We start from the raw sequence: 72,089 nt of genomic DNA on the forward strand, positions 1-72,089 counted from the left end.
AAAAGATAAGAAGGAACTGGAGAAATGCAATCCGCGAAAACGGGCACGTCGTGGGGCCAAACCAAAATGGCCTCAGCTGGAGGCTGACTTGAAGCAGTGGATTCTGGCGAGAAGGGAGCAAAATCAATCAGTCTCTACTGTTGCGATTCAGATAAGGCAAAACTACTTGCCAATGGAAGAGGAATACCCGACTTCAAAGCTGGCTTCACATAGATCTCAAAATTTATGAAAAGGAACGGACTATCAGTTCGAATGAGAACAACTGTTGGCCAGCGACTTCCGGATGACTGGCAGCAAAAACTGATTGATTTCCGTGACTTTGTCGCCAAAGAAATATCTGAACTTGCAAAGGACGTCATCAACATGGATGAAATTCCAATGGCATTCGACATTCCAGCCCCCACAGGTACTAAATCTGTTGCCATCACCACAACTGGGCATGAAAGAACGTGTTTTATAGTCGTTCTTGGTTGCTCAGCTAGCGGGGTTAAGTTAAAGCCCATTCTCATTTTCAAAAGGGTCACTATGCCCCGTGAAAAGCTGCGCTACTCTGCTTCCTCTTCCGGCAGTCCCGCCTTTCTCTGATGTCAGAGAAAGAGCGGGACCACCGGAAGAGGAAGCAGCGCAGCAGGACTCAGAGAAGGGGCAGGACCGCCGGCAGAGGAAGCAGCTGGGCTCACTGGCATCCGGAAACAAGGTAGACAGCTTCTCCATGGGGGAGGGGGGAGGCTGTGGGGGTGCGAGCGGTTCTTCGGATGGGAGTGCGAGCGGTCCATCGGGGTGGGGGTGCGAGCGATCCTTCCGGATGATGAATCGTGCGTCGGGGGGGGGGGGAAACTATGTAAAAAACATTTTATATAGCGCGCTCACACGTATAACGTGCAAGGTTATGCACGGTTTGTAAAATCGTGTATAACGCGCGCGTTATATGTGTGAAAATACGGTATAATCTCCAAAGCATCTTGCTACAGGATAGATGTGTACAATGCAGACACATTTAAAGTAACCAAAACAAAAGGACCCTCTTCCATGTTGATGACACTCAATTTGGACAAAATGCCCCTCCATGTATTTGATACATCAGGTTGCAGCGATAACTTGGCATTGTATCTATATAACTTTTAAGCTTGCTGATAAACTATATATCTTGGTTAATGTAAATTTTAATGTTTAACTGTATTTTAAGTCACCGCGACCCAGCCATTATTAGGTGTAATTTTCCTGTCAGGAATTGTAGCCAACATGTGACACCTTGACTTTACCATAACCTAGAGAAAATAAGTTTACACTAGAAGACACTTACAGATAATTGTTTAAATATTGATAATTACCCATTACAGGTGAGTCAGTTCAGGATTTTACAGAAGATGTGCTGCTTTCACTTTCAAGTGTGCTCATTAATCACAGTCTCTGCTATAATTTTAATGCATTTTTATCTCATTTTCTTTGTATAATATAATTGCTTTTGTTTCCTTAACTGTCATTAGAGACTGTTTTCTGTCAGGCTTTCTGCCAATCAGACACATTTTGAAGTATGCAATTCAATTCTTTATTAATAATCTTCTAGATTCGATCCCAGTTTGGAGAAAAGTCAATGAAAGAAAATCCTACAGAAAATGTCTTTTCACAGTAGGAAGTAAAGAAGTATGTTACTAACACCTGGAAATTATGTATGGAATTTATCCAGGATGATGTTCTGTCTTTCTAAATTTAAATCACATAATTTAGTAGATTAGCTGCTACTGTAGCTTAACTAGAAGACTAATTGGACATTCATCATTGAAACTCAGAACAGTTTAAAGTTTGAGCAAAAATGACTTTTTATTTAATCAAAGCTTTTGCCTTTTCTATGTACATGTGTTGCTTTATAACTTCTACTATACAGATACAGCTCTCTGCATAGTCCTCAAGTTTTTGTGCTGAAACGAGGACTTCTCTAAGTTACTGGCCACTGTAAGAGTTTCCTTTTCAGCCAACCCCTAATTCCTTAATCTTCATGTCACCAGTCAGACTCTGAATCAATTGAACAGTTCTTTAATAACAAAGCAAACAACTTACAGTCAGATGACAGTTCAGTGTAGTTGAAGCCTGTACATTCCTTCTCATTCCACTAACATATCAGGACTATGCTAGGAGTGTCCACACTGTGGAGATGACACCGTTCTCCAGACTTAGAAATAATCTAAGATATATTTGATTGCTATAATTAAAGGATGAAAAACCTTGTGGGAGAACACCACTCTCAGGCTCTCATTCTGGCATGTGCTCAGCAAATATGGCCACTGCTCTCCTCTGATTGAAGAAGGAGGCGGGCCCATGCTCTGTGAAAGCAGCTCAGTCCACTAAAAAGCAAAGCCCTCTAGAAAGTTGAGTCCACAGATCACCCATAATTAAAACAAATATCCACATTACATAGGGGTTGGGCCCATGTGCCTAAGGCCTTAGGAGGGGCCTAAAGCTCCCGGGCCTATTCTGATTGGCCCAGGTGCCTCAGACCCCACCTGTGGGCGGGGTTTCTGTTGCCTGGGCCAATCCGTCCCCATTCTGGACCTGGCTGGCCTGCCGGATGGGCAGGCTTGGCACCCGTCCATCTGGCCAACTAAAAGGTATGGGGAAGGGGGGTGTGGGGGTCCTGGGGTCGGCCGGGGTGGTCGTGGGTCAGCGGGGGGGGGGGGGGCGATCGGGGGTTCTGGGGGGGGCGGTCGATGGGGGAGGGGGGTCGTGTTGAGGGCAGGAGGGCCTGGGATCCCTCCTGCCCGTATTGTAGTGGGGGGTAGGGGGTTGCCGGAGCCAGAAGGGCTTGGGCTCCCTCCTAGCCCAATCCAGTCAGGGGGGGGTCGCCGGGGCCAGGAGAGCTTGGGCTCTCTCCTGGCCCGTTGTGTCGGAGGAGGGGGGTCACCGGGGCTAGGAGAGCTTGGGCTCCCTCCTGGTCATATCGAGCCGGGGGGACACGATCGCCGGGGCAAGAGGGCTTGGGCTCCCTCTTTTGCCCCGATGTTGTGTGTGTGTGTGTGGGGGTGATGCATCGCAGCAGGAGAGATGCTTCATCTCCGCTATCGCGATGCCATCACTCCTCTACCCGAACTCCCGCGACCCGCTGCAGGAGAGATAGGGCATCTCTCCTGCCGCAGGTCGCGGCAGTTCGGGTGGAGGAGTGATGGCATCACGGTAGGGGAGATGAGGCATCTCTCCTGCCATGATGCTTGCGGTGCAGGGGTAGGCAGTTTGCTGGGGCCGCTGAGCTGATCGCAGAAGCCACAATCAGCTCAGCGGCCCCATTTTCGGCACTTAGACCTGGTTTGACTTCGTCTAAGTCAAAAAGGTGTAAGTGCCGACTAGGCAACCTGTAAAATGTTTTGGTTATACCTGTTGTACGCCTAGGTGTAGGTTGGCCCACCTCCCGCCCACTGCCCGCCCTTTCCCCTCCTCTAAACACGCCTCTTTTCTCTCTGTGCGTCTAGAGGCAGGGGAAAGGCCTAAGCTGTTTTTAGATACGTCTAAAAAACAGCTTTGGTTATGGGTACTTGGACGATCAGGCTTTTTGATCGTCCAAGTAGCCATTTAGGACACTTTTTAGACGGGATTTTTTTTTAAAAATTATGAACCCCATAGTCTTTATCTGTCCCTTCATTTTTGCACAACTCTGATGCCATGTAAAACAGACATATAAATGGCAAGTTAAATTTTGTAAATGAAATTTTAGAAAAGACCAAAATGTTGTTTGTTTTATTTATCAAAGCTCTCTTTCCTCTTTCCCATATCTCACCCTAACTGTAAGTCAAAAAGGGACAGGAACTTCAAAGACAGTAAAATTAAAGGCGAATATCACAATACTTCTCCTAAGTTAAAGAAATAATAGCAATTGAGTTGCTCAATATTTCATAGATATAATGCAATTTTCTAGATTTATTAAAGTAATACCAACAAAACACTCCTTACAAATTCCCATACTTCATCAAATTGAAAACTATAAAACTTCATGGAGCATTCAGCCAATTTAATTCCTTGACTGAGTCATGTGCCGCCTTTTTCTAATCACCATATATTGTTTGCTTTGTACAGTGGATAGTAGCTATGATTTTCTACTGTGAACCATTAGTGAACTTTACCTTGTAAAACATTTCTAACATTCATTAACAAACAAATATAAAAATGGATATATGCTTTATGATGAATTAAAACACATTTTTTCAGTGGTGCCTTGTAATCCCTATCGTAAACATAAAAATAATTACTTTCAGTGGTTCATAATAACGAATAAACTATTCTGTCCAGGAGAAAAGAATGAAGAAAAATGAAGCATCTCTAGTTCAAACCTGCCACAAGAAAATTAATGTTTCTGTTGCTCTTTGCTAAGTATTTATGGGTCTGAGGTACTAAATTGAATTAAAATAGTCTGCTAACATGCAGAAATGAGGTGTTTTATAACTGCTTCTGTTAAAGTAAAAGCCAGTGTTATTTTTTTACTTTTACTTGAATGCATTTTTAATGACATCCAAGTTTGGATTTTAGGATGCAATAAATTCCAGTACCATACATGCCCATTTTCAAAACTGCAAAAATAGTTGAAAGAGATGAAGCAGGAAACTACAGGCTGGTAAGCCTCACTTCAGTTATTGGAAAAATAATGGAAACATTGCTGAAGGAAATGATAGTGAAATTCTTAGAATCTAATGGATTAAAAGATCTGAGGCAATATGGGTTTACTAAAGGTAAATTGTGCCAAACAAATCTGATTGAATTCTTTGACTGGGTGACCAGAGAATTGGATCAAGGACATGCACTAGATATAATTTACTTAGATTTCAGCAAAGCCTTTGACACTGTTCCTCATAGGAGGCTCTTAAACAAACTCCATGGGCTGATGTTAGGACCCAAAGTGGTGAACTGGATTAGAAACTGGTTGATGGAAAGACGCCAGAGGGTAGTAGTAAATGGAATTCGTTCAGAGGAGGGTCAGGTGAGTAGTGAAGTGCCTCAAGGATTGGTGCTGGGACTGATTCTGTTCAATATATTTATGAGTAAAATTACTGAAGGGTTAGAAGGTAAGGTTAGCCTTTTTGCGGATTTGATACCAAAAGTGGACACCCCAAAAGGAGTGGAAAACCTGAAAAAGGATCTGCAAACATTAGAAGAATTGTCTGAAGTGTCTGGCAACTAAAATTCAATGTGAAGAAGTGCAGAGTGATGCATTTGGAGGTAGAAATCCAAGGGAACATTATATGCTGGTTGGTGAGAAGCTGATAAACACAGATGGAGAGAGGTACCTAGGGGTGATTGTGCCTGAGGATCTAAAGCATCTAAACAGTGTGATAATGTGGTGGCTGTAGCCAGAAGGATGCTGTAAAGAAAGAGGAGTAACCAGCAGAAAAAGGAGGTATTGATGCCCGTGTATAGGTCATTGGTGAAGCCGCACTTGCAGTTCAGTTTTGAAGGCCATATCTAACGAAGGATATAAAAAGACTTGAAGCGGTCCAGAGGAAGGTGACAAAAATGTTGGAAAAGGGGATAGAGGGGTATAGATAGAGGATTACTGCACAGGTCCTGGACCTGTTGGGCCGCCGCGTGAGCGGACTGCTGGGCACGATGGACCTCAGGTCTGACCCGGCAGAGGCATTGCTTATGTTCTTAAGTATGAGAAGAGACTGGAAGACCTAAATATGTATACTCTGGAGGAGAGGAGGAACAGGGGAGATATGATACAGACATTTAAATACTTGAAAGGCATTAATATTGAACCAAATCTTTTCCAGGGTGGGATATATGCAACTTCAAATGCTTTATAGATTGAAGCCAATATTACCAGCATATGATTTCTGTACTGTGGTTCAGGCATTGATCCTGAGTAGCGTGGATTATTGCAATTCACTATACTTAGGAGTTGTGAAAGGGAAGTTGAGGGCTTTGCAAATGCTTATCAACTCTGCTGCAAGATTAATTACCGTATTTTCACAAATATACTGCGCACCCTTGTAAAACGTGCACACGGGTATAGCGCGCGGGAAACCAAAATTTATGTAAAGAAATTAATATATAGCGCGCACACGCGTATACCGCGCATGCTGCTCCATGAATTAAAACTTCTTTCTGCCGTCCCAACTCTCCTCTCGCCGCCCTGCCCTCTGCCCCAACTCTCCTCTCGTCCCGACTCTCCTCTCACTGCCCTGCCCTGCTCCCAGCTCTGTAGCATGCGCAGACCATCTACAGACAAAGAAGATGGTCTGAGCATGCTTGCCCCCCCACCCTGAAGGACCGCTGGCCCCCCCCACCCTGAAAGACACTGCCCCCCCACCTGAAGGACCGCTCGTACCCCCACCTCGAAGGACCGCTCGCACCCCCACCCTGAAGGACTGCTTGCACCCCCCCGACGTTCGATTCTGCTTGTATAGAGAGTATTTTATTGTAGTCATATTTTAACTGGCAAAGTTTATTATAAACTAGAGGGTCGTTAGAAGTGATATATTTTGATTCCTCATTTTTAATTGAGATTTCCAGAGTTAATAAAGCAGCCTTGTCTGATTTAGTTTTAAATGCCGCCATGGAAATAAATTCACCTCTCAGAGTTGCTTTAAAGGATTCCCAAAGGGTTGAAGGAGTTATGTTTGGGCTATCATTAGTGGTAAAAAAAATTCTTGAATAAATTTTCTGATATGTGGAATGTTGTTTTCTTCCAGGACAGAAGGTTGTAGTCTTCACAATGGAGATTGGGGAAGGCTAGTCACTTGCCATGCAAAAGAAAGAAGCTATGGCATGATCCAAAATAAGAATCGGGTAAATTGCCAACAAAGTCACCAATTGTAATAAGGAGTGGGAAACAAAAATGTATTCTATATGAGGAAAACAGTGATGAGGAATTGAATGATGGGTATATTCTCGAGCGTCTGGGTGTTGAAGTCTGGGTCTGGGTATTGAAGTATGGGTGTTGTATCATGGAGTGAAAAGCAGATGTGGATCTCTAGTGGGAGAACTTGCTTTTAGATTGTCTATCTAAGACGTGATCTATGGGAGTATTAAAATCCCCCGCAACTATTAGACAAGTTCCTGAATCTTGTTGATAGGAGTAAGAAAATAATCTGGGGAGTCTGAGTTGGGAGCATATATATTTACCAACAATAAGGTGATGTGTAATTTAACTTGTGCTATTATCCATCTACCTTCTGGGTCTATAAATTGTTGTAGAATTTGGGCATTGAGTGATTTATGAAAGAGAATAGAAACTCCACCTCTTCTACCTTTAGAGGGAGAATCAATGGATCCAAGTTTTGGTAAGGTAGGCAGTATCTGGTACATGGGTTTCTTGTAACATAATTATACTAGGTGCAAATTTCTTAAGGTGGATGATAACTTTTTTCCTTTTAATGGGATTTTTAAGACCATTTACATTCCAAGAAATAATGTTGACAGGAGATTTAATCGAACTAGTCATTATGGCTGCTTGATAAGGAATTACTAGAGTTCCTATCTAAGTTATATAGCAATAAGATGTAAGCATGACAATCATGTATAAAGAGCACTAAAAATTGTAGTGTACATGTGAATCTCATAACAAACGGTAACAGGAACACAAAAGGTTCCAACTATAGGGAGAACTATGTGATGAAGGCTGAGCACAGAGAATGGAGCGCATAAGCCACTCCCTCTAACTATGAAACTAAAGTGAATATAGTTGAGCAGCTTGTGGAGATAGTGAAAGAGGATGCAATTTTGATGTGAGGTTGTGAAGCTAACATTTTTTAAGAGCAGGTTGGGAAAAGCGCTTGTAAGCTAAGCAGTCATGAGAGCTATTGTGAGCTTCTGGATAGTGAAGTAGGCGAGTGTATCTATATCTATGGCAAGTCTGTGGAAGGGTCTTCTAAACTCTCAGAGAGATAGGATATAGTGAAAGTAGGACTGAAGTAGTTTTATATTGAGCAAGGCCTGAGCCTAACTCAGAGAGATAACGGTCAGCAGTATGTCCATTCCAGAAGAAAAAAAAAACCCCAAAAAACTTCTTGTTAGTAAGAGACAGAGTAAAACATTTTATCCATATTTGTTAAAGAGCAGCTTATAGAGCAGCGGTCTCAAATACGCGGCCCATGGGCCGCATGCGGCTCCCCAGGTGCTATTTTGCGGCCCGCGGTCTGGACGCGATGATCAACTGCTCCCTTGCTGCAGTTGATTGTTCCGGTGAAAGCTGCGGCCGGCGGTGGCTCTTGGTGCCATCCACACCAGCATTTCTCTTCCCCCTTCCCTTGTGGAGCAGCAGCGTGTCTGGCCGGCTCAGTCATCGTTCCGTTCAAAGCCGCGGGTGGCGGCTCCTCGCGCTATCCACTCCTGCATCGGAAGCCTCTCTGACATCACAACATCAGAGAGGCTTCATATGCAGGTGCGGATATATATACCTTACTTTTACATTTTCCTTTGCATTTTATTCATTTTCCGATTAATAATTAGACCATGTTCAGGTTTCCCCTTTGTTACAAAAATAAAGGAAAAGCAAAGGTTATGAAGTGCAATGCATTACTAACTTATCTAGTAAGCAGGGGTAAAAAGGAACTAAAAGAGAGCAGTTGTGCATATAGCTGAAAACCAGTGCTAATTAGCACCAATTGACACTAATTGTAGCCAAAAGGAACTATAATTACAAAAAAAAGGTAACCTTACTACATATTAGATTAACATATTCTGCTATAGTTAACAGAATCAGATATTAAAATGATAACACCAAGAGTCTGGTTTAGACAAACTCCCCATTATGTCTTGGTGATACTGTAGATGTTTAATTCCTCAAACCATTTTATACATCAGAAGATAACAGCAGTAAAATACTATACACAAACAGAAAAATGCATTTGAGTGGAGGATACCATTAATTAGTTCCAATTTCAGAGGGAAATAATTAGTAATGCTGTCATCCAGAAGCAGGGAAAACATAAGGTTAAAGTAGCATTGAATAACATCAGATAAAGTTAAGTTCAGCAGGAATTAAAATTGTAAAAAAAGGATAGTGTTGTAAGACTGATAATACCTGGAGTTAGAGAAAGACGACAGAAATTTAAAACACAGTAGTTACATCAAACATGAAGCACGATCATAAAATTCTGATAGTTTTGAGCCGCTGTGAGCAGGAGTTGGGGAAAGAAAGAAACAGACAGGTAAGGCGTAAATGAAAGTTGATGATCCGGTAATGTTTCAAAAATATTTCTTCTCTTATTCAGCACACTCACTGTACAAATGGGCCTTCCCCTCCCCGGTGCATCTTGAGGTGCACCAGGGAGGAGCCTGATGCTCTGATTGGCCTGGATGCCTAAGGCCCCTCCTATGAGGCATCCAGGCCAATCAGAGCCTTTGGCCCCTTTCCAGTGCATCCAGGGGAGTGGTCTGAGGCTCTGATTGGCCCAGGTTGTATAAGACCCCTCCCATGGAAGGAAAGGCCCATTTTGGATGAATCAGGCCAACTAGGAGGAAGGAATACACACCCCTCAGGTCATCTACTTAGAGGTAAGGGGGAGGGGACATCGGAGGCAGAGGAGGTGTTGTTTGATTGGGGGGTCACTTGGCAGAGGGAGAGAGTGGGCATCTCTCCCGCTGCAGGGGGTGTGTGGCCGGGTGGCGGCAGGCGTTTCTTGGCAGTGGGAGGGAATCAGCATCTCTCCCACTGCTGCAGTGGGGAGTGTTGGTTGGAAGTAGGAGAGATTGAACATCTCTCCCGCTGTTGTGTTTTTGGGTTTGTTTTTATACATATGTTTTTCTGCACATGTGCCCATCGCTATCACCAGCGATGGTCACATGCAAATTTAACGAATCTTCGCTGCTGTCTGCTGACCTCATTTACATGTGCAATTTTTTGAGAATGTCTCGCTTTTTAAAATTCGCTATCAAAAAGGCTGCGTTAGCAGACCATTGCTTTTTTTTGGGTTTTTTTTTTTTAGAATCCTGGCCTGAGAGAAAACCTGAGTAAAATATACTGTAATTAAAAATATAATTGAAAAGCATTTTAAGGCATATGAGAAAGGAAAAGTATTTTAAATCTTGACTATTTGAACTGTTGGTGTTTAGTGCTTAATAGGAAAAAAGAGCTTTAGAAGCTGCAGTGTATTTGGTCTTCTCTGCAGTTTGATTCTTAGTGAAAAGGAGAGTTTTAAAGCATGTTTAATTTAATAAAAAATAAAACTGTATTAAGTGTATAAATTATAGTATTAAGAGTTCAGGGGCTGAATTTCCTACTTGAAGAGAAGTTTGAGGAACAGATAGATCTGAGTTTCTTTTGAGAGGATGTATTTGTTATAAAATTTGGAAAGAGAGAGGTCTACTATTACAAAAATTGTGTGTGAGGAAATAAATAATTTTCTCACAAAATAAGACAAGAGTGAAGGCTCTAACTGATGGCAGAGATAAGTCTGGAAAGCTATGGATGGTTTTAAGAACCTGAATTGAATTACAACTGGGAAGTACTGTAGACTTGTGCAGCATTATCAAAGGATATTCAGTGGCACTGAATATCCCCTCTAACTCTCCATGCTACAACTGGCTAGTTTGTGGCAGTCTGAGGACAGAGTTAGGGCAAAGCAGAAACTTAGGCCCCTTTTTATCAGGCTGTGTTAGGGTTTTTTTTTTTTTAATCGCAGGCTGTTGCAGTAAAAGCTCTGATGCTCATAGAAAAACCCCAACACACCTTGCTAAAAGGGGGCATTAGCAGCAATTGGCTGAGCAACATAGAAACATAGAAGATGACGGCAGATAAGGGCCATAGCCCATCAGGTCTGCCCACCCCCAAGTCTACTATCCTAGGGATCCCACTCCTGGTGACAGGTTCCCTTGGCTTAACCCTCTAAGGCAGTGTTCTTCAACCTTTTTACACCTATGGACCGGCGGAAATAAAATAATTATTTTGTGGACCGGCAAACTAATAAGACTAAAATTTTTAAAAACCCCATTGCCGCCCCATCCCCGCGAGCTCGGTCCCATTAACCATCTGATCCCATCCGCACAAGCCTCAAATAGTTATGATTTTATATTGAACATATTTTATTAAAGTATAAAAAGAAACAATATTCTGTACAATTGTCATTTTATAAATATAAATAATAGAGGGCAAGGATCAACAAAACCCCTGTCTCCCCTCCCCTTCACATATATCCCCTCTACTATCAAGAAAACTGAATAAGCCAAATTATTACAGAATGCTACACAAATATCATGCTATCAGAATACCACAGTCACACATGGCAGGAATGGTGTTAGGGGAGTGGAACTAGGGCAATTGCCTCCTGGTCAGAGAGAGCCCTAAGCCAGCTGGAAGCTAAAGACGCACTGCCTGGGCTTTGCACTCCCCAGTTATGTCTAACATCAGCTCTAGCAGGATACATATTTTAAATCTGATATATTCTAATCACAAGATAGAAATAAAATTATTTTTTTCCTACCTTTTGTCGTCTCTGGTTTCTGCTTTCATCTTCTTTTCACTCTCTTCCATCCAGCGTCTGCCCTCTGTCTCTTTAATCCAGCATCTGCCTCTTCCATCCACTGTCTGCCCTCTACCCCTCCCCCTTCCATATGGTATCTGCGTTCTTTCTATGCCCCTCTCTCCTACACCAGATCTAGCATCTTTGTCCCTCTTTCCTTATTTTTCATCTGATCCCCCTTCCCAGCATCAATCTCTTTCTACTTTGTCATTCCTCTGTCTCTCCCCTTTCCCTCATCTGATCTCTCCATTCCATCCTGACTCCTTCCCCTCCTCTAATCTCCCTGCCAGCTGTTTCCTTCCAATGTTCCTCCTCCCCTGTCCAGCAGTACCTTCTCCCTTTCTTCCTCCCCTTATCCAACAGTAATTCTCATCCCTTCCCCTTCTCCCCTGTCAACAGTAGCCCCTTCCCCTCCCTTGTCCAGGAGTACCCCTTCTCCCTTTCCTCCTCCCCTTATCCAACAGTAATTCTCATCCCTTCCCTTTCCCTTCTCCCCTGCCAGCAGTAGCCCCTTCCCCTCCCTTGTCTAGGAGCATCTCTACTCCCTTCCCTCCTTCCCTCTCCAGCAAATGTTTCCTCGATGTAAGCTAGCGGCAGCTCTGTGTGCTTTTAACTTTGGCACACAGCTGCCCCTAAGCAGTATTTTAGCCGCGGTTTCATGAGGCAGCCTCGGGGCCTTTGGTAGGCCACCCGCTTTGATGATGCGATGTGGGCCGGCCTACCAAAGGCCCCTAGGCTGCCTCATGAAACCGCGGCTAAAATACTGCTTAGGGGCAGCTGTGTGCCGAAGTTAAAAGCACACAAAGCTGCCCCTGCTTGTCTGGGGGTGCGGAGACATACGCGGCAGGAGTAGGAAGTGGAAGGCAGGAGTGTCGGCATAGCAACGGCAACAGGAAGTTGCACGTCAGCTGACGCCGGCACTTTTTGCTGTGGCTGGGGACCCGAATCCTTTGCAGAACGGCAACATTTTTTTGCGGACCGACACCGGTCCGCGGACCAGCGGTTGAAGAACTGTGCTCTAAGGGATCCCACATGGGCATCCCATTTGCTCTTAAATTCTTGCATGCTGTTTCCCTCAATCACCTGCACCGGGAGCTCGTTCCAAGGATCAACCACTCTCTCGGTGAAGAAATATTTCCTGGTGTCGCCATGAAATTTCCCGCCCTTGAGTTTGAGCGGATGCCCTCTTGTGGCTGAAGGTCCTTTGAGAAAGAGAATCTCTTCTTCCATCTCGATATGGCCGGTAATATACTTAAACGTCTCGATCATGTCTCCTCTCTCCCTACGTTCCTCGAGTGAGTACAGCCGCAAATTTTTCTGCCTTTCCACGTACAATAGATTCTTGAGCCCCGAGACCATCCTGGTGGCCAACCGTTGCATCGACTCTACTCTCAGCACATCTTTTTGGTAGTGTGGCCTCCAGAATTGCACACAGTATTCCAAATGAGGTCTCACCATGGTTCTGTATAATGGCATTATGACTTCAGGCTTCCGGCTAACGAAACTCCTGCAGATGCAACCTAACAACTGTCTTGCCATAGATGAAGCCTTCTCCACATGATCAGCAGTTTTCATGTCTGCGCTGATGATCACTCCCAAGTCTCGTTCTGTTGAAGTTCTAACTAAGGTCTCACCATTCAAGGTGTAAGTTCTGCACGGATTTCTGCTGCCGAGGTGCATGATCTTGCATTTCTTAGCGTTGAAGCCCAGCTGCCAGGTTGAGGACCAAAGCTCCAACAAATGTAGGTCCTGTGTCATACTATCGGGTGAATTGCCGCCTCTCACTATATTGCATAGTTTGGCGTCGTCAGCGAATAACGTTATCTTACCTTGAAGCCCCTGAGTTAGGTCCCCTATGAATATGTTGAAAAGGAGCGGGCCCAAGACTGAGCCCTGTTCTAAATTTTTGTGAAGACTTAACTGGCACAGGTTTGAATATAAGCTGGTGCACAGTTAACTTCCAGGTCCTGGCCAAATATACCTTATTGCCATTCTCCTCCCTCTGGAAACACACAGCCCCCCATTCTGATCTGCCTCTTTTTTTTTTTTTTTTTTTTTTTTAAATTCCAGCCACCTTTTGATCTCCCTTCTTCAATCCCCCAAAAGCTCACATTCCCCTTCTATTCTCCTTCCCTCCCTCCTACCCCCCAACAAGGAAAGATCTTTATACCTTAGTAGTTCAGTGGAGGTAATGGGGTTAATTCCTATCCCTAACAGTTGCCTGTAGAAGATGTCTGCTGCAGCCTCTTGCGGTGAATTTGGAGAAATTTACTGCCTGTCCCTGGTATAAGCAGCTCAGACTCTATCAGATACTTGTGACTTTGACTGGCCACTGTTGGAGCAGGGCAGTGGCGTAGTAAAGGGGGGAGGGTGGTCCGCCCCGGGCGCCATGTTGGTAGAGGCACTGGCACCCATTCTCTTCTTCACCCCCCTACGTCTTTTCATTCCTCTACTCCATGCACATGCCCCCATACCTCTAGTTGAAGTTGTTCACAGTGGTCAACAACGTGCTTTTCACGACCCCATTGGCTCTCCCACTCATATCATTTCTAGGTGCCGCGCATAGGAAGTGGCATCAGAAGGAGAGCTGATGGGGTCGTGAGGAGCATGTAGATGACCACGGCGAGCAACAACTTCAACTAGAGGTACCGCGGAAGGGAAGGGGGCATGCATGGCTGGCAGGATTGGAGAAGGAGCGGGGGGTGGGGAGGGGCGCCACTGTCCTAGGATCCTCTCACCCTTGCTATGCCACTGGAACAGGGCACTAGGTTAGATGGACTTTTGTTTTCTGATCTAGGCAGATAGCTCTTAAAATTGCCTTGTAAGAGTGTTATTCTTTGTAAAAGAAGAGCCTTCAAGGGTAACCTTTTCCTACTGCCAATATGACGTCAAAGTCCACAGCTGCTTTTTACTGTTGACCTTGCCCTGATTTTCAATATTAATTTAATTTAGAGATGAACAGCCAGAAAATTTTAGTTTTGTCACTTCCCATGTCATTTCTAAGAATGTGCATTTTATTTGTTTTAGGGCTTCTTTTACTAAGGTGCACTAGCGTTTTTAGCACATGCAGGAAATTTCCACACGCTACGTTTCTAGAACTAACGCCAGCTGGCGTAAAGGTCTAGCGCGCATGACAATGTAATGTGCGCTATTCTGCGTGTTAAAGCCCTAACGCGGCTTAGTAAAAGGAGTCCTTAATTTGGCTGTTATGTCTTCACAGGAACAAAATAATTCCACCTGATATTCAATGCTATTTAACTGGCCAGAAATAGCTCACCCAAATAGCTGGTCTATCTTTGGTCACTATAACTTAACCAGCCAGTGCTTAAAAACAACTTAACTAGCCAAAAATAGACAGGATATTCAATATCAGTCACTGGAAATGGCTTGCCGACTGTGGGAGTTAGCTGGTCCTTATCCCGCAGTCTCAATATCAGCCCCATTTGAGCTTGTGTTCTTCAGTGTGCATTCTTTTCCTGATAATGCATGCATGCTTGTTCTGAAGGAGTCTGGGACTGGTTTTCCTAAGTGTTGAACTAAGTTTTCTCTTTAATAAAATGCTGAATTATGTTTAGCTGCAGACCTAACTTATCTCATGTTCTAGCCTGCCTGCCTTGGGTGTTAGCTGGGGAATTCTAACTTCTTATGGCTATCTCAGCATTAACGACATGTAACAGAAAGACTGCAGGGCCTAGATAAGTGACCTGCTAATGACCTGCTAGTGTGAGCTTAGAACCAATGATTGTTAAAAAAAGTAACACGTGAACAATTTTTTCTAGAATTCAGTTGTATAGCCAGAAGAATGTATAAATATCTCTGTAACGTCCTCATAAACACTCTCCTCTGTGAACGGTGCAGAATTTACTCCATTTTCTTGCGTTACTTTGCCAGACAATCTCGGTCCTTCTCCAGGATTTTCTTCCATGAACACTGAACAGAAGTATTTGTTTAGCACGTTTGCTTTTTCCTCATCACTCTCCCAGCATCTTTTAGTTTAGCAATTCCATTTTTCATCTTCCTTCTTTCACTAATATATCTGAAAAAATTTTTGTCTCCCTTTTTTACATTTTTAGCCATTTGTTCTTCCGCCTGTGCACTCCTCTTCTTGGGGTTTTTTTATATTTCATGAACGCCAATTCTTTCCCCTTTATTTTCTCCGCTACTAGTTTGGAGAACCATATCAGTTTCCTTTTTCTCTTGTTTTTATTTATTTTCTTCACATAAAGGTCCGTAGCCATTTTTATCGCTCCTTTCAGCTTAGACCACTTTCTTTCCACTTCTCTTATGTCCTCCCATCCTATCAGCTCTTTCTTCAGGTACTCTCCTATTTCATTAAAGTCTGTACATTTGAAATCTAGGACTTTAAGTATTGTGCGGCCGCTCTCCACTTTAGCCATTACATCAAACCAAAACGTTTGATGATCGCTACGTCCCAGGTGAGCACCCACTCGAACATTAGAGATACTCTCTCCATTTGTGAGGACCAGATCCAATATCACTTTTTCCTTGTGGGTTCCATCATTATTTGTCTGAGCAGAGCCTCTTGAAAGGCATCCACAATCTCCCTATTTCTTTCCGATTCCACAGACGGAACATTCCAGTCCGCTTCCGGCAGGTTGAAATCTCCCAACAGCAGAACCTCCTCTTTCCTTCCAAACTTTTGGATATCCACAATCTTATCAATTTGCTGCGATTGAGTCGGAGGTCTGTAGACTACACCTACATAGATAGAAGTTCCATCTTCTCTTTTCAGAGTGATCTGTATTGCTTCTTCCTCTCCCCAGATCCCTTGCATTTCGGTCGCTTGGAAATCGAACTTTACATAGAGAGCTACTTCTCCACCTTTTTGACTATCTCTGTCCTTCCTAAAAAGCTTATGTTTACATCCCATCCATGGGATTCACTGAATCACGTCTTTGTGATAGCAACAATATCCAGATCTGCCTCTAACATCAGGGCTTGCAGATCATGAACTTGATTGCTAAGACTGTGAGCATTTGTGGTCATCGCTTTCCAGCTATTTTTCAGCGGTAATCTCCTTTTTCGTATAGATTTTTGTTTCATTTCACTTTCCGTTGCAATGCTAAGAAGTGAGTTGTTCATATTGTTTACGTTGCAATCTTTACTACCATCACATCTTTTCTTTTGCCGGGGTGGTCTCTCTAATTGTCCTTCATACATACACCACCCCCATCTTCTAGTTTAAATGCCTAGAAACATATTGTCTAAATTTCTCTGCAAGGTTTCTTTTTCCTGCTGTAGTAATATGAAGCCCATCAGTGTAATATAGGTTCTTGTCTTTCCACATATTTCCCCATCCTCCTATGTACCTAAAGCCTTCTTGATGACTCCAGGCTTTGAGCCATCTATTAAAGTCCTCTGTATTTTTCACTCTTTTCTCTCCCTTTCCATATGCAGGCACTATTTCACAAAAAGTTAAAGTCTTTACAAAAGGTTTCAAGCCCTCACCAAGCTCCCGAAAAGCTTTCTACGCTGCAAGTGTGGAGTTGTTGGCCAGGCCATTTGTTCCCAGATAGATAAAAACATCAATGTTAAAATCCTTAGTTTCTTCCTTAATTATAGTCAGTATTTGCCTGGAACTCCTGGTAGCTGAGGATCCTGGAAGACATTTCACTATTTTGGTCTCCTCGCCTTGTGTTCCAAGGTTAATGCCTCTGATGATGGAATCCCCCAACAGCAATAGTTTTCTGTTTTTAGCTTTTTTTATTTGTGCTTAGGGTGCGCTTGTTCTCTCAAGTTACCTTCATTGGTTCCAGTCCCACCTCCCTTCTGTTTTCTTGAGTATCGCAGTGCACTAGTGGAGCGATGGAATTCTGTAGAGGTAATATTTGTGAAGGTGGGTGTTTCTGTGTTACATGTCACAGTCTTCCTGATCTTACTGTGACCCATTTATTCCTGGGCTGTTTTATTCTTTGAGGTAGAGGTGGTATGTTGGTATGATTTTGTGGAGTGATAGAAGCTGCTTTAATTGTATTCAATTCCTGTTTAAGTTTGCAGAGCTCCTCCTTGATGTTGAAGTTGAAGTTGAAGAAAGATGGGGCAAGCCTTAAGCCTTCAAATAGTGTGTCTTGGAATTAAAGCACCACAGTGATTGCAAAGAATAAAGGTCATATTGATTGGTTGTGAAGTGACTTGATTTAAGTATCCTGATTATTTGGTTCTCTATATATGAGCAGTGATCCCTGGGGTGGGTAGAACTATAAGTCTTACCCTTATTCCTATGAAGGGGAAGAGGAAATAAGATTTAACAGAGGACAGAGAAGGGTTTAGTTTCATTTTTTTTTTAAGTAAGAGGCAGGGAGGAGGAAAAGAGAAATTAAGCAGATATAATGCTGAAAAACAGTGATAAGAGCAGAATATGAAATTATGAGTAACTTAGCTTTTAGAAGTTCTCAGGGCAATCTTGTTCACAGCACTGTCCCAAAGATAATGCAGTTAACCTTAGTAGTAAATCAGAGTCCCTCCCTTCTACACCTAATCAGCAGATACAATGGCTGGAAACTAGTAAGTCAGAAATACAGGCTCTATACCAGTTCAGTGGCTACCCTAAAACATAGGATTTTTAACAGGATTTTCCCCACTTTAGTCACCCTGTGCCACAGACACCAGGATTTAATTAGAGCTAATATAAGTTTTACCCTTATTCCTATGAAGAGGAAGAGGAAATAAGATTTAACAGAGGACAGAGAAGGGTTTATTTTTTTTATTTTTTTAAGTAAGAAACAGGGAGGAGGAGAAGAGAAATTAAGCAAATATAATGCTGAAAAAACAGTGAAAAGAGCAGAATATGAAATTCTGAGTAACTTGGCTTTTAGAAGTTCTCAGGGCAGTCTTGTTCACAGCACTGCTTTCTACTATAAGATTGCTTCTTCTTATGGCATGGAAGCATTGTTTCTCTCCTTTCTTGTGTGTCAGGCAGGGCAGGATTAATTCTTCGACGGCCCCTAGGCACACAAGTACACTGCCCCCCCCCCCCCTGGCCATGCCCCGCCCCTACCCCTACCTCTACCCCTCCCATGCCCAGCACCTATCCAACCCATGTCTTGCCCCCATTTATCTATTTTCTTATTTACTCCTTTATTTCCGCTTGTATATCTTTTTTTTTTTTTTAATTCAAAACAAACTAAGATTAGCATACCTGTGCACAGTTTTTCTTCTATGTAACCTCCAAACATCTCTGAACAAATCCCCCTTCCTTCTCTTCCCACCTTCTTACCCAGGACTATAAAACCACCAAGAAGCTGGACTCTGCATACAATGCAACAACACAGAAACAGCGATACATGTCCCCTAAAGCAAAAAAATAAATAAATATAATTTTTTTTTTCTACCTTTGTCTTCTCTGGTTTCTGCTCTCCTCATCTTCTTGTCACTATCTTCCTTTCATCTTCTGTCCTTCTGTGCCACTTCCAGAAACTGTATGCCTCCCCCTTCCATCCTTCCCTTCACCCCATTGGTCTGGCATCTATCTTATTCCATTCCCTCCTCCAATGGTCTCACATTTCTCTCCTCCCCTTTTCTTCCCTTCCCTCTCCCACACCCACACCCCCATGGTCTGGCATTTCACTCTCTCATCTCCCTTCCCCCACTTCCCCTTTCTTTCCCTTCAACCCAATTCCATCCAGTATCCTTCCCCTTATATCTCTTTCCTTTCCCTGCACACCAATTTCATCAGCATCTGCCCCCTTTCTTTCCCTTCAATCCAATTCTATCTAGTATTCTAACCCCCTTATCTTGCTCTCTCTCCCCCCTTTTCCTGCACCCCAATTACATCAGCATCTGCCCCTTTCTCTCCTTCCACCACCTTTCCATACCACCCTATCCCCTTTCTCTCCCTCCACCACCCTTCTAGGTCAGAGGGGGCCCACTGAAGAAACAGAGGACTCAGGTATTTTGGATTTTTTTTCCTTTGGCAATGCGGCCCCCCGAAAAGATTGGAAGCGCTGGGCCCCTCCCCCCGGGAGATCGACAACACCACCCTCCCCCCAGCATCAACAGCAACAAACTGGAATATGACATCAGAGGGAGTGGCCCGCCAGATGCAAGGAGTTGCTGCAAGGTCCCGTGATGATTGCGTCTGACAGTCCAACTCCTCCGACATCACTTACTTCTTCCCTGAGCAGAGCTAGCAGATGCAGTCATCGTGGGACCTTGCAGCAATTCCTTATGACTGCTGGTCTACTCCCTCCAACGTCACATTCCGGTTTGTTGCTGTTGATGCTGGGGGAGGGTGGTATTGTCGATCTCCCGGGGGGGCCCAGCGCTTCCGATCTTTTCCAGGGGGAAGGGGGGTGCCCAGCACTGCCGATCTTTCCCAGGGGACCTGCGTTGCCAAAGGAAAAAAAACAAACAAACACTTGAGTCCTCTTTCTTCATTCTACATACTATACCTTTGAACTCACTTCACGTGCTGCAGCAATGTCGGTGGCCATAAGACGTCTGGCCTGGCTTCATGTTTCTGAGCTAGATGTAAACCATCAAGACAGGCTAGCAAATGCACCTTGTCTAGGAGATAAGTTTTTTGGTCCCTCCATGGACACGGTTACACAGAAGTTGTCTGCTCAGGAGACCAGATGGGACGCTCTGGTCAAACCCAAAAAGAAGCCTCCATCTTCTCATCCCTTCAGACCCTTTCAGAGAAGGTTTGCTGCTAAGTCTGCGACTTCTGCTTAGTCTCAACCCAGGAGACAGAAACAACAACCATGTCAGCAACAAAAACCAAAAGCAACAAAAACCAACAACAACAAAAGCAACAACCAACAGCAACAAAAGCAACAAAAACCAAAAGCCTGCACAGCCTTTTTGATGTGTTTTTCAGAGCATAGCCAACGTCAACATTCTACAGACTTTGCCTCAGCCCATCGGAGGCCATCTCCAACTTTTCATTGCTTGCTGGGAGTTCATAACATCAGACCTCTGGGTCTTAACCATTATACTTTAGGGTTGCACTCTCATTTTTCATACCCTGCCACCAGGCCATCCTCCAAGAGAGTCTGCTTTGGATCCTGCACAGTCCTTCCTTCTTCTCCAGGAGGTTCAATCCCTTCGCCTGCTGAATGCTATCGAGGAAGTTCCCTTCAATCAGCAGGAACAGGTATTCTACTCCCACTACTTCTTAGTTCCAAAGAAGATGGGAGGACTGCGACCCATTCTGGATCTCAGAGCTATCAACAAATTTCTAGTCAAGGAGAAATTCAGGATGCTTTCCCTCACCCTGCTTTATCCTCTCCTCAATCAGAAGCATACACACATATTCCAATTTATCTGGCTTCCAGGAAGTACCTCTGTTATCAAATCAATTACCAGTACAAGGTCCTTCCCTTCAGCCTGGCATCTTCTCCCAGAGACTTCATGAAGTGCCTCATTTTAGTCGCCGCATCTCTCCGATCACACGGCCTCCAAGTCTTTGCTTACCTGGATGACTGGTTGATCAAGGCTGTATCCTCTCAGAAAATGGTCCAAGCAATATCTCAGACCATTTATTTTCTTTAGGTTCTAGGATTCTAAGTCAACTTCCCCAAATCACATCTAATTCCAACTCAACATCTGCAGTTCATTGGGGCAATCCTAGACAACACTCTCATGAGAGCACTTCTCCCTCTGGATTGCCTTTAGGCTCTCATCCGCCTTTGTCAGCAACTGCTTCCTCTTTATTCCATCTCTGCAAAACACATGATGGTTATTCTCAGCTACATGGCTTCCATTGTACATGTGATACCACTGGCAAGACTATATCTTCCAATCTATCCAAAGGTCTCCTTTTTCACTAACCCCCTCATCACAAGGTCATCACGACGGATGCATCCCCTTATGCCTGGGTGGCACATATAGACAATCTTCAGACTCAGGGTGTTTGGACTGCCAAGGAGCAGAAATTTCACATCAATTTCCTGGAACTCAGAGCAATGTTTTATGCCCTCAAGGCCTTCCATCATCTTCTCTGCCCTCAAATCCTCCTCCTTCGCACAGACAATCAAGGAGCAATATACTATATAAACAAGCAAGGGCTCTCTCCTGTTATGTCAGGACGCCTCAAAAATCTGGACTTGGGCAATGGCTCGCAACCTTTTCTTAAAGGCTGTCTACATTCAAGGGGAGAAGAATTCTTCAGCCTCATGAATGAACTCTCAACTCTGCAACTCTCCAGTCCATTTTTGCTCAATGGGGCACTCCACAAGTGCACTTGTTTGCAGCTCCTCACAATCACCAGTTGCCCCCGTTTTGCTCCAGGCTTTACTCTCCTCTCCGTCTGGAAGCAGATGCCTTTATCCTGGATTGGAATGGACCTGTTTCTATATGCATTCCCTCCAATTCCTCTCATGTTGAGAACTCTGTTCAAGCTCAAACGAGAGGCAGCCACCATGATTCTCATTGCTCCATAGTGGTCCAGGCAATATTGGTTCTCCCTTCTACTTCAGTTCAGTTCCAGGGAGCCCATACCTCTTCCAATATTTCCTACTCTGTTTACTCAGAATCAGGAATCTCTTCTACATCCCAACCTGCAACCTGACAGCTTGGTTTCTCTCGGGCTGAATCTATCTGCCGTACATATCTCTCAGCCTGTTTGACATATTCTTGATGCCTCCAGGAAACCAACCACCCAGCAATGTTATCAACAAAAGTGGACTTGGTTTTCTTCCTGGTATCTTCATCATGATCCAACTTCCTTCCATCTCAGCGCTATTACAGCTTTTCACATGCCGGTCGAGGGAAAACCTTTTACTGCTCATCCTTTGGTCCAAGATTCATGAAAGGACTTTTCAATATTAAACCAACTCTAAAGCCTCCATCTGTCATCTGGGACCTTAATGTGGTTCTTTCCAGTTTAATGAAGCCACCATTTGAACCAATGGCCACAGCTCATCTCAAGTTTCTTACCTGGAAAGTTGTCTTCCTTATTTCTCTCACCTCTGCCAGGAGGGTCAGTGAGTTACAAGCATTGGTAGCAGATCCACTCTTCACAGTTTTTCAACATGACAAAATGGTTCTGCACACGCATCCAAAATTTCTATCATCCAGGAGAAATCGCTTTGCACACTCTGGACTGTAAACGGGCTTTGGCCTATTACATTGACCGGACAAAGCCACATCGAACTTCTCCCCAACTTTTTATCTCATTTGATTCAAACAAGTTGGGGCATCCTGTTTCCAAGAGAAAATTTCCAACTGGCTGGCTGCCTCTTTCTCATTCTGTTATGCACAGCCCACAAAATTAGAGCTATGGCAGCTTCTGTTGCTTTCATCAAATCTATTCCCATTGAGGAAATCTATAAAGCTGCCACCTGATCCTCAGGTTCATACATTCATTTTTCACTAGTGTCTGGAGTTCTTCTCCAGACGGGATGGCCACTTCGGCCAATCTGTATTACAAAATTTATTTTCCTAAAGGCCAACACTCCCACCATCCCATTTCTGTTAGCTTAGAGGCCACTGAGAAAATACTGCCTGCTTGTCCTGGGATAAATAACAGTTACTTACCATAACAGGTGTTATCCAGGGACAGCAGGCAGATATTCTCACAACCCACCCACCTCCCCAGGTTGGCTTCCTAGCTGGCTTATCTTAATTGAGGGACTGCGTACCTACATCGGGCAGGAAGGCACTCACGCATGCGTGGTTCGAGCTATCGCAAACTTTCTAAATACTTAGGGCTCCTTTTACTAAGGTGTGCTAGTGGTTTTAGTGCGCGCTTAGCATGCGCTACAATGCCATGCGTGCTAGACATTAACGCCTCCATAGAGCTGGCGTTAGTATTTTCTGTGTAGCACAGGGTTAGCACACACGGCATTGTAGCGCGCTCTAAAAATGCTAGCGCACCTTCGTAAAAGGAGCCCTTAAAGTGGCGATGCACTTTTAAAGTGGTCCGTACTGGGACTCCGTCAGTGACGTCAACCATTCATGAGAATATTTGCCTGCTGTCCCTGGATAACACCTGTTATGGTAAGTAACTGTGCTTTCTCTGTAAAATACAGAACTATTTGTGCTGTTTCAACTCTCACCATAACCCCTCTTCCCAAGAAATGTCTTCACTAACGCCCCTTTTACAAAACCGCAAAAACATTTTTTAGCGCTGGCTGGCATGCGCTGCTCCTGACGCTCATAGAGTTCCTATGTGCATTGGGAGCAGTGCGGAGCATTCAGCATGCTAGCTAGCACTGAAAACTGCTTTTGCGGTTTTGTAAAATGGGGGATAAATGTGAGCAAATTCCATAATGTGCATACTTTTATCTGCATAGGGTAGGCAATTTTCAAATAAATATTGCTTTACCTGTGGAGTGGCTTTTCAAAAATTGTCCTTTTAATGATATACTATTCATCTGTGCTGTGGCAGTAGCAAATGCAAGTAAGTGAATTAATTGTTACTTAAGTCCAAAGTCCTTAGAATTGCAGTTTCTTTTTAATGAACAGAATTTCCAGAATTTCTAACATATATTTCAATTGGCATTAAAATACCTGTATTTTCAAGTCAAATCATACTGCTTTGCCTTAAGAAGACAGGTGAGTAAATAATAATTTCTATATCATATATTTTTGCAGATAACAGATATAATCACTTCATTATCTTTAGTGCTCACATTAAACTAAACTTGTCCAGAAGATGTTATCCTTTGATCGCTCTATGTGAAAATAATATGGTGAACAGGAAATTGAAATTCTCATTATACAGGAAATAAATGCAGTCTGTCATATCTACAGAAAAATCATATGTTCCAACTTAATGTCATTGTCTAACATATTATATTTGATATAGAACAAGACCCAAATTACAAGAAACATTGTACAACTGCTTAAGGCAAAGTACTGGGCAAAAACACAAATTTCCAAACCTCTTTCTTACCGAAAACAAACTGTCCTTTTAAATAAAATTGGGTTCTTATGTGCATATAACAGATACAGAAAAATAATGTAAAAGCCATTTTATAAACATCATTCAAAACAGAATTGGTCTTATTGATAATAGAAAGATGTACTTGTCCAATGGATATTGAGAAGCTGATAAAATTACTGGGCATTTTTTTTGGGGGGGTTTGGGGGGGGAAGTAAATCTGCTTCAAGGCAGCATGTGGTAATAGCATATGGTGATTGTCAACTCTTTTATTTGTATTTGAAATGGTATACACAGGTTCAGTCAGCAGTAAAGTACAGTATGTTCTTTATGCTTTCTTTCAATTCTTCCACTCTTACTTCTCAGCAATGTACAAAACAACAACAACAACAAAATATGTTTAGGCCAATCCTGGCTTTCTAATGACCCTATCATCCATTATGGGACCTATAGCATAGATTTCAAGAAGTATCACCAAGAACTAGATAAAAGGAAGAAAAAACAGACTCTGCAACATGCCCAAACAACCTGGGGTAATGGAGCAGGTCAAGGAGTGGAAGAAGAGTGATATAGCATTATTACAATATGAAGGAACCTTATTAAAACCAATAATCCAACATAAGAATTGCCGCTGCTGGGTCAGACCAGTGGTCCATCATGCCCAGCAGTCCGCTCATGCGGCGGCCCTCTGGTCAAAGACCAGCATCCTAACCGAGACTAGCCCTACCAACGCACGTTCTTGTTCAGCAGGAACGTGTTTAACTTTGTCTTGAATCTCTGGAGGGTGTTTTCCCCTATAACAGCCTCTGGAAGAGCGTTCCAGCTTTCTACCACTCTCTGGGTGAAGAAGAACTTCCTTACGTTTGTATGGAATCTATTCCCTTTTAACTTTAGAGAGTGCCCTCTCGTTCTCCCTACCTGGGAGAGGGTGAACAACATAGAAACATAGAAGATGACGGCAGAAAAGGGCTACAGCCCATCAAGTCTGCCCACTCTGCTTACCCATCCCCTGTCTATGCCCTAATGACCCAATTTCCTTATCTTGACCCTCGTAGGGATCCCACATGGGTATCCATTTATTCATAAAGTCTGGCACGCTGTCTGCCTCAATCACCTGCACTGGAAGCTTGTTCCAATGATCAACCACTCTCTCTGTGAAGAAATACTTTCTGGTGTCGCCATGAAATTTTCCGCCCCTAAGTTTGAGCGGGTGCCCTCTTGTGGCCGAGGGTCCCTTGAGAAAGAAAATATCATCTTCCACTTTGACACGTCCCGTGAGGTACTTAAATGTTTCGATCATGTCTCCCCTCTCCCTACATTCCTCGAGAGTGTAGAGCTGCAATTTGTTCATTCTCTCTTCGTACGAGAGACCCTTGAGCTCTGAGATCATCCTGGTGGCCGTCCGCTGAACCGATTCAATTCTGCGCACATCTTTACTGTAATGTGGCCTCCAGAATTGCACACAGTACTCCAGATGAGGTCTCACCATGGCCCTGTACAACGGCATTATGACTTCAGGCTTTCAGCTGACGAAGCTTCTATTGATACAACCCAATATCTGCCTTGCCTTAGATGAAGCCTTCTCCACTTGATTGGCAGTTTTCATGTTGGCACTGATGATTACTCCTAAATCTCGTTCTGCTGAAGTCCTAGTTAAAGTTTCTCCGTTCGAGAAGTACGTCCTGCATGGATTTCCGCTTCCGAGGTGCATGACCTTACATTTTTTAGCATTGAAGCCTAGCTGCCAGGTTGAGGACCAACTTTCCAATGTAAGCAGGTCCTGCACCATATAATTCTGTAAACTGCATTCACTTACTATATTACATAGTTTGGCGTCATCAGCGAATAGTGTTATTTTACCTTGAAGCCCTTGAGTCAAATCCCCTATGAATATGTTGAAAAGGAGTGGACCCAGGACCGAGCCCTGCGGCACTCCACTGGTCACCTCCGATGTTTTAGAGAGGGTACCATTAACCACCACCCTCTGAAGTCTGCCACTCAGCCAATCATTGACCCATGCAGTTAGTGTCTCTCCTAACCCCATCGATTCCATCTTGCTTAGCAGCCTGCGGTGTGGGACACTGTCAAAAGCTTTACTGAAGTCCAGGTACACGACGTCCAAAGACTCTCCCAAGTCCAACTTTCTTGTTACCCAGCCAAAGAAGCTGATGAGATTGGATTGGCAGGACCTACCCTTGGTGAATCCATGCTGACTGGGATCCTGAAGATTCCCTTCATTCAAGATCGTGTCCAATTTGCTTTGAATCAATAGTGTTTCCATGAGTTTGCACACTATTGATGTGAGACTCACCGGTCTATAATTCACAGCCTCTGCCCTGCAACCCTTTTTATGCAGAGGAACGACATTAGCTAATTTCCAGTCCAGGGGAACTTTCCCCTTACTTAGGGAGAGATTGAATAGCTCAGCCAACGGTTTCGCCAGGACATCGCTCAATTCTCTGAGTACTCTTGGGTGCAAATTGTCTGGTCCCATGGCTTTGTTCACCTTGAGTCTTGCCAGTTCACTGTAAATTTCACCTGTCCTTATCTACTAAGTCTATCCACTTCAGTACCTTGAATGTTTCGATCATGTCCCCTCTCAATCTCCTCTGTTTGAGGGAGAAGAGGCCCAGTTTCTCTAATCTTTCGCTGTACGGCAGCTCCTCCAACCCCTTAACCATCTTTGTTGCTCTTCTCTGGACCCTTTCGAGTAGTACCGTGTTCTTCTTCATGTACGGCAACCAGTGCTGGACGTAGTACTCCAGGTGAGGGCGCACCATGGCCTGTTATATTGGCATGATAACCTTTTCTGATCTGTTTGTGATCCTCTTCTTTATCATTCCTAGCATTCTGTTTGCCCTTTTTGCTGCCGCCGCACATTGCATGGACGGTTTCATCGACTTGTCAATCAGAACTCCCAAGTCTCTTTCCTGGGACTTTCATGAGATTATTGTTACCGACATGCATCACTTTACACTTATCCACGTTGAACCTCATCTGCCATGTCTATGCCCATTCCTCAAGCCTGATTATGTCACGTTGTAGATCTTCGCAATGCCCCTGCGTCTTCACTGCTCTGAATAACTTCGTATCGTCCACAAATTTAATCACCTCGCTCGTCATACCTATGTCCAGATCATTTATAAAGATGTTAAAGAGCACGGGTCCAAGCACTGAGCCCTGCGGCACCCTACTGGTGACGCTCTTCCAGTCCAAGTATTGTCCATTTACCCCCACTCTCTGTTTCCTATGCTCTAGCCAGTTTTTAATCCACGTGTATATTTCACCCTCGATTCCATGGCTAGCAATTTTCCGAAGTAGTCGTTCATGTGGAACTTTGTTGAAAGCCTTCTGAAAATCCAGATATACAATGTCGACTAGTTTGCCCTTGTCTGTCTGTTTACTCCCTCAAAGAAGTGCAGCTAAAACCGTGCTGACTGAGCATTTGCATTGGACGCCAGCGCACTCATAAAGCTGCAGTTGCCAATTAAGCTGCTAGCTTTCACTCAAGGTGTGCAAAATAACAAAAATATGGAAAATGACGCAAACGCAAGTTTCACCAAAATATAATTTTATTGCTTGTATTTTTTCATTATGGATCTCAAAAGCTAATTGCGTTAGCGGGAGGTCGTTATATTTGCCAAAATGCTGGCCTTCTGATAATGAACTCAACTCGATACTTCAAAGCTCCCCATTATATACCTTTAGTTCAGTATGACATCATTGGCCGTGTGGGCCAATCAAAACTAACAGAGGCTGTAATTAAATTTAGACAAAGAAAATTCCTCTACATATTTAAAAGTTTCAAAAATCATATTTGTTTTGTTTACATTCATTTCTGTATATACATTAACATTTTATTACATATTCAATATTCTTTTTGTCCCTTTTCACAAAACATAAGAACATAAGAAGTTGCCCCCGCTGAGTCTGACCAGAGGTCCATCTTGCTCAGCGGTCCGCTCCCGCGGCAGCCCATCAGGCCTAGTGGTCCCTGATTAATTTTGTAACTTACCTCTAATCCCATCCCTATAATCTACCTCTACTCTTATCTGTACCCCTCAATCCCTTTGTCTTCCAAGTACCTATCCAAAGCTTCTTTGAACCCCTGTAGCGTGCTCCTGTTTATCACATCCTCTGGTAGCGCGTTCCATGTATCCACCACCCTCTGTGTGAAAAAGAACTTCCTGGCGTTTGTTCTAAACCTCTCCCCTTTCAATTTCTCTGAGTGCCCCCTTGTACTTATTGATCCCCTTAATTTGAAAAGTCTGTCCCTGTCTATTTTTTCTATGCCCTTCATGATCTTGAAGGTTTCTATCATGTCTCCTCTAAGTCTCCGCTTTTCCAGGGAGAAAAGCCCTACCTTTTTCAGTCTGTCAGTATATGAGAGGTCCTCCATGCCCTTTATTAGCTTAGTTGCTCTTCTCTGGACCCTCTCAAGTACCTCCATGTCCTTCTTGAGGTACGGAGACCAGAACTGAACACAGTACTCCAGGTGCGGGTGCACCATAGCACGATACAGTGGCAGGATGACTTCCTTTGTCCTGGTCGTGATACCCTTCTTAATGATACCCAACATTCTGTTTGCTTTCCTTGAGGCCATGGCACACTGCGCCGACGCCTTCAATGTTGTGTCTACCATCACTCCCAGGTCTCTTTCAAGGTCGCTCACCCCTAGCGCTGATCCCCCCATTTTGTAAGTGAACATCGGGGTTTTTTTCCCTATATGCATGACCTTGCATTTCCCTGTGTTGAAACTCATTTGCCACTTTTTGGCCCATTTTTCCAGTGTTGTCAGATCTTTTTGGAGATCTTCACAGTCCTCCATGTTATTGACCCTGCGATATAGTTTGGTGTCATCTGCAAATTTAATAACCTTACATTTTGTTCCTGCCTCCAGGTCGTTAATGAATTTATTGAATAGGAGCGGTTCCAGCACCGACCCATGTGGAACTCCGCTCGTGACCCATTGCCAGTCTGAGTAATGTCCCTTTACTCCAACCCTCTGTTTCCTGTCCGCCAGCCAGTTTTTGATCCATCGGTGGACCTCCCCTTGCACCCTATGGTTTCATAGCTTCCTTAGTAGTCTTTCGTGTGGCACCTTGTCGAAGGCTTTTTGGAAGTCAAGGTAAATGATATCTATGGATTCCCCTTTATCCACCTGGCTGGTTACCCCCTCAAAGAAGTATAATAAGTTCGTGAGGCATGACCTGCCCTTGCAGAAGCCATGCTGGCTCGACTTTAGCTGCCCATAGTTGTCGATGTGTTCCCAGATGCTGTCTTTAATCAGTGCTTCCATCATCTTTCCTGGGACCGAGGTCAAGCTCACCGGCCTGTAGTTTCCTGGGTCTCCCCTTGAGCCTTTCTTGAAGATGGGCGTGACATTTGCTATTTTCCAGTCTTCCGGAATCTCTCCAGTTTTTAGGGATAGGTTGCATATTTGTCGAAGTGGCTTAGCTATTTCGTTCCTTAGTTCCTTGAGTACCCTTGGGTGAATGCCGTCCGGACCTGGCGATTTGTCGCTCTTTAGCCTGTCTATCTCCCTGAGGACATCCACCTTGCTCACCTCTAGTTGGACCAGAATTTCATCCTGATCTCCTTTTACGATCTCCTCGGGTTCTGGAATGTTGGTTGTGTCCTCCCTTATGAAAACTGACGTGAAGAACTCATTTAACCTGTCCGTTATCTCCTTTTCCTCCTTTACCACTCCCTTTCTGTCTCCATCATCCAAGGGTCCCACTTCCTCCCTAGCTGGTTGCTTCCCCTTGATGTACCTGAAGAATGATTTGAAGTTTGTTGCTTCCCCTGCCAGTCTCTCTTCATATTCTCTTTTTGCTTTCCTAACCACTCGGTGACACTCCTTTTGGTGTCTTTTATGCTCCTTTTGGTTGTCCTCTGTCTGGTCCCTTTTCCATTTTTTGAATGATGCTTTCTTGTCACTTATCACCTTTTTCACTGCATTTGTTATCCACACTGGGTTTTTTGTTCTATTTTTTTTGCACCCTTTCCTGTACTTGGGGATGCACAGGTTCTGAGCTTCATGCACTGTGCCCTTGAGTATGGTCCAGGCATTTTCTACGGACTCCATCTTCCTTGTGCTGTCGTTGAGTTTCTTTCCCACCATTTTCCTCATGGCATCATAATTCCCTTTTTTTAAGTTAAGTGCAGTCGTTGTAGTTCTTTTCACCTTTGATGATTCAATTTCTAGCCTGTACTGGATCGTGTTGTGATCGCTGTCTCCTAGTGGGGCTAGTACTGCCACCTCCTTAGCGGGTCCCCCTAGTCCGTTGAGGATTAGGTCAAGAGTGGCATCACCCCGTGTTGGTTCCGTGACCAGCTGTTCCATGAAACAATCCCTCGTGACCTCCAGGAATTTGGTCTCCCTCATGTAGTTTGAGTGCCCAATACTCCAGTTTATTCCTGGGTAGTTGAAGTCTCCCATCACCACTACACTTCCGCTTTTGCATGCCTGCCTCAGTTCAGCCTCCAGATCCTGGTCGATTTCTTCCGTTTGTCCAGGTGGGCGATAGTACAGACCCAATTTTATGTCTGCTCCAGTTCCTCCTGGTGGCTTAACCCATAGTGATTCCAAGTCGTCCGCCCTTACTGTTGTTTCCATCCTGGTTGAAGGTATGGAATCTTTTATATATAGCGCTATTCCTCCACCTTTTTTGTGTGACCTATCTCTCCTGTAGAGTTTGAACCCTGGTAAAGCCACATCCCATTCATTGTCATCAGTCCACCACATTTCTGTGACTCCAATTATGTCTAGGCCCTTTTTGCTGGCTAGGATTTCCAGCTCTCCCATTTTAGCCCTTAGGCTCCTAGCATTAGTGTATAGCCCTGTTTGTTCACCTTTCTTGCTGTTTTTCCTCGTGGTTTGGCACTCCTGGCCCCCTCGTGAGTTGCCGGACCCCAAGCCTCGTCTCGGTCATCCTCCTCCTGTGGTGTGTCTGTTTCATCATCAGCCTGTTCCCCTGTTTTTGGTTGTCCCTCTGGATTCCGTTGTTCTCTATTAGTGCTGCTTGCCAGTTTTGTTCGTGCACTAGACCCCTGCATTTCTCCCTTAGGTCTTTTTTCAAAAAGTTCCCACTCAGACCTGAGCCCTCTTTTACAGTGTCCTTGCTCAATATCTTTGACCCGGGTCCCCTGCATTGCGTCCTTAGGTTCTTTTTCCAAAAGTTCCCTCTCAGTCCCGATCTCTTTTTTACAATGTCCTTGCTCTATGTCCATGGCCCTGGGCCCCTGTGTTGTATCCTTAGGTCCTTTTCCCAAAAGTTCCCACTCAGTCCCCAGCCCGTCCCTGCTCAGTATCCTTACTTGATACTTTTGTCCGATGTGTCAGATCGACTGTCAGCTTTCCCCTCTTCCTCAGTTTAAAGCCAAATCAATGACGCTCTGGACATTGCGTGCCAGCATCCTTGTCCCAGTCGTGCTCAGGTGCAGTCCGTCTCTCCTGTAGAGCTTATTCTTTCCCAGGAAAGTTGTCCAGTTCCGTGCAAAAAGGAAACCCTCCTCCTCGCACCATCTCCTGAGCCAACCGTTTATTGCTTGTAGTTCGCTCTGCCTCCTTGCGTCCGCTCTAGGTACTGGCAGGACCTCTGAGAAGGCTATCTTCCTTGCCCTCAGTTTCAGTTTCTTCCCCAGGATCCTGAACTGATCGGTTAGTGCAGTCCTGTTGTAGTCCCTCCTGCTGACGTCAGTGGTTCCAACATGAATTACTACAGCTGTCTCCTCCGTCTCGGCCCCTTCCAGGATCCTTTCGATTATGTCGGTGACGTCCTTCGTTCTTGCCCCCGGGAGACATGTCACTAGACGGTCCTCTCTCCCTCCAGCTATGTGACTGTCCACTCCTCTCAGGATTGAGTCTCCCACCACGATAGCAGATCTCCCCTTCCTCAACTGTCTCTCTGGTCTCAGGTCTGTATCGGTGGTGCAGTCCTCTAGTCCCTCCTCCGGGTTCTGTCGGGTCTCCTCCTCATCTGCCTGACCAGATTCTCCGCAAGGTCCTACTCCCATGGCGTCTGGTGGATTTTGTTGTCCATCTGTTAGTTCCCTCCTGATGTGCTTGTGGTCCTGTGCCTCCACCATCCTGCAGGCCTCCTCGATGAACTTCTCGAGTTCCCTAACTTGTTCTGTGATGTGGTCCTCTCTGGCGGTGTCTTCCGTTGCCCAGCACTGCTCCTCTATGGTGCAGAGTCCCTCCAGTTCCTGTACTCGAACCTGCAGTCTCCCAACCTCCTTCTTCAGGCTATCCAGTTCCTGGCATCGACTGCATATGTACGCCCGCCTCCTGGAGGGGAGGTAGTCATACATATGACATTCGATGCAGTCTACTGGGTAGCTCTGCTGGGCTCCTACTGCCTCCATTTCTTCTATCCTGTTCCTATGTCCCACGGTGCGTATGGGTGGTGCCTGGCGCGCAGCTAGCTGAAAGAGTAGAGAGAGAGAAGAGTGAGAAGAGAAGAAAAGTACCTTAGTTAGATTTTTGCTGCTGGGCTGCCTGGGCTCCTTTTCAAGGCTCCTTCGCAAAGGCGCTCTCGCTAAGGCGAGCGCCTTTGCCACTCGCCGAACGGCTGCACCCCGTTGGCTCCTCCCCTTTTAAGGGGAGCTCCGGGTCTGCTGCCGGTGATGTCAGGGGGTGGGCGGAGCTAACTCTTGCCTCAGCCCCTCACCCTCTGGCTCTCTCCTGCTCCTTCCCTTCTGCCTCCACGTGTCTCCTCTGTTCTGCCTTCTGCTTCTCTCCTCAGCCCTCAAGGTATATTAAGAGAATCTGCATTTGTTAAAAGGTGCTGAAATATTCTCAACCTTACCTATCAGCCTTAGAGAAAAAGGAGAAGGAGAAGGAGGGGCTGTTTCCCCCTCTCCCTGAAACCTAACAGCTTCATGTTACACCTACACAGTGCTAAGCGTGGGCTGCCAATGCCCTCCTTTCTATGCTTGAGACTGGAATAGTTTCTGACTCTAATTATTTCCAGATGTTGTGCTAAGGCTTCCTTTAAATTTCTTTAGGTTGCAAATATATATAATATGTTTTTTCAAAACCAATTCTTTTGTTCAATACACATACATACACATATCACACATTCAGGGGCCCCATATCCATACATTCATAATTTCATTCATACTATGTATTTCATTCATAGTTTCACATATTATATGTATCTCAGGTTGGGATACATAATCTAATATGCTCTTCCTTACCAGCCTAAGGCACATCTGGTATCAATTAGAACCACGAGGCTAGAAGCGGGAAACCCTGAACAAAGGCTGAACACAAAATGGAGTAAAAACCAAGCAGAAGATACAGAAAGACAGAGAACAAAATGGAGTCCTTATATATCCTGATTTTCTCCATGATCTAGCCTAATAACAAAGTACAGTGGTACCTTGGATAACGAGCATAATCTGTTCCAGGAGCATGCTCGTAATCCAAAATGCTCGTATATCAAAGCAAGTTTCCCCATAGGAAGTAAGGGAAACTTGCTTTGATATGTTCCCACCCCAAACCTTCCCCCCCCCGAAGCCAGCAGTGCTGCTCCCCCCCCACGAGAACCGGCATTGCTCCCCCCGAAGGCCCCCCCCGCGAACAAGAACTCTCCCCCCGTGATCCGGCACCCCCTGCTGCCATCATGCACCCCCCCTGCTGCCACCTGAGATCCCCCAACCCACCCAAACCCTCTTCTTACTTCCAGTGTAGCCTCCGCATCAGCATCACCGGCATCAGCATGTCCTGTGCCCGAAAATCTGCTTTCTGTGCCGGGCCTCGAGCATGCGCGGCGTTCGTACAGCGAGGCAAGCTCGGTTTACGAGGCACCAAATTTGCGAATGTTTTGCTCATCTTGCAAAACACTCGCAAACCGGTGCACTCGTAAACCGAGGTACCACTGTACATAAAAAGAATATTATTATGCTTTTCCTTAATATTAATGTGTAGTGTGTTTTTCTGGCCTTGGCTACATCCATGTTCAGATTTTTATTCACCAATTTTTCGTACGCTTCTATTGGGTGTGGCCTTAACTAACACATATGCTTGTATCTAACTAGAGTTACCCAGAATCATACGAAAAACAGGCTTTTTTATAGAAAAATTCCATAAAATACTGCGTTATGTTCTGACGTCCATTTCATTACTGTACCATAGACACCACCCCCTACTGGCCACTACTGCTCATGACTGGTCCTCCTCAGCCTGTGTCCATTAAGGTGATCAATGATGCTGTCCTTTATCAGTGACTCCACCATCTTTCCCGGTACCGAGATCAGACTCACAGGTCTATAGTTTCCCGGATCTCCCCTCGAACCTTTCTTGAAGATCGGCGTAACATTCGCCACCTTCCAGTCTTCCTGAATCTTTCCCAATTTGATCGACAGATTAGCTATTAGTTGAAGCAGTTCAGCTATGTTCCCTTTCAGCTCCTTGATGACCCTCGAATGGATGCCATCTGGTCCCGGGAATTTATTGCTCTTAAGCCTATCAATCTGCTTACACACTTCCTCTAGACTGACCGTCAAACCTGTCAGCTTTCCGTCTTTGTTTCCAGCATATAGCTTGATGGGCTTAGCTAATGCCTATGTCAGGAATTCTTGTTTTTATACAGAAAAGATTTATAAGCACTGCTACATATGATAACCATATAGTCACAGTATGTGGTGTATGTAAGGATTGTTTATTGTTTAATAGGTTTGATAAACTACTTTAGTTGTCAGACAAATCAAAGCAGTTATCAATAAAAGCAATGTTAAAACATGGAAATGAACTCCATTAATTTGATAGGGTAGTGACATTCTTTAGATCTACTACTACTATTAATTATTTCTATAGCGCTACCAGATGCACGCAGCGCTGTACAGTCACAAAGAGTAAGAAAACAGTCCCTGCTCGAAAGAGCTTACAATCTAAACAGGCAAGACAGAGAAACATTCATATTAATTTGATCCTTTTTCTGCTCCTTGGTCATCTCTGCTACTCCTTATAATAATGAACATTTTTAACCATATTATTTTTTACTGTTTTCTTTGAGCAATGAAGCTAGTGATGGGCATATCATAAATGTTGCGCACATCGATCTTTAGAATGATATGTATATCATTTCAAGTTCCTATCATAAAAGGCTTTATAATCATTTATGCCTACTACTACCTACCAATAAACTGTTTTTTATCTTTTAAATATTTTTGCTATTTTTACTAAAATATCTCAATAAATTTATGTAACAATTAATTAATAAACAAAATGCAAAACTTATCTTTAAACTTGGTGGACCCTGCCACCATCAACGTTGATATTTTCTAATTCCCGACGCCCTTTGTTTTTTATAGGCGTTTCAACCTCAAATGGGTCTTCTTCGGGGGATGTAGCATATAAGCTGCCTTTCAACTTTTAAGGTGTGTAGCTTAACGGAAAAGATTTAATTTAATTTAATTTAATTCTTATATACCGCTAATAACCGTGAGGTTTCTAAGCAGTTTACAAAAATGATGCATTAGGAGATACAATAAATAAAGATAAATAAGATAGGTACTTGGAAATTCCCTAACTGTTCCAAAGGCTCACAATCTAACTAAAGTACCTGAAGAAACAATTTATGAAAAGTAAAAATAAAAATATAAAGACAGAGGTAGAGATAGAGATAGAAATGAATATTCCAACAAGTAATGAATAAATAAGTTAAAGATAAAATTAAAATAATAATTAAAAAAAATAAAAAATAGAGATGAAAATAAGTATAGAGAGAAATAAAAATAAAATATATTCCAAAAAAAGCATTAAGATCTGATGTTAAATGATCATAATAATTACAAGCCATCAACCCCAGTTCCGATGGCTATCATCTGGGGTCCCGAGATTCCTCTAAGAACAGGCAACATCTCTGGCAAGGTGATCACCACCACTGCCATACATGATGCGAAATCCTCAGAGGCAGTTCTTTCGGATATCCTCTGCATGTTGTATTTTTCAAGAACAGAGGCATAGCTACCAGTGAGCGAACCTGGCAAAATTCCACTTTTCATTTAATTTCTCTTTTCCTCTTCCCTTCAATCAAGTCTTGCATCTCTCCACTCCCGGCATGGGTCTGGCCTTTGTCTTCCTCCTCCCTGCTGTCTCAGAGGCAGTGCAGAAGGCTGCTCTCTGTCCAGCAGGACCTTTCTTCTGCTGCAACCCGCCTCTCTGATGTAATTTGCTATGGGTGGGTTGCAGCAGAGGAAAGGATCTACCAGACAGAAAGCAACCTTCAGTGCTGCTACTGTCATGACCAGCACACAGTGTTTTCTGGATCAGTGGGGAGGAGGGAAACAGAGGCCAGATCCACACAGGAGTGGATAGACAGACACCTGACCCAGGTGCTGGGGGAATGAGGGGAGCTAGCTGCTAGACAGATACTGGACAGTGCAGGAAGAGGAGGGGGATGAAGGGGAGAGACACTGGATGGGGCATTAGGAATAGTGTGATGGTGAGAGAGACAGACCAAAAGAGAGAGGTAAAAGATAGTAAGAGTTTCTGGAAGGGGGAGGAAAGCTAAGGGAAGAGGGAGAGAGAACTGGACCATAAAATAGATTGGGAGTCTGGCGGGAGCAGAGGGGCAGGGACACAGAGTGAAGACACTAGACAGAACAGACGGAGGCACAGAAGAACGATGGATGTTGGACAGAGAAGAAATGTCAAAAGGACCCTGGAGAAAGATAAGCCCCCCCCCCCCCGAAAAGCAGAAGACAAGCACTAGGATGAAAGCAATGCTCAGTCAACAAAGGTATTGTAATATTTCAGCTTTAAGAAATGTATATCTTCCTTCCCCCTGTCCTCTCTATCTAGGGAGTGATGGTGTTATGGTGGTGGTAGTGGTGGTTGTGGTGGTGGTGGTGGGGATCTCAATTTTTCCACCCAGGACCAGTTCAGTCTTAGTTGGTCACTGATCACGAGCTATACATCATAAATTGCTTTGGAGTATAAGTTCAAAACTAGAAATAGCCAATATGTCTCCCTCCTGAAACTAGGAAACTTGGCAGTTCTGATAAGAACATAAGAACATAAGAAGCGCCATCTCCGGATCAGACCTTCGGTCCATCAAGTCCAGCGATCAGCACACGCGGAGGCCCTGCTAGGTATACACCTGGCTTATTTTATAGCCAACCATATCTTTATATGCCTCTCTCAAGGAGATATGCATCTAGTTTGCTTTTGAAGCCTAGGACTGTCGATTCCGCAATAATCTCCCCTGGGAGAGTATTCCAGATGTCAACCACTCTCTGTGTGAAGCAGAACTTCCTGATATTAGTCCTGAACTTGCCCCCCCTTAGCTTCATTTCATGTCCTCTTGTCCGTGTCAAATTGGACAATGTAAATAATCTTCTCTGCTCTATTTTGTCGATTCCTTTCAGTATTTTGAAGGTCTCGATCATATCCCCACGCAGTCTCCTTTTCTCAAGGGAGAACAATCCCAGTGTTTTAAGTCGATCCTCATATTCCAGTTTCTCCATACCCTTCACTAGTTTAGTTGCTCATCTCTGCACCCTCTCCAACAGTTTTATATCCTTCTTTAGGTAGGGAGACCAATGTTGGACGCAGTATTCCAAGTGGGGTCTGACCATTGCCCTATAAAGCGGCATTATAACTTTCTCCGATCTACTCGAGATTCCTTTCTTTATCATGCCCAACATTCTATTTGCCTTATTTGCCGCTGCCGCGCATTGTGCCGACGGCTTCAGGGTCCTATCTATCAGTACACCCAGATCCCTTTCTTGTTCACTTTTTCCCAGAGTTGCACCTGACATTCTGTACTCGTATTCCTTATTTTTACTGCCTAAATGCATTACCTTGCATTTCTCCACGTTGAACTTCATCTGCCATTTCTCCGCCCATTTTTCTAAACGACACAAATCGCTCTGGAGTTCCTCACTGTCCTTCTGCGATCTGATTGCCCGGCAGAGTTTTGTGTCGTCTGCAAACTTGATGATCTCACTGGATGTTCCGTTTTCCAGGTCATTGATATAAATATTAAAAAGGATCGGCCCAAGTACCGAGCCCTGAGGTACACCACTAGTCACTTTCTCCCAGTCGGAGAACTTCCCATTTATGCCCACTCTCTGCTTCCTGTTATCCAGCCATTTGCCTATCCATCTTTGTATATCTCCCTCTATGCCATGGCTTTGTAGTTTCCTGAGAAGTCTTTCGTGTGGAACTTTGTCAAATGCCTTCTGGAAGTCCAAGTATACTATGTCCACCGGCTTTCCACTATCAATTTGCTTGTTCACGGTCTCAAGGAATTGGAGTAAATTCGTCAAACACGATTTCCCTTTCCTGAATCCATGTTGACTGGGTTTCATCAAGTCGTGTGTGTCCAAGTGCTGAACTATGCTATCCTTGATCAGTGATTCAATCATCTTGCCGGGGACAGACGTAAGACTCACAGGTCTATAGTTGCCCGGTTCTCCTCTCGATACTTTCATATGTGTTTTTCCCATGCATAAGACCATGACAGCCATCACCCAAGGCTGTCACAACAGTTGATAAGCCACATAGACAGAAGTTAAGATCCCAGAATCATTTTATAAAAGCCCTACTTAAAGCAGGGTTAGTGTTAGATATGCTAGGACCCAGGGCAGAAATTAAGTAAGGTGACCCTCCTTGCCATTCCTCTCTTCCCTGCCTCCTGCCCCCTCCCTCAATTCCCCTATCCAACATCTCTTCCTTTCATTTCCTTCCCTCCATCCTTACCATCCCCAAGTCCACTGAATGCCCAGCATCTCTCCCTCCATTTTAAAATCAGCTGCTCCAGGGGCTCCCCCATGGGCTAGGATGTCCTTCCCTTCCCCCAATCACCTTTTAAAATGTAAGGGGTGACTAGCACAGCAGCGATTCTCTGGCACTACCCACAGCCTCCTTGTGCTGTTCTTCTGCCATGGTCCACCTAAGCAGAAACAGGAACATGAACTTGCAGCAGAGGGAGGCAAACTACGGCAGAGATCTGAGTGACATTTAAAAGACTTAATATTTCTGGGTGACAATTAAAATATTTCTGAGACCTACATTGATAGGGCTTGGCTGAAAGTCTCTCTTCCTAGCTGTTGAAAGGTCAAAGGCTACAAGGTTTAAAACCTAAGACACTGCTCCTATGTGCAGTGGCGTACCTAGCATATGTGACACCCGGGGCCCATCATTTTTGGCACCTCCCCCCCCATCTGTAGGAAAAACATGATTTTTAGTAACAATCTACATGTCACACATGAGTACCTAGGAAAAGGCAGCATCTTACATATGCAGTGAGCAATACAACATCAATACATCCATTGTAAAACTAAACAAGCCAGACTAGTACAGATCAATCCTACACCGTCAATCCTAACAGAAAACCATGTCATTCAAACACACAGAACACAGAAAACACCTTTGCCTAGTATGGAATATGTCGTCACAAACTAACCCCTCCCCCTTTTACAAAAGTGTAGTGTGGATTTTAGTCACGGTGGTAACAGCTCTGACGCTCATAGAATTCTGGGCATCAGAGCTGCTACCACCATGGCTGGTGCTAAAAAATGCTCCACAGTTTTGTAAAAGGGGGGATAAAATAGAAATACATAAACAAAGGTTAAATTAAACCAGCAAGAAGCTGGACTCTGCATACAATGCAACACCACAGAAACAGTGACACATGTCTCCTAAAGCAATAAATAAATAGAAAATTTTTTTTCTACCTTTGTCTTCTCTGGTTTCTGCTTTCCTCATCTTCTTGTTACTCTCTTCCTTCCATCCACTGTCTGCCATCTCTCTGCCCCTATATGGCATCTTCTCTCCTTCGATGCTCCTTCCAGAAACTGTATGCCTCCCCCTTCCATCTCTCCTTTCACCCCCATTGGTCTCTCCTCTCCTTCCCTCTCCCACACCTCTCTTCTGCAATCCCTTTCTTCCCTCATTTCCTTTTCAATTTATTTTCTGCATCCATCTAGATTACATTCTTACTAACGTCATTCCACTCCACAAAAGGGATGCAGGACGGAGGCTGAGAATTATAGACCGGTGAGTCTCACATCGATAGTGAGTAAACTTATGGAAACACTAATCAAACACCAATTGGATACGATCCTGAACGAGGAGAATCTACGAGATCCCCATCAACATGGTTTTATGAAGGGAAGGTCCTGCCAATCAAATCTGGTCAGCTTCTTTGACTGGGTAACAAGAAAGCTGTATATAGGGGAGTCCCTGGACATCGTGTACTTGGACTTCAGCAAAGCGTTTGATAGCATCCCACACCGCAGGTTATTGAGCAAGATGGGTTCGATGGGTTCGACTGGGTGAAACATTAACCGCATGGGTTAGGGAGTGGCTTAGAGGTTGTGGTAAACGGTACCCTCTCATATACGACGGAGGTAATCAGCGGAGTGCCGCAGGGCTCGGTCTTGGGCCCGATCCTATTTAACATCTTCATAAGAGACTTGGCTGAGGGGCTTCGAGATAAAATTATATTATTCGCCGATGACGCCAAACTATGCAACATAGTAGGCAACCGCATAACAGATGAAAGCACAGTGCCCGACAAAAGCTCAATGCCCAACAGTATGACGCAGGACCTACTCCTGCTGGAGCATTGGTCAAAGACTTGGCAACTAAGTTTCAATGCCAAAAAATGCAAGGTCATGCACCTTGGCGGAAAAAATCCATGCAGGACTTGCACCCTAAATGGTGAGATCCTAGCAAGAACTGTAGCAAAACGTGACTTGGGGGTGATCATTAGCGAAGACATGAAGACTGCCAATCAAGTGGAGAAAGCTTCATCCAGGGCTAGACAAATCATGGGCTGTATCCGTAGAAGTTTCGACAGCCGTAAGCCCGATGTCATAATGCCGTTGTACAGATCCATGGTGAGACCCCATCTGGAATACTATGTACAGTTCTAGAGGCCGCATTATCAAAAAGATGTGCGGAGAGTTAAGTCGGTTCAGCGAATGACCACCAGGATGGTCTCAGATCTCAAGGAACGACTGGGTAAGTTGCAGCTGTACTCACTCGAGGAACGTAGAGAGAGGGGAGACATGATCGAGACGTTCAAATATGTCACAGGCCGTATCGAGGTGGAAGAGGATCTCTTTTTCCTTAAAGGACCCACGGCAACAAGAGGGCATCCGTTGAAAATCAGGGGTGGGAAATTTCATGGTGACACCAGAAAATATTTCTTCACTGAAAGCGTGGTTGATCGCTGGAATAATCTTCCACAACAGGTAATTGAGGCAAGCAGCTTGCCAGATTTTAAGAAAAGATGGGATTGGCATGTGGGATCTCTTCATGGAGGTAGTAAGTAGTAGTAGTATGGAGGTAGTAGTGGAGATGATGCGATATACACACCTAAGGATTAGATTAGATTAGATTAGTAAGGGGGTGGGCCATTAGTGTGGGCAGACTAGATGGGCCGTGGCCCTTTTCTGCCGTCATGTTCTATGTTTCTACCCTCTCATCAATTTTCTTTTTTACTGTCTACCTACAGCTCGCCACCTCTTTCCCTCATCCCCTCCAGTATTTCCCTAACTCAATCCTTTTCCCCCATCATGTACCCTCCTTTTATTTATCCCCTCCTTCCATCATCTGCCCTCTTTTCTCTCCCCACTTCCATCATCTGCCCTTTTCTCTCGCCTTCTCTCCACTTCCATCATCTGCCCCTCTCTCTTTCCCCCCTCCTTCCATCATCTGCCCCTTATCCCCACTTCCATCATCTGCCCCTTCTCTCTCTTTCCCCCCACTTCCATCAGCATCTGCCCCCTTTCGCTCCCTACAACCCAATTCCATGCTGTATCATTCCCCCTTATGTCTCCTTCCCTGCAATTCCATCAGCATCTGCCCCTTTCTCTCCCTCCACCATGCATCCATACCACCCTGACCCCCTTTCTCATCCTTCACCATGATTCCATACCACCCTGACCCCCCTTTGTTACCCTTCAGCATGATTCCATACCACCCTGAGCCCCCTTTGTCACCCTTCAGCATGATTCCCTATCACCCTGACCCCCCTTTGTCACCCTTCAGCATGATTCCCTACCACCCTGACCCCCCCCCTTTGTCACCCTTCAGCATAATTCCATACTATTCTGACCTCCTTTCTTTCTCCATCCCAAAGGTGAGGTAATAGGGTACATTGAAATGATTTGTAAAACTCTACAGTGAAACCATCACCACCTGGAGCGGATCCAACTCTAAGGGACTTCAACGCTGTTTTTAATTCTTTCAAAGATATAGGCTCCTGAAGACTTCCTTTTATATGCTCAGGAATTTTTGGTCCTTAATTTTAAAAATTCTAAACCCTCTATTCTTCATTTGAATAAGGATTTATAATATTTCAAAAATTGTTTTAAGATAATTCCAATTTGAGATTGAGTCTCCCCATTCTTATCTGTGATAGCCACTATTTTTACTTTCCTTTTTTTTTAGCTTTAAGGTAATTAGCTAATACTCTTCCCGCTTTATACGACTTTCCATAATACAGAGGTTGCTCAGAGAACAGCTCTTTCCTAGCCATTTGAGAGGAAAGCTCATTGTACATATATTTATCTTTTAAGAGGGTCTGCAGAGTAGTTGGGTCCCATTTTAGGGCCAATTGTGCCTCCAATTCTTTAATATTTTGCTCCAAATTAGAAAATTCTTTATTGAGCTGTTTCCTAACGTATGCCAAATGTGAGATTATTTGCCCTCTCATAGTAGCTTTAAAAGCATCCCATAAGGTTTCCAAAGAGACTTCATCTAACATAAGAACATAAGCAATGCCTCTGGTGGGTCAGACCTGAGGTCCATCGTGCCCAGCAGCCCGCTCACATGGCGGCCCCAACAGGTCCAGGACCTGTGCAGTGATCCTCTATTTATACCCTTCTATCCCCCTTTCCAGCAGGAAATTGTCCAATCCTTTCTTAAACCCCAATACCGTACTCTGCCCTATTACGTCCTCTGGAAGCGCATTCTAGGTGTCCATCACACGCTGAGTAAAGAAGAACTTCCTAGCATTTGTTTTGAATCTGTCCCCTTTCAGTTTTTCCGAATGCCCTCTTGTTCTTATATTTTTGAAAGTTTGAAGAATCTGTCCCTCTCTACTCTCTCTATGCCCCTCATGATCTTATAAGTCTCTATCATATCCCCTCTAAGTCTCCTCTTCTCCAGGGAAAAGAGACCCAGTTTCTCCAATCTCTCAGCGTATTAAAGGTTTTCCATCCCTTTTATCAGAGGTGTCGCTCTCCTCTGAACCCTCTCGAGTAACGACATATCCTTCTTAAGGTATGGCGACCAATATTGGACGCAGTTTTTCAGATGCGGACGCACCATCGCCCGATACAGTGGCAGGCTAACTTCTTTCATCCTGGTTGTAATACCCTTCTTGATTATACCTAGCATTCTATTCGCTCTCTTAGCGGCCGCTGCGCACTGTGCCGTTGACTTCATTGTCATGTCCACCATTTCCCCCAAGTCCCTTTCTTGGGTACTCTCGTTCACTAACATCCCTCCCATTGTATAGTTGTACCTCGGGTTTCTGCTTCCCAGATGTAATACTTTACATTTCTCAACATTGAACTTCATCTGCCATCTCGTTGCCCATTCTCCTAGTTTGCTCAAGTCCCTTTGCAATTCTTCGCAGTCCTCTTTAGTCCAAGCTCCACTAAATAGTTTAGTGTCATCCGCAAATTTTATTATCTCACACCGTCCCTGTTTCTGAGGCATTTAAATGAATATATTCAGTAATTTTTTATTTAAATTCCTCAATTAAGTTGGAATATGCAAGCAATGTATTATTGAATCTCCAGACAGGTCTACTGTAATCTTGTTCATCCATTTTCAGTTCAATCCAAATTCCACCTTGATCTGACAAAATGATTGGATCTATGGCGGCCTTTGTAACTTGCTGCATTAATTGATCTTATACAAATATATAGGGGTCCTTTTACCAAGCCGCGCTAGCGGGGTTAGCACATCGGACATTTTATCACGCACTAACCCCTGCGTCCGGCTAAAAAACTAACGTCTGCTCAATGCAGGCATTAGCGGCTAGTGCGGCAGGCGATTTAACGTGAGGTGTTATGCGCGTTAAACCCCTACCACAGCTTGATAAAAGGACACCATAATCTATTCTGGAAAATAATTTATGTATCTTGGAGTAGAAAGAAAATTCCCAATCATTAAAATGAAGAATTTGCCAAATATCCTTTAAACCACAAGATTATACCAAATTATCTAGCCCTAAAGATTTTATTATTCTGCTAGGTTTTTAATCCAATATCGGATCCATAACTGCATTAAAGTCCCCCACCACCACTAAATTAGAAGCAGCCAGTGGCAGAATCAACTATTGAAGAGATTTAAAACATACATTTTGATTTGAATTAGGTGCATAGATATTAACAAGCTTCAGAATATCTTTCCCCAAGCTCATATCCACCAGTACCCATCTCCTTGTGGGATCTGCAGATATTAATCTGAATGTAGCCAAACACTCTCCACTAACTTAAATGGCCACCCCAGCTTTATTTTCCTACTGCAGGAGCAAAAAAACAATGTTTAACCCATCCACCTTCTATCTTTTTGCTTCTGTGGCATTTAGATGGGTCTCCTGTATATAGTATATATCCGCGTTCTGGTTTTTTAAAAATAAGTTAAGGGGCTCATAATAAAAAAATGTCTAAAAAGTGGCCTAAATAGGTACTTGAACGATCAGAAAGCCTGATCATCCAAGTACCCATAATCAAAGCTGGTTTTAGACATATCTAAAACCAGCTTAGGCCTTTCCCCTGCCTCTAAATGCACAGAGAGAAAAGAGGCGTTTTTAGAGGAGGGGAAATGGCAGGCGGTGGGCGGGAGATGGGCCGACCTACACCTAGGCGTACAACACGTATAACCAAAGAGTTTGACAGGTTGCCTAGTCGGCACTTATACGTTTTGACTTAGACCAAGTCAAAACAGGTATAAGTGCCGAAAAAGGGGCCGCTGAGCTGATGGTGGCTGGCGCGATCAGTTCAGCGGCCCAGCAACCTACCCCCCCGCCCCTCCACCACAACCATTGCAGTAGGAGAGATGCCTCATTTCCTCTAACCCCTTACCGTGATGCGATCACCCCTCTACCCGAACTGCTGTGACCCACGGCAGGAGAGATGCCCAATCTCTCCTGCCGCGGGTTGTGGCAGTTCGGGTAGAGGAGTGATTGCATCGCAGCAGGGGAGATGGCCAATCTCTCCTGCTGTGATACATCACCTCCACACACACTATCGGGGCAGGAGGAAGCCCAAGCCCTCCTGCCCTGTGGCACCCCCGAACTCCACAACACGATCAGGGCAGGAGGGAGCCCATGCCCTCCTGCCCTGGTGAACCGCAACCCCCCCCTGCTGACATCGGGGCAAGAGGGAGCCCAAGCTCTCTTGCCCTGCGATCCCCAACCCCCCTGCCGAGTCCGATGAGGCCAGGAGGGAGCCCAAGCCCTCCTGGCCTGGCGATCTACAACCCCCCTCCCCCACACAATCCGGCCAGGAGGGAGACCAAGCCTTCCTGTCCTGGCGACACCCTCTAACCCCCAACCCCCACTAAAATATGGGCAGGAGGGATCCCAGGCCCTCCTGCCCTTGACGCAACCCCCCATGACCTCGAACCCCCGGTTTGAGCCGCCTGGGCCAATCAGGCCCTAAGGCCAGCCATTCCTGAGATGGCTAGCCTGTCGGATGGATGGGCTTGGCACCCGTCCATCTGACCAACACGTTTTAAGGTATAGGGAAGGGGTGTGGGGGGGTCGTGGGGTCAGCGGGGGGCCAATCGGGGGCTCGGGGGGACGGTCGTGTGGGGTTGCATTGAAGGCAGGAGGGCCTGGGATCCCTCCTGCCCATATTTTATTGGGGTTGGGGGTTAGAGGGTGTCACTGGGCCAGGAGGGCTTGGGCTCCCTCCAGGCTGGATCATGTGAGGGGAGGGGGGTTGGATATTGTTGGGCCAGGAGGGCTTGGGCTCCCTCATGGCCCTATCGAACTCGGCGGGGGGGGGGGGGGGGTTGGTGATCACGGGGCAAGAGGGCTTGGGCTCCCTCTTGCCCCAATGTCAGCAGGGGGGGCGCAGTTCACCAGGGCAGGAGGGCTTGGGCTCCCTCTTGCCCGGATCGTTGTAGGGGGGGATTCTGTAACCAGTGTTGTTTTTGACAGACACCGGTTACAGAATTCAGCTTTTAGGCGAAGGACTGGCTCCTCCTTCGCCTAATAACTCTTGTTTTGGACGTTTGGGGCTTAAGCTTTTTTTTAGGTTGAATGTATGGTGTAAGTTTAGATATAGTGGTGGTCTGGGCGTCTAAACAGCTGAACGTAGAGGCAAGCCATTATCAAAAAAAGCCTCCTTTTGGACTTTTTTTTTTTTGATAATGGACATTTTCCCTGCTTCTACTTTTAACGTTTAAGGCCTTAAGCCAAAAGGGGACTTAGGCGTTTTTTTTTAATTATGCCCCTCCACGTGTTTTTTCCTCTTTATTGGATGATTGAGACCATTGACATTTAGAGAAAATATTTTCAGAGTCATTTTGCTATTATAAAAAGGAAATGGAACCACAAAACATACCCCTTAATTCCATTTATACCTAACAATACACGTCCACACGTCTAACATTTATACCTAACAATACACGTCCACACCTTTACCATGAAACCCCCCTCCCCCTCCCCCTAAATCATATGACAAATTGAAAACGCAAATATAGATAAGCAACCCCCCCCTCCCGCAGGCATCAAAGTATTTTCCCCAAAAAACGTATCATTAACATCCATCCCAGTATATAATAACAGTATAGTAAAAACTTGAATACCATACATAATAAATAAATGTAAGGATTCTAAAATGATTGTTAAACACCCACAATTAAGACTAATGAATAAAATTAGTTAATATTATAATGAATTTCATGAAAATTTATAGGGTTATCTAACTACCTATAATTTCATAAATCCCTTACCCAATCAATATTCATATAACAATAATGAAATGACCCTAACAGATCCAAGGCTTATTTAGAGTTTCCTAACTTGCACAGAATCATAAATGTGCCTATAGAATATAATATCAAAATCATTCAACTGACCCGTATTGGTAACAAAATTCATGGAGAGTGGTCAAAATAAAGTTTATAAAAATACTCAGAGATATGGAACTCTGTAGGGAAGGCTTGAATACCTCCCTTGGGTGAAGAGTTCACCTTCCAGTCATTGTGATTTTATAAAAACTTTGATCACTAACTCCACAGAATATTGCTTAATTCAGTCTCAAAAAAACTTTCATAATAAAGATTTTTAACGTGTTTGAGAGTCACTGTGTGTTATAATATGTTTAGAAATAACACTTAGCTTAAACAGGACTTTGGGGTCCCTTTTTCGTGGCCCCGTTTCGTTCCCTTTAAATCTCTATAGGCTTTGGGGCCGTTACTGCGTGGCAGCCGCTAGCATGGCTTTATAGAAGAGAGGGTTAGTCTTATCAAGCAGGCAAATGGAGTAAAACTTTAAGTGGGTTATTTGCAGCTTCTTATTCCTATCAAGATTATAGTAAAAATGTAAAAACTTATCTATTTTATTTTTTTATTCAATTTTCTATATCGTTATCCCAAGGGAGCTCAGAATAGTTTATTTGAATTTATTCAAGTACTCAAGCATTTTCCCTGTCTGTCCTGGCAGGCTCACAATCTATCTAATGTACCTGGGACAAATTTGTCTGATGTTGTTATTGATTTTGTATGGATTTCCATGCTACTGATGTACTATCGCTGTGTTATACAGCTTTTCTTTATTATATATGCTCCGACCGCCTCTTCCTGCACTAAGTCGGGCCTTACCAATCAGGAGCTGCGTGTCAAAGCAGCTTCTGATTAGATAAGGCCCGACTTAGTGCAGGAAGAGGTGGTTGGAACATACAGTGAGTGATTTCCTGCACTCGTCAGTGCTCCGGATGCTCTCTCCTGTCTCTCCCGCTGCCCTCTCCTTGTCGGCGGTTCGCGGTCGGAAAATACCATGAATGACCGGGACCGCAAACTACTGACCACAAAAAACCAGGGGAATACTGTATACCATAGTTTACGCTCCATAAGACGCATCTCACCATAAGCGCACCCCAGATTTAGAGAAGGAAACAAGAAAAAAAACATTCTGAACCAAATTGTATATTAATATATACCGGACACCTTTAAATTCCATCCCAGCCCCCTCATCAATCATCATTTTACATATCCCCCCAGCACCTTTAAATTCAGTCCCAGTTCCCCCCAATCAATCATCACTTTTACAAACCCCCAGCACTTTACATACCTCCACTTCTGAATGGCTGCCTCAGTTCTCGTGAGGATCTAGCGAGAACTGAGGCAGCCATTCAGAAGTGGTGCGCGCCCACCCAGCAGTGTGCTTGTGCGCCGCTGGCCCCGACATGCCGGTAAACAGCAGGCAGACATCCAGCATAGCACCGGAGACTGGCACAATTAGGAGTGTTGCGGGCCTAGGATTAGCATTCTTGTTCGCCACGGGCCCCATCAAGCAGCAGTCAGCTGTTCACGACCTCCACAATTTAAAGGTACCGCATCTTATTTCCACCCACTTGTTGAGGGAAAAAAGTATGTCTTATGGAGCAAAAAATACAGTAATCAGACTTGGGATCCCTTTCTCTTGCATTGTTATAAATAAAGCTGAGACTTGATACCTCTTAGCTTGTACCCTGCAGTATTACTATTACTATTTCTATAGTCTTATTTATGTTTATGTTTTATTAGAACTTGTTATACCGCTTCAGCATATGACAGATCTAAGCAGTTTACAATACAAATATTTTATGAAAGGAAGTCCATTAAAGATAGGAAAGTAAAGAGATAGGATACATATAGCATAATGTTATAAGAAGTTAAAAAAAAGTTTCTATACTGACCCAAATGTCCACTATCCATTACACGCCCCAAATGTCATACCGCTGAATCAAGTTAAATCAATAAATATGGGATATCTGATAAGGATATGCCAGTTCCAAATGATTCCTTAAACTAGAAGGTCTTAAGCCTAGTTTTGAATGCCTTTGTGGTTACTTCTAATCTAATATCATGTGGTAGGTGATTCCATAATTGGGGACCAATGAAATAAAAGGCTTTATTTTTTGTAGATTCCCATTTGGCCCTCTATGCTGAAGGGAGCTTCAGTTTAAAATCCTGCATTGATTTCAACATTCTGTTAGGAGAGTAAGATATTAAAGAATGTAAATATTCAGGTTGCTGATGATAAGGGACCTGATGAACTAGAGTTAGTGTTTTGAATTGTATCCTAGAATGAATTGGCAACCAATGGAATTTGGTATTTTAATCACAGTATTTTGAATTGATTGTAATCTCCTTAGATTACTTTTTGTAATGCCCATGTGTATGATATTACAATAATCCAACTTGGACATAAGTAAAGTATGGATAAGAGTATGCAAATTATGTTCCAAAAATAGTCCCCTAATTGATCATAAGATTTGTTTAATTGTTTCAGAATTATGATACTATTTTGTATTGCTGTGGTTGTGATTTGCAATTTTGAACTTTCTAATAAAAATTATCAGAACTAAAAAAAACCCCAAGTTTACCTTTTCCCAAACTTGAATGCCAGTAGGTAAGATTCTCCAATCAAATTGTAGGCAGACCATAAGAGATTGGAAGACTGCTCATCCAAATGGCAGATGAAATTTAATATGGACAAATGCAAAGTGAACCACATTTGGATGAACAACCCAAATCATAGTTACCAGATGCTAGGGTCCAACTTAGGGGTCAGTGCCCAAGAAAAAAAAAAATCTTAATAAGAGCCTGTCGCTACTGCTGCTGAAGCACTTTCCATCGGGACAGGCAGTCCCACAGCTAACCAACCCAGCCAGATGAGAGGGTCCTGTTTTGGATCCTTAAAACACCGGCCAGCTGTGGAAGGAGCCTGTTGCTAGTGCTATTGAAGCACTTTCCATCGGGACAGGCAGTCCCGCAGCTAACCAACCCAGGCAGGTGAGAGGGTCCTGTTTTGGATCCTTAAAACACCGGCCAGCTGCAGAGGGAGGCTGTCGCTAGTGCTGCTGAAGCACTTTCCATCAGGTCAGGCAGTCCTGCAGCTAACCAACCCAGCCAGCTGAGAGGGTCCTGTTTTGGATCCTTAAAACACCAGCCAGCCGTGAAACGCGGCCCGCAGTTGCGAGCTTTGGGTTGTGAGCTGAAGGGGCATGGCGAAAGGGGCCTGCCCCTTTTGAGACCCTTTGGAACCCAAGAGGAGCAGGGAGCAGGGATATTGAACCCTTCCAATATGGGCAAGAGGAAGGCCAAAGTAATTCAATCTGCTGTGATGTCGGGGCCGATGGATCATCATCTCATGGTTCCCATTTTGCCACATGTGGGAAAGCAGCTAACTTTAGATACCCAAGCTGCTTCTTTGTCCTCTGGGGAACCTTCACCACCTCCTCAACCATCATATTCTTTAGGGTCAGAAGAATCCACCCTTTTGAAGGAGGGAGTAGCTTCTTCCCTACAATTATCTTTATTATCTGGACTGGAGGTTTCAGGACAATCCATAGGAGGAGCTAAAGAGCTGACCCCAGTGCAGATGGTTACTTGGCAAGGTTCGGATGTTCTCCCTAAGGATAAAGTGATCTCTCTAAATGATGTTTGTCTATGTATTAATAGAATAGAGTCATCATTACAAAAAAACGTTTTGAATTTGTCAATTTTCATCTGATATAATAACAGTAAAAATTAATGAGCATGATGTTAAATTTGCACAAACAGCAAAAAAGTTAGAAAAATTGGATCAGGCAGTAAGTACTTTACAAGTTAATGCTGCTTCTAATATTAAGCATGACTCATGCTAAATTAGAGAAAATGGAGAATTCTCTAAGGGCTAAAAACCTTCGTTTATTAAATTTTCCTATTACACATTATTTGTCTCCGATGGAACTGTTGAGAATGTATTTGAGGGAGATATTACATTATACTAATGTGGATGCTTTTGAAGTTGATAACCTCTATTACATCTCAAGGCTTCTAAGGAAATAGTAGAAGAAGGTGAAATGGATAAATTGGTGTCACCTGATAGTTTGAATGTATCACAGTTTCTTGAATCTTCTAAAGACATAATAAATAAGTGGGCAACTCTTAGTGGCCTTTAAGACAGAGCTAGAAAAACAAACTATTTTGAAATTATATTTTTTGAAAAAACAAGATCTGTTTTGTTGCCAACGGGTGATAATTTTTCCGGATGTCTCTAGACATACTCAGTTTAAAAGGAAACAATTCCTCCAGCTAAATCCTATGGTTTTGGCAGTTGGAGCTACTTTCTTTTTGAAATTTCCATGCAAGTGCCTTATATCGTATGGAAGTGATAAATAGGGGGTTAATAATAATAATAATAATAATAATAAAAAAAGTCTAAAAAGTGGCCTAAATGGCTACTTGGACGATCAAAAAGTCTGATCGTCCAAGTACCCATAATCAAAGCTGGTTTTAGACGTATCTAAAACTAGCTTAGGCCTTTCCCCTGCCTCTAAATGCACAGAGAGAAAAGAGGCGTTTTTAGAGGAGGGGAAAGGGCGGGAGGTGGGCCGACCTAGACCTAGGCGTGCAGCAGATATAACCAAAACATTTGACAGGTTGACTAATCGGCACTTATACGTTTTGACTTAGACGAAGACAAAACAGGTCTAAGTGTCGAAAAAGGGGCCGCTGAGCTGATTGTGGCTTCTGTGATCAGCTCAGTGGCCCCAGCAAACTGCCTACCCCTCCACCGCAAGCATCGTGGCAGGAGAGATGCCTCATCTCCCCTACCGTGATGCCATCACTCCTCCACCCGAACTGCCGCGACCCGCGGCAGGAGAGATGCCCTATCTCTCCTGCCGCGGGTTTTGGCAGTTCGGGTAGAGAAGTGATGGCATCGCAGTAGGGGAGATGAGGCATCTCTCCTGCCACGATACATCACCCCCCCCCCCCGACAATATCGGGGCAAGATGGAGCCCAAGCCCTCCTGCCCTGCGATCCCCAAGCCCCCGATTACGTTCAGGGCAGGAGGGAACCCAAGCCCTCCTGCCCCACGATCCCCAACCTCCCCCCCGAGTCCAATGGGGCCAGGAGGGAGCCCAAGCCCTCCTGGCCTCTCGCCCCCTACCCCCTACAAGATCGATCAGGATGGAGCCCAACCCATCCTGCCCAGGCGAATCCCCTACCCCCCACCCCCCACTACAATATGGGCAGGAGGGATCCCAGGCCCTCTTGCCCTCAACACAACCCCCCCCAATGACTGCCCCCTGAACCCCCGATCAGCCTCCCTGACCCGCGACCCCCCCGCCGATCCCCCCAACCCCCCTCACCCCCAATTACACCCCCCATACCTGTTAAATGTTGGCCGTACAGATGGGTGCCAAGCCCGCCAGTACGGCAGGCCAGCCAGCTCCGGAATGGGGCCAGATTGGCCCAGGCGGCTGAACCCCCCGCCCACAGGTGGGGGCCTAAGGCACCTGGGCCAACCAGAATAGGCCCGGGAGTCTTAGGCCCCTCCTGTGGGTGGGGCCTCAGGCACATGGGCCGGGTTGGTTCCCTCCTGCCCTGAACATAATCGGGGAGGTTGGGGATCGCGGGGCAGGAGGGCTTGGGCTCCCTCCTGTCCCAAACGTAATCGGGGGTGCCGCGGGGCAAGAGGGCTTGGACTCCCTCTTGCCCTGATGTCGTCGGGGAGGTCGGGGGTGCCGCGGGGCAAGAGGGCTTGGATTCCTTCTTGGCCCGATGTTGTGGGGGGGGGTATTATGTAACCGGTGTTGTTTTTGACAGACACCGGTTACAGAATCCAGCTTTTAGGCAAAGGACTGGCTCCTCCTTCTCCTAAAAGCCCTTGTGTTGGACATTTGGGGCTTAGGCATTTTTTTGGGATCATTATGAGGTATAAGTTTAGACGTAGTGTGGTGGTCTGGGTGTTTAAACAGCTGAACGTAGAGGCAGGCCATTATAAAAAAAAAAAAAACTTTTTTGGGACTTTTTTTTGATTATGGACATTTTCCCTGCTTCTACTTTCAACATTTAAGGCCTTAGGCCAAAAGGGGACTTAGACGTGTTTTTTTTATTATGCCCCTCTATGTGTTTTATGATCCAGTCCAGTTAGAAGATTTTATTAAAGAGAAACCTTTGTTGAAAGTTTAATTTCCAATATTGATTTTTATTTTTGGAGGATGATGTATGATATATAAAGTAGCCATTTGCCTGTCCTTAGAGGGTAGATAGATAGACTTGATTTCCTATTTAAAATGCTGGTGACCACTATAATGTGGACTAGATCATGGTTGATTAATTACCTTATATATGTTTTAATGTATTCTATATACAGAGTTTTTGTGGATATTCATGAATATCTGTTATTATTGTATTGTAACGAATAATCAAAATAAAGATTTTTTTTTAAAAAGCAAACAAGATGCTAGGAATTATTAGAAATGAGATGGTAACTAAAACTAAGAATGTTATAATGTCTCTGTATCATTACCTTGAGTATTGTGTTCAATTCTGGTTCCCATATCACAAAAATGATATAGCAGAATTATAAAAGGGTCAAAGAAGGCTGACCAAGATAATAAAGCTGGTGAAACTCCTCATATGAGGACAGACTAAAGAGGTTAGGGCTCTTCAGCTTGGAAAAGAGACAGCTGAGAGATTTGATTGAAGTTTACAAAATCCTGAGTAATGTAGAATGGGTACAAGTAAATTACTTTTTTTATTCCATCAAGATTTACAAAGGCTAGGGGACACTCAAAGTTACAGGAATAAACTTCTAAAACCAATAGGAGGAAATATTTCTTCACTCAGAGAATAGTTAAGCTGTTGAATGCATTGCATTGCAAGAAGATGTGTTAACAGTGGTTAACGTAACTGGTGTTAAAATATTTTGGACAAATTCCTGGAGGTAAAGTTCATAGTCTGCTATTGAGACAGGCATAGGGAAAGCCACTGCCTGGGATCTGTAGCATGGAATGTTGCTACTATTTGGGTTTTTGCCAGGTACTTTTACTTAAATATTTTGGGACCTTCTGAAGTGGCTGCTTTAAAGTGAGTATGTGGCTCATTTTCAAAAAGGTAAATGTCCTAAAAGTGGCATAAAAGGGCAGATAGATGTTTATCTCGCTAAACCCATCCAATTCACTATTTTCAAAACCTATATTCTATATGAATATCTATGCTGTCTATCTGCAGTTCATCTAAATCTCAAGGGTGTATGTTAGAGGTGTGGTATGGGAGGGACTAGGACAGGCTTAGGATGTTTTTCTTCTATAATCAAACATTTAAGAATTCGTCCATGGCATAGGTTAGATGTTTGTTATACCTGTTTTAATAATGTACGAGTACTAAAAAGATGTCCAAAATGACCAGATGGCCACTGGAAAGATGAAGACTTGACCCCCCCCCAGTGGCGTACCCATCATTTTTTGACACCCCCCCCATCTGTATGAAAAACATGATTTTTAGTAACAATCCACACGTCACACAAGAGTATACCTAATAAAAGGCAACATCTTACATACTGCAGTGAGCAGTACATTAATACACCAATTGTAAAACTAAACAAGCCAGACTAGTACAGATCAATCCTACACAGTCAATCCTAACAGAAAACCATGTCTTTTCGAACACACAGAACACAGAAAACACCTTTGCTTAGTATGTAATCACAAACTAACCCCTCCCCCTTTTACAAAACTTTAGTGTGGTTTTTAACCATGGTGGTAACAGCCAACGCTAAAAAACGCTCTATAGTTTTGTACATGGGGAGATAGAATAAAAATACGTACACAAAGGTTAAACTGAAGCACCAAGAAGCTGGACTCTACATACAATGCAACACCACTGAAACAGCGATGCATCTCCCCTAAAGCAAAAATAAATAAATAAATAGAATTTATTTTTTTTACCTTGTCTTCTCTGGTTTCTGCTTTCCTCATCCTCTTATCACTCTTTTCCTTTCATCCACTGTCTACCCTCTCTCTGCCCCTTCTATATGGCATCTTCTCTCCTTCTATTCCCCTACCAGAAACTTTATGCCTCCCCCTTCCATCTCTCCCTTCGCCCCCATTGGTCTGGCATCCATCTCCTTCCCTTCCCTCTTCCAATGGTCTGGCATCTCTCTCCTCTCCTTCCCTCTCCCATGGTCTGGTATTTCAGTCTCTCTTCTCCCTTCCCCCCACTTCCATCAGCATCTGCCCCCTTTCTCACCCTTCACCACACTTCCATACCACCCTGACCTCCTTTTTCACTCTTTACCACGCTTCCATACCACCCTGACCTCTTTCTCACCCTCTACACCTTTCCTTACCATCTTGACCCCATTTCTCTCCCTTCACCACCCTTCATACCATCCTGACTCCCTTTTTCTCCTACCACCCGGCTATGATCCTTTCTCTCTCCATCGAAATCAGCAAGGTCCCGCGATGACTACTTCTGCTTCTGCTCCGGAAGAGGTAAGTGATGTTGAAAGGGGGCTGGGCTGGCAGATGCAGGGTTTTGCGGCAAGGTCCCGCGATGACTGCAGCTTCCAGTTTGCCCCCCCCCCCCCAACATCACTTACCTCTTCTGGAGCAGAGGTAGCAGAAGTAGTCATCGCGGGACCTTGCTGCACTTCAGCGTGGCTGCCAACTCATATTTCAGAGCAGAGTTGGCAGCCGCGTTGAGGTTCCGTTTTGAGCAGCGCGGGAGCTTCCAGACCTAGCCGGCTGTGCACTCCCTTGAAGCGTGCACCCGGAGCTGACCGCCCCCTCGCCCCGCCCCTTGGATGCCACTGCCCCCCCTACATTCCCCTAGTGGTCACTGCCCCTTTCCCTCCCCCTAAGATGTGAATGAAACATACCTGCCTGTGTGATAGATTCAAATGGTGTCTCACTTAAATTTTTTCAGGGAAACATATCAATTTTATATAATTTCATCAAGGTATGTGTTCATGTTTAATTTTTATATTCATATATTTTATAAATCACGTGTATAACACAGTAGGTTTCAGTTCATATATTCTTTTATTTTATTAACATTCATGTAATGTTTTTATTATCTATGTAATGTTCTTTTTATAATTTTTTTTATTAGATTTTATTATGTATTGTTTTTATTACTGTTTTTAGACCCCTTAAGCAGGCCGGTTGGCTGAAACACTTATGTGTTGGGTCCTTTTTAGTCAATAAAGTTTGTAGCACCATTAGTCATCTTCTCTGTGTTTTTCTGCATGCTTCATCCTGCGAAGTTGTTCTTTTTTGTTTATTAGTATATGAAATGGTCACATTAATAAGAGGGCATTTAATAAGCACACAGAAAATTCTATCATTTGCACATGCAGCCACAAGCAATTTTTTATGTACACATTCATGTCTTTTCAATCCTTGTACCTGTCCCGTTAAGACATTCATGAATAGCTTATTAGTTTCAGTATGCACACAAAGGCCTTAACATACTCAAAGTTTATTATATAGTTCCCTAAATCTATAAATTCTGCTTCATTATTTGAATTGAGGTAAAAATTGTTTTGTTTTTTACTGTTTGGGATAGTTTATCTTTACTTTCAACATTTTTACTAAGAATTCAAATAAAAGTATTTGTGGATTCATCATGAAAACTTGGGAGGATTTAATTTGCTTTTAATTGGAATCAGTTACCAAGTTCTATTTTTAAACTTTTGTTGTACTTCCAAGAACCAGAGAACTGGTAGTACATCATTGTGACTGATTATTGAACTGATCACTACAGTTAACTGTGTAATTTCATTGACACGAAAGAACTCAATAAAGCATGAATTAGTTTAGAGCAGTATTTAGCTCAATTTGTTTCTGTAAGTTATCTTTTGGGAGTTACAATATCCACTTCACAACTGAAAAGCTCTTACTAAATCACAACAGCCAGTTTCAGTCATTACTTTTATGAGGATGTCATTTCCTTTGTGGTATTCAAGCCCTATTAAACTCACCACAATTTTACCTTACACAATCTGGATCTAGAAATGACTGAAAAATGACAAAGTAGACTTGACAACACATTAAAATATTTGGGACTAATATTCAGCTCATGTTGGTAAATGGCACGTAAGCCACTCCACTCACAGGATCAAGCTGAACTAAACCTGGATGTTTAATACTGGGTATGCACATGCACTGACCCAGAAGTTAACCGAATATCACTGGTAACTGGTGAAATTGCATTTTCAGTCAAACTCCACCTCAGTATTGCTGACCCCCCTCTTTTACTATGGCACGTTAACCAACTTAGCGTGTGCAAACTGATTTAGCATGCGCTAAATCGGTTAGCGCACCTTAGTAAAAAGGACCTATAAGTTGTGGCCCCATTCTAACTCTACCCTACCAGCAATATTCAGTGTCACTTTAAGAATATTGATGAGGCAAATAGAGGTCACTTGTTTGGCCTGGCAGTAGCAAGGACACTGAGATACAGACTTTATATTATGGTTGCACTCTGGTTAATGAAATATCTTTATTTATCTATTTATCTGTATTCTCAAAGATCTAAATACCCTTTGCCAATGGGAGTACTGACAAGCAAATAGACCAGGCTCACTGTTAGAAAAAATAAAATATTTATTTATATTGCAAGTGGCAGATAACAATAATTACCAGAAAGTGCAAATTAGGAATTTTCCTGAGAATTTATGAATCTGTATTCAGGTATTGTATGCTTGTCTTTAATTTGTAAAGTTATAAATAAAAAAGAAAGTGCAAATTAGGTATGAGAAAAGTTAGAATTCATAAGGCATATAATTACCCACTATTGTAGGGTTATTTGGGAAAGCAAACACACATTTTCCCTGCAGGCTAATAATTGAGCCTCCTGACTACTCCCCACTAATACATGCAGTTAGGGCTCTGGCATGGTGCAGGATTAGGCACACTGCCCAACACTTATAAAAAAGATATCTCTCAGACGGCAGGTGTTCTGGAGGAGGCCTGTACACTGGAGCAGCAGCAGATTGAGTCTGGTTACTCTCTTCAGGTCTCTGTCACATACTCAAAGGGTAGAAGCTCAGGCATAGCATAGCCAGCAGACCTCCCTTGCTTAGAGAGTCTTTGTCAGGAATCACCAACATGTGGTCCCTTCTTAGAGAGTGAAAGCCAGGAACCACAAGCTCTCTTGGGAATTCATTTTTATAGTCTTTTGGACTCGGTTCCTATCTGGGAGGATGATGTTTTCCAAGCCACTTGCTCTGACCTGTTGACCTAGTTTAACCCGCTCCCTGTCTGAGAGACAGTATACACTTTAAATATCTATTTGTAGTCACTTGGCCGAGGTTTCTCTCTATAGTCAGGAAACAGGTACACAAATAATGTATAACCTCCACCCAAAATAGAAAATATTAAACAGGTGAAACCATTAAAATTATTAAAAGCTGTTTATTTTTTTTTTCAATAAAAAATTGTATTCTTAAAAATTATATTCTTTCTTTTCTAGACAACAAAAAGAATCCTTAAAATCTTATTAAACATGTCCAACAATATCAGATAAGTATGTGTGTATTTTAATTATATAGTATAAATTTTGTTTTACAGACTTTTGTTCAATAGTTTTAAAAAAGTTAGATTCTTTTTCAAATTTTATTTTACAGATATCATCCAGAAAGGAATTCTTCAGACGCAAACAGGTGAGTATGCAGTCCTTTTCTTCTTTCGTTGGGATCCGTTGGGTACCTTTTCTCTAGTTTTTCTCCGTGTTTGAAATAGCTTTTCCAGAAAATCAAAAACCTACTATCTGCCTAAAAAAACACAATATCCCTATTTGATGGCTTAAAAATATATATATATTTTTTGTGGAAACTAGCTACCTAAATAAAAATAAAAGATAATTGTAATTCTCTATACTTAACCTACCCACAATGTAGCAACTTTTAGGTTCAAATCCAAGGTTCAAAATCAAAATTTTTCATTTGAACCAAACTTTTACTCCAATAAAACATACTCTAATGTATAACTAAATCCCTTGACACATCAATAAATATTTCCTCTACACAACTTCTTACACTGCCAAAAAGATACTTTATATCCTTTTTCCTAGCATCAGCCAGGACAAAAAATAATTTCTTTGTTACTACTTTAATGACACATGAGCTCTGTACTTCGACCCAGAAACTATACAAAATTTCTGTATGGTAAAAATCAATCAAATACAGCTTCTATCACAAATCAGGTTAAACTTGAACTCAAACAAAATTAGTTATAAATTCTCTTTAAGGGCTCCATTTACAAAGGTGCATTAGGGCCTTAACGCATGAATAGCGCGTTCTAAAATGCCGCACACGCTAGCAGCTACCACCTCCTCTTGAGCAGGCAGTAGTTTTTCAGGTAGCACACGCTAATCCTGTGTATGCACTAAAAATGCTAGCGCACCTTTGTAAAAGGAGCCCTAAATCTTTAAAGTTCTTTTCTGACCAGAAGTGTAAGAAATGAAAATACTAATATTTTCTAATGGTGTTAATTGTTGCAGAATAACATAAAGGGGGTGAACACTTAAAAGGTATACAATTTGAAAATAATACATCTAATCAGATGTGGTCAAATAGCTACAGAGAAACCATAAAGATATTACTAATAATTCTAATAAGGTAAGGGGTCATAACATTATAGAAATATATATATACATTTCTATAATGTTATGACCCCTTACCTTATTAGTATTTCTATAATGTTATGACCCCTTACCTTATTAGTATTTTCATTTCTTACACTTCTGGTCAGAAAAGAACTTTAAAGAGATCATGAAAAACTATATGAAGTATTGCTGACTCAAAATATGGGAGGGGGTATTCCTGAGACATTGAATACAATGCCTACCTCAAATAAACATTGTATCAAGAGAGTTAGCAGAACTAATCATAAGGACTATTGTTTAAAAAGATGGTCGAAGCATGTCATGTGAGGGGCGAGTATGTGAAAGGAGGGAACAGTGTCCAAATATGGGCAACTGTGAATATGGATAGAGTAACACAGGAGAGTCAAATCCACAACCACAACACTAAGACGTGAAGGAGTGGAAAAGTCCAAAAGAGACTGGTAAACTCAAAGTATTTCACAAAAACCTTTATTTCTTCAATACGACATACATCAACTCGACATGTACATGTTTTGGTCCAAATGGCCTGCCTCAGGAGTCTCACAGATCTGTGTAAAAGTCAAAAGATCACATCCAATGACCAATTCAACAGCACATAAATCACACTGAAAGACGCCACCACTAGCAAACTGCATGTCGAGTCGATGTATGTTGTATTGAAGAAATAAAGGTTTTTGTGAAATAATTTGAGTTCACCAGTCTCTTTTGGACTTTTCCACTCCTTCGCGTCCAACTGTGAATATGGCCAGGATCTGAAGAATAAGGGGTGGGGAGATAGGAAGTAGGTGTGAAGGATTTGAGAGTTTGTGAACTTTACTGCTGTACCCAATGAGCAGACAGGCAGGAGGGGCCAACTAAAGATTGTACAGACTATATAACTCAATGAATGTATTATACCAGGTGGGTCCATCTTGCCAATTTCTGTGCAGAGGGTACCCTTTTTTGGCCAATAAACTAAATAAATATTTTAATTGCATTATTTTACTCAAAGTCTCTCAGTCTTACTAAAAGTGGGTAGCATTTTTCTCACAGCTTGGGGGCTCGTCCTCGGGATGATGTCATCATTGTTTGGGCCGACGTCATAGAGTAGTGGGGAGATGCGTCCTGCTGAGTTCAGCAATCTTTAGGAGGATGTTGGAATTTTGGGATAGTATGTCTAGTACAAAGGGAAAAGATAAAAAGCAAATGATTACTTATTGCTGTTTTGTCTGGACTAAGGAAAGTATTAAACCTCCGGCTATCTTTTGGCCAAAGTATGGTACAGAGGAAAATTGGCTATGTCAAATGCTACAGTCATATGTGAATAGCAAACAGTCTTATTCTCAAGAGGAGGTGGAGTATGCTTCCTACTGGAAAGGGAGAGGGTTAGAATTCTTCCCTCTGTACACAAAGGAGAAAGAAAGTGTACAGGTAGAGGTAGGAATTCCTTCATGGGACCCGTTGCAGTATTTACCTATTCCCTATACTCTTCCAGGGGGCAGGGGGTGCAAGAGACAGAAGAGGAAAAGGGTGAGCAGGCAGATTTAAATGCCTTACCCACAGTTTCAGAAGAGAAAGTGGGTTCATATTCCAAATTAAACAGGGAAATAAAGAGATGTCAGGAAGATCTTGTAAATTTTCCCATGGAAGGAGGGGGGGCATGGTATAGAGTTACCCACTAAGGGAAGTCCCAATAGGGGACGGGAGAGTGGATTATGTCAGTTTTCCATTAACTAGCTTAGAAGTAAGAAGCTGTAAAAGGGAAATGAAATCCTTAATTGAAGATCCTATTGGGTTAGCTGAACAATTTGACCAGTTCTTAGGATCTAATTATTATATCTGGCAAGAGATGATGTCCATTCTGGGTATTTTGTTTAGTGGAGAGGAACAGGGAATGATTAGGAGAGCCGCTTTGATACAGTGGCAAAATGCTCATCCCCTAGGAGAGAGAGGGCCCATAGGGGAAGAAAAATTTCTTAGCATAGATCCTAATTGGAATAATCAAAACGCTGTCCATAGAACTAATATGAAAGATTTACGGGATCTAATTATTGAAGGAATTAAAGAAGCAGCTCCTAAATTTCAAAACTTCACTAAAGCATTTGAAGTACATCATGAAAAGGATGAGACTACCTCTGCCTTTCTTGAAAGGCTACGGGGGCAGATGAGAACATATTCCGGTATGAATCTGGAGGATACAGTAGCTCAGGGTTTGCTGAAAGTACACTTTGTTACTAAGGCATGGCCTGATATCAGGAAAAAGATACAGAAACTAGAGGGTTAGAGTGAAAAATCACTTGAAGAGTTATTAAGAGAAGCACAAAAAGCATTGGTGAAAAGGGAAGAAGATAGACAAAAGCAAAAAGTAAAATTAATGATTTCTGCAGTAGATGAGGTAATTAAAAAAAGGGGAAGAGATAAATAAGCGAGGAGCAGAGGGAGGGTGGAATCGAGGCAGAGGCAGAGCCAGATGGAGGGGATGGAATGGGAGAATACTGCAGGCAGAGGGTTTAAACAAAAAAAAGTCCCAGTGACCAGCAAAAAATAGGATTCCGATGGAGTGCTATTACTGTGGCAAACGTGGACATTTCAAGAAGGAGTGTCCAGAATTAAATAGAGAAGAGAAAGCAATCCTTCTCATGACATTTGAAGATAATGAATAAGGGAGTCAAGGGTTCCTAAAGTCCTACTGGGAGCCATTGATAAATTTGCAGGTGGGGCTTTGTGGAGAAGATATAATATTCCTAGTGGGATAAAATTGTCAGAAGAACACCTAATGGTATCTGGGGTAAAGGGGGAAGGCAGTTCATTATAGCAGTTCCTATTATTCCAAAAGTGACTCTCAAGTTGGGGTTAGAAGAGATCACAAAGGATCTAAGAACATAAGAATTGCTGCTGGGTCAGACCAGTGGTCCATCGTGCAAAGAAGTCCACTCATGCAGCAGCCCCCAAGTCAAAGACCAGTGCTCTAAATGAGTCCACCTGCGTACGTTCCAGTTAGCAGGAACTTGTCCAACTTTGTCTTGAATCCCTGGAGGGCATTCCAGTTTTCTACCACTCTCTGGGTGAAGAAGAACTTCCTTACGTTTGAATGGAATCTATCCCCTTTCAACTTTAGAGAGTGCCTTCTCGTTCTCCCTACCTTGGAGAGGGTGAACAATCTGTCTTTATCTGCTAAGTCTATTCCCTTCAGTATTTTTAATGTTTTGATCATGTCCCCTCTCAGTCTCCTCTTTTCAAGGGAGAAGAGGCCCAGTTTCTCCAATCTCTCACTGTACGTCAACTCCTCCAGCCCCTTAACCATTTTAGTCACTCTTCTCTAGACCCTTTCGAGTATTACCATGTCCTTTTTCATGTATGGCAACCAGTGTATATCCCTGAAGCAGGGGCCAGTTCGTTAGGAAGAGATTCTATTTTGCAAATGGGATTGGAAATAAGTACCAGAAACTCTCAGATGGTAGTAAACATGACAATCTTGACCTCAAAAGATGAAGAATGCATAGATCCTGTGGTATGGGTTAAGGAAGGGAACAGGAGTGGGCTACAAATACTTCCTTTGAAAATCAAATTGAAGAAAGGTAAGAGGTAATGTGCCAAAGTCAATATCCCATTTCCTTGGAAGGGCGGAAGGGTGATTGAAGGTCTCATCAAGGATGGTCTTATAGAATCTTGTATGTCATCTTTCAATACACTGGTTTTGCCCAGTGTATTGGGTCATTCTGCCTGGTTTAGGATCTATGGCTTCTGAACAGGGTAGTACAAGCCTGACACCCTGTAGTGCCCAACCCTTACACGTTGCTCAGCAAAATCCCACATGAATGCGGGTAGTTCAGTGTGGTAGACCTGAAAGATGCCTTTTGAGCATGTCAATTAGATTCTGGCAGTCGGGATCTATTTGCTTTACAGTGGTAAAATCCACACATAGGGAAAAAACAACAATATAGATGGACTGTACTCCCTCAGGGGTTCAGAGTCCCTACATTTATTTGGACAGGTTCTTGAGCAAAAACTAGAAAACTTTAAGGTACCTGCAGGAGTTACTTTGCTGTAGTATGTAGATGATCTTTTGGTGTCAGGAAAGAAAAAGGGAGCAGTGCCAGAGGCCACCAAGCATCTCCTGACACCCCCCTCCACTGCCATAACACTTGTAATAAGAACTTTATATATCTGCCTCCAGAACATCAGCACCTGGCATAGGAAAGCCTAGTAGAGCAGCACAGAGGTGGCTTAAGTAGTCTGGGGCTATTGGAGTTGTAAACAGGTGGGTCTAGTAGGTTTTGGAGGTGTTGGGGGGGGGGGGGCTCAACTTGACCTATAAGGAAGTTGTGGTGAGGTGTATATGACACCCTTTTTGTGAAATTCGCAGCTATGCCATGTAAGGTGCCCCACTACTGTGTTGCCATGTCTGGGTGTTCAGTCCATCACTTTGCTGGCCCCTCCCATGTCCATAAGGTCTTGTTCTAGGCATTTTTGACTTGGACAAATTTTTGGATGAGAACGGGGTATAAAGATAGACGATTTATAGGTGTGGCCGGCCAAACAGCTTAGACGATTTTTGAAAAAGAAAAATATTTTGGATGCATTTTTTAGGAATGGACTTTAGACATTGCCGACTTTGGGCGAATAGCAACTTAGGCTCAAAACAGACTTAGACGTTTCTTTTGATTATGTCCCTCCATGTGGTTTACATTCAAGAACTCAAGCATTTTTCCCTGTTTGTCCTGGGTTAATAGACAGAGCTGGTAAGAAAGAAAGGGATTGGGGGAGGTTTTGAGGAGCAGCCACGTGATTGGTTGGATGTTTGTGGTGGATTGGAGGGAGTTTGGTGAGGAATTGGGAAGAGTAGAGCAAATATTACAGTATATACTCGAATATAAGTCGATCCTAATATCAGTAGAGACCCCCATTTTTCCCCAACAAAAGGAGGAAAAATGGTTGACTCGAATATAAGTCAGGTGGCTTAATATTCAAGTGTCCTGCCCTGCCAAGTTCTGCACTCAGCCCCCCTCCCTGCCAAGTTCTGCACCCAGCTCCTTTTCCTCCCTGCCCTGCACTCAGTCCCATTCCCTACCAGGCTGTGAACCAAGCCCTTCTCCCTGCCAGGCTCTGAACACTGTCCCACCTTCCCTCCCTGTACCCTCTTCCCCCTAAAAAGAGCCAACCTCATCAGTGATGTCACAATGGATTGATTGTCCCGTACTCCCCTCTGCCCTCTTACACAGCCAGCAGATTAACCATTCCCCTTAACTTAAACCACCTAGTGGTAGGCCAGGACAGGAGGGATCCCTCCCATCTCCTGCCCCGGCCGATACTAATAATTACCACCCTCCCTCCTTCCCTCCCTCACATACCTGTTCCCTGGTGGTCCAGCATGTATCCCATACCGAAATCCTGAAGATTGTAAAGGTAGTAGCCAGAGGCACACTCAGGCCGGCATGCATGAGCAAGCTTTCCGTGTTACCGGCCAGCCCTGCACCGCTCCTTGATAGGATGCCGCAAGTTCTCGTGGGATTCGCAGTTCTCGTGGCAGCCTATGAAGGAGCGGTGCAGGGCTAGCCGGGAGCACGAAAAGCTTGTTCCTATGTACCGGCCCGGGTGCACCACTGGCTGCTATCTTTACAATCTTCAGGATTCCTGCGCAGGATACACGTTGGACCAACAGGGAACAGGTATGCGAGGGAGGGTGGTAGGTAATTATTAGTGTCTATCCTGTCCCAGCCTAAGGTAGGCCTGCAGGAAGTCCAGGAGGGTTTCGGGTGGTCACTGGGGGATGACCCGAATATAAACTGGGACCCCCATTTATGGGCCAATTTTTTGGCCCCAAAATCCCAGTTTATATTCAAGTATATACAGTATCCCTTCCTCCCTCTCATGTGTGCTGGTGGTATGTTTTGTGTCAGTGTTGGGGGAGGGTGTTTTACAGGTTTTATGTGGATTTGGGTGGGTTTGGTTGAGCTTTTGAGGTTGGGGAAGGCAGTCACAGCTTTGGGCGGGGCAGAAAACAAGGTATTGGCTAGTTGGAGCTGGGAGAACAGCAGTTATTAAATAAATAAATGTAACATTGCTGCAAGGGGTCATGTTTGGGAGGATGTTAGAGTTTAAAGACTTAATGGGAGCTAGTTTCAACACTGAATAGCTCTCTGGGGGAGGGGTGAAATATCCATTGGGGGGTTTGTTGGTTTTGGACACAGATTGTATTGTAAGTGGAGATAATATTAAGATAGATAATAAAGCTGCGGTCAAATATTTATTCCAATAAAACTGAGTTGTATGATTATTAGTTGATGGTGTGTAGTAGTGCTGCCCAATTCAGGAAAAAAAATTTTGATTCGATTCAGCCTACTGAATTGGTTTTTCGATTCGATTTTCCTGCCCAATTGGGTGTTTTTTTCAAACATCCTGGTGGGTTTATTTTATAGCCTCTTCACCCCCTTTGCCTTCTCCTAACCACACTGGCGCTGTGGTGTAAACAAAATAAACAACAAAACACTTTTCCTCTCTCTCTTAAATCCTAACCCACATTTACGGTCTAATACCAGCTCTGGCAGGATACACGTTTTATATCTGACATATTGTAATCACAAAATGGAAAATAAAATTAGTTTTTCTACCTTTTGCTGTTTGGTCATTATTCAAATCTTGTTGGTCCCAGGCTCTGGTTGTCTTCTGATAACTTGCTTGCCAGGGTCTCCTTTCTGCATGTTAACCATCCATCTGTAATCTCTATCCTCCCCTTCGGTTTCCCTTCCCTCCTCTGGAGGTTTAGCATTTTTCCTTTTTTTGTCTCCCTCCACAGATCCACCTTTTTTTAACTACCCTTTCATCCAGCATCTCTCCCTCCTCCCCACCACCCCAGGGTCCACCATCTCTCCTTTTCTTTTCCCAACTACCCTCCTATCCGGTATCTCTATCCCCCCTCCACACCATCCCTTGTGTCCAACTTCTCTCCCTTTCTGTTCCTTCCCTCCCTAAATCCCATTGCCCATCATTTCTCCCCCCTCTCCTCTATTTTTAGACCCATTATTTCTTTCCCCCCCAAAGTCTGGCATATGCACGTCTCTTTGAACCCCCCTTCCCTCCTTCTGTGTACTTCTACACCAGGTCCCCCCTCCCCTGAAGGTCTGTCCCCCCTGAAGGCCTGTCCCCCCCCCTTGAAGGCCTGCCTGTTTCCCCTGAAGGCCTAAGCTATCATCCCTGGCCTGTCACCTCTTTGAAGGCCTGTCCCCCCTTAAAGGTCTGCACCCCCTCTTAAAGGCCTGCACCCCCCAAGGCCTATCCCACTCCCTGAAGGAACCCCGCCCCCCGAAGGCCAGCCTATCCCCCCGAAGGCCTATGCCACCATCCTTGGCCTGTCCCCCCCTTAAAGGCCTGTTCCCCCCTTTAAGGCTTACACCCCCCAAGGCCTGTCCCACCCCATGAAGGACTGCTCCCCAATAGACTGCCTCCTGAAAGACTGCCCCGAAGGACTGCCCCCAAAAGACTGTGCACCCCTGTAAGACTGCGCACCCCGAAGGACTGCCCCCCCAAAGGACTACACACCCCGCCCTCCGGGAAGGCCTCCATGTTGTTCCTGGCCTCCCTGAACCGTTTACCTTATTGCTGGAGCCTGCAGCTGAAGATTGCGGTTACAGCGTCTTTGTGCTCTGAGCTGTTTCCTCTGCTGCGGTCCCGCCCTCCTCTGATATCAGAGGCAGGATTGCAGTGGAGGAAACAGCTCAGAGCACAAAGACACTGTAACCGCGATCTTCGGCTGCAGGCTCCAGCAATAAGGTAAACGGTTCGGGGAGGCCAGGAGCAACACGGAGGCCTTCCTGGGGGGAGGGGTGTGCAGTCTTTTGGGGGAGCAGTCTTTCTGGGGGGGGCAGTCTTTCGGGGGGCAGTCCTTCGGAGAGGCCAGGAGGGAAGCCAGACTGCAGCACTTCCCGACTAACCCTCCCTTCTCCCCCTCTAAAGCAGGTGCGGATGCGGCCAGCCAGCAAGAGCAGCGCTGTCACTCCTGCTTTAGAGGGCAAGGGGTGAGGAGTAGTGGCTCGTGGCCAGCAAGGGGTGCTGGTTATGGGACGGTAATGGGAATGGATGTCAGGACATAAGTGCAGTATTTTTTCGTGGAATTTTTCTACAAAAGCGCCAGTTTTTCATATGATTCTGGGTAATTCTAGTTAGATAATTCTGTGTTAGTTAAGGACCACGCCCAAATAGAAGCGTACGGAAAAACAGGTGAATAAAAATTTAAATATAATGTAGCTAAGGCCAGAGAGAAAAACACACTAAAGATTAATATAAGGGAAAGAATGGTGTTTTCTTGTGTACTTTGCTGTTGAGCCAAATCATGGTGGAAATCACGATTACATGATTACATGGAATCCATTTTGGGTCCTCTGTGTTTTCTATAGCTGCTCTGTCTTTGGACACAATTTTGGGCCAGTGATTAGTTTTCTGTCTTCTTTGTCCTCACTGAGTTTTCCCGCCCCCTACAGCGTGGTGTTAATTAATACCACATGTGCTTGCTGTAGACTGGCTAGGAAGATCACGTGTCCTAAACTAAGAGATAAAATGCAGTAAGTATGAATGTGTGCAAGGGGCCCCGAACGAACGAAGGAATGATTGATATATGAGAGATATATGAAAGAATAGTGTGTACTTAATTTCTAATATTTTATATATTTTAAACCTGAAGAAACACTAAGGAAAATCCTAAGGTAACATCTGGAAGTAGTTAAGTTAGAATCTGAGATGCTGTATCAATCTCCAGCATAGGAAGGGGGGCATTGGAAGCCCACGCTTAGCACTGTGTCGGTGTAACATGAAGCTGTCAGTTTTCCTCCTCCAGAGTAAGGTTTCTGTGTAAGGCCATGCAATTTGAATCTGTCAGCTTAGGAAGAGAGTTTTTCCTTTAGGGCTGAGAATTTCTCAGCACCATGTTAATAATTGTAGATTCTCTTGAATACGTTATAATGTTAATTCAGAAATCAAATGTACTATTCTAAACTTTTAAACATGGAAACATGGAGGGATTTATTTTTCTTTGTCTAAACTTTTAAGACCACCTCTTTGGTGAATTGTTATTGGTTGTTATACTGATGATGTCACTAAGCCAGAAGTTATATAATAGAATGAAATGAGATATGAAAACGAGACCGTTATGAGAAGGCCAGCATTTAGCCACTATGACGATCTCCCATTAGCGCAACCGTTAACAATTATGCTGACGCTTTTGATCTCATAATGGAAAAATAGAAACAATGATTCAATAAATCTTGGTTATAATTTTAAAAACCTTGCGCTGGTGTTATTTTGCATGTGTTATTATTTTCAAACCTGAAGCTTTCACAAAGGCGTCGATGTCCCTTGCTCAGGGGAGAGGGGTCCGAATCAGGAAGCCGTTTTTTAAAAATTTAAATTGATTCAAATCGATTCACCCGAAGTGAATCGGTAAACCGATTCGAATCGTGAATCAGGCAGCACTAGTGTGTAGCTTTCAGTTGCAGGTGTCAGAGTATGAATGCAAATGGTATGTCCTGTTGTGTATTAAGAACTGGTTAAAAGATAGAAAACAGAAATTAGAGTTAAATGGTCAATATTCTCAATGGAGAAGAGTAAATAGTGGGGTTCCCAAGAGGTCTGTGCTGGGACCAGTGCTTTTTAGCATATTTATCAATATCTAGAGAAGATAAATAGTGAGATAATTAAATTTTCTAATTACACATAGCTATTCAAAGTTGTTAAATTGCAAGAGGATTGTGAAAAATGCAGGAGGACCTTGTGAGACTGGAAGATTGATCATCAAAATGCCATATGATGTTTAAAGTGAGCAAGTGCAAAGTTATGCATGTGGCAAAGAGGAACCTAAACTATAGCTACATGATGCAGGCTCCACATTAGAAGTCTCTACCCAGGAAAAGGATTTAGGTGTTATTGTTGAGGATACGTTGAAACCCTCTGCTCAGTGTTCAGCTGCGAGTAAGAAAGCAAATAGAATGTTAGGAATTATCAGAAATGGAATGGAATACAAAGATGAGAATGTTATGTAATGTAATGTAATGTAATTTATTTCTTATATACCGCTACATCCGTTAGGTTCTAAGCGGTTTACAGAAAATATACATTAAGATTAGAAATAAGAAAGGTACTTGAAAAATTCCCTTACTGTCCCGAAGGCTCACAATCTAACTAAAGTACCTGGAGGGTAATAGAGAAGTGAAAAGTAGAGTTAGAGGAAAAATAAAAATAAAATAAACATTTTAACAAGACAGCATTGATCTAAATACTTTGGAAGGTAGAAGAGAGGAGAGAAAGGAATAGAAGCAGAAGGGGGAGCCGTTGAACAGTAGAATTCTGGAGAAATTTAAATGATAGAAATAGAACAAAACAAAGACAAAAGGCAAAACAATAGATAAGATTAAAGATAAATCATAAGCTGGAAAGAAAAATAAAATAAAACTTTGTCTTCAATCCACGGTTTCAGCGTCAGTGATGAAGTGGAGCAAGTAAGTTTAGGAGGAGCGATTGACGTTTCCAGAAAGGGCTTCTTCAGGGAAGAGACTTGGCAGACAGTCCCAGGATGCCTATGTCTCCTCCCCTGCGATGTTCTCCCATCCATGCATTCCCTCCCAGACACACTGCCCGTGCCCCAGCCGCTCCAAGGAGGCTGCCCCAGATGAGGCCCACGGTGAATGCAGGATTCTCTCCTCTGCGGGAAAGCCGCCCGGAGCCGACAGTCGATCTTCTTAGCGGATTGCATGGGGGGAAGAGTTCACACTCTTGGTAGGATCGGGTCTGTGTGCTCTCGGTGGTTGTGGCTGGTCTCGTTGCTGCTTAGGTGTAAAAGCAGTTGATCTCCACTGCTGCTGATATTTAAAAGCAGGCAGATTGATCTCTCCAATGGACTGCAGGGGGAGGAGTTCACACTCCTGGCAGGATCGGGTCTGTGGGCTCTTGGTGGTTGCGGTAGGTCTCGCTGCTGCTTGTATGTAAAAGCAGTTGTTTTTCTACTGCTGCTGATATTTAAAGCAGGTAGATTGATCTCTTAAACGGGATATAGGGGGAGGAGCTCACATGCCTGGTTGGATCGGGGCAAGGGCTCCTATTATAGGCTGCTTAGGTGTAAAAGCAGTTGATCTCCTACTTCTGATAATATTTAAAAGCAAGCATATTGATTTTTCCAACGGAATGCTGGGGGAAGAGCTTACTTGTTTGGCTGGATCAGGGCAAAGGGCTCTCGGTAGTGGTGGTTGGTCCTGTTGCTGCTTAGGTGTAAAAAACAGTTGATCTTCCTAGTGGACTGCAGGGGGAGGTGGAGCTCACACTCTTGGCTGGATCGGGTCTGTGTGCTCTTGGTAGTTGCGGATAGTTCCGCTGCTGCTGAGGTGTAAAAGCAGTTGATTTCCCACTGTTGCTGATATTTAAAAGCAGGTAGATTGATCTCTCCAATGGACTGCAGAGGGAGGAGCTCACATGCCTGGCTGGATCGGGGCAAAGGGCTCTTGGTAGTGGTGGCTGGTCCTGCTGCTGCTTAGGTGTAAAAGCAGTTGATTTTCCTAGCGAACTGCAGGGAGGGTGGAGCTCATATTTTTGCAGGACTGGGACTGTGGGTTTTTGGTGGGTTGGTCCCGTTGCTGCTTAGGTGTAAAAGCAATTGATCTCCCACTGCTGCTGATATTTAAAAGCAGGCAGATTGTCCAGGGAGAGGAGCTCTGCACTCAAACTGCCATACTCCTCGCCTCCAAGTTCCGGAAGTTATAATGCTCTTGTATCATTCCAAGGTGCAAACAGGGATTGGACGGATTCCTGAGGGATAAAGGGATCGTGGGATACTGAGAGAGGTGCTGGGATATAACACAGGTATAGAAAGCTAACCAGGTAATAAGTATAGAAACCCAACAGGTCGTGCATGTGCAAGACCGGAGGGTAAGGACTACGATGGGAAGATAGGACTTCAATGAGAAACCAAGGTGGCAAGGGAGCCCCTTCTGGTGATTCAGACAGGTCGTGACCTGTTTGGGCCGCCGCGGGAGCGGACTGCCGGGCAGGATGGACCTATGGTCTGACCCGGCGGAGGCACTGCTTATGTTCTTATGTTCTTATGCATCCGCACCTCGAATACTGTGTGCAATTCTGGTTGTGCATTTCAAAAAAGATATAATAAAATTATAAAAGGTATAGAAGGGTGATGAAAATTATAGAAGGGATGGGTCAACTTCCCTATGAGGAAAGGCTA

At 43.8% G+C, this 72,089-nt stretch overlaps 1 long non-coding RNA gene across 1 annotated transcript; it reads left to right on the forward strand.

The window, feature by feature from the left end:
- The first annotated feature begins 9,426 nt into the window (after positions 1–9,426).
- Positions 9,427–58,930, forward strand: LOC117353841. The gene is made up of 3 exons (XR_004538044.1): positions 9,427–9,480; positions 58,739–58,792; positions 58,893–58,930. It is a non-coding gene; the product is annotated as an uncharacterized LOC117353841 (long non-coding RNA).
- The last annotated feature ends 13,159 nt before the right edge of the window (positions 58,931–72,089 follow it).

Source organism: Geotrypetes seraphini, chromosome 2 (assembly GCF_902459505.1).
Source record: "Geotrypetes seraphini chromosome 2, aGeoSer1.1, whole genome shotgun sequence".
Taxonomy (NCBI): Eukaryota; Metazoa; Chordata; class Amphibia; order Gymnophiona; family Dermophiidae; genus Geotrypetes; species Geotrypetes seraphini.